This window comes from Carassius carassius, chromosome 33 (assembly GCF_963082965.1).
Source record: "Carassius carassius chromosome 33, fCarCar2.1, whole genome shotgun sequence".
In the NCBI taxonomy this organism is placed as follows: Eukaryota; Metazoa; Chordata; class Actinopteri; order Cypriniformes; family Cyprinidae; genus Carassius; species Carassius carassius.
In genome coordinates this window covers 18,477,225-18,549,313 of record NC_081787.1, presented here as the reverse complement: position 1 = coordinate 18,549,313, position 72,089 = coordinate 18,477,225, and the positions used below count along the sequence as shown (strand labels likewise).

General features: G+C 38.1%; 1 protein-coding gene and 1 pseudogene across 2 annotated transcripts; one reads left to right on the top strand and one right to left on the bottom strand.

Moving 5' to 3' along the window:
- Positions 1-25,417: 25,417 nt before the first annotated feature.
- LOC132114140 (kazal-type serine protease inhibitor domain-containing protein 1-like) lies at positions 25,418-30,033 on the bottom strand (annotated as a pseudogene).
- A 17,338-nt stretch (positions 30,034-47,371) lies between these two features.
- On the top strand, positions 47,372-65,028 carry LOC132113911 (tubulin beta-4B chain-like). 2 transcript variants are annotated; one of them, XM_059521967.1, is made up of 14 exons: positions 47,384-47,551; positions 48,195-48,332; positions 48,913-49,063; positions 50,497-50,687; positions 51,139-51,211; positions 57,592-57,665; positions 58,097-58,163; positions 59,686-59,809; positions 59,920-60,063; positions 60,248-60,374; positions 62,227-62,284; positions 63,288-63,396; positions 63,499-63,609; positions 63,815-65,028. In XM_059521967.1, exons 1-14 carry the CDS (start codon positions 47,511-47,513, stop codon positions 64,873-64,875), a joined length of 2,469 nt encoding a protein of 822 aa, XP_059377950.1. In that variant the 5' UTR covers positions 47,384-47,510; the 3' UTR covers positions 64,876-65,028. The 2 variants fall into 2 exon arrangements, with proteins under 2 accessions (XP_059377949.1, XP_059377950.1); XM_059521966.1 differs by lacking the exons at positions 62,227-62,284; positions 63,288-63,396; positions 63,499-63,609; positions 63,815-65,028 and adding exons at positions 60,673-60,761; positions 60,975-61,461 and having other exon boundaries at positions 47,372-47,551; positions 59,686-59,791; positions 60,248-60,393.
- Positions 65,029-72,089: the final 7,061 nt, after the last annotated feature.

Below are 72,089 nucleotides of genomic sequence, written 5' to 3'. Positions count from 1 at the left end.
GTATAAATTCACCCAGTGGTGGAGGTGCAAGTCCATGTAAAATTTTAAAAATAAGGCAGGCATCTAGATAATGTAAAAAACTATCAAAATTAAATAAATTATATTTAGTAATAATATTGCAGTGGTGATAGCTAATAGGTTTTTGATCTAATATTTTTAAGGTTTGCTTATAAAGGGTTTCTAATGGTTTAAGAGTTGTCACATTTGCTTGGGACCAGCTTGTAAAACAATATGAGATGTGAGAAAAAATCATGGCATACATAAAAAGTTTGGCTGCCTCTGTTGTTAAATAAGGCCTTATGTGTCTGAAGTTAGCCAGATTATATCTAATGGTATTAGCCACCTTTTTAACATGCTTTTTAAAAGTTAAATTAGAATCTAAAATAATACCAAGGTATTTAAACTCAGACACAACCATGAGTTTTTCTCCCTCAATAAAAACATCAGCATGCTGTGCACTTGTGGACACTTGCACTTGTGGAAAAGAACATACAGACTGTTTTGTTAATGTTAAGATCCAGATCTGACATTTCTAGCCATTCGGAAACATGCACTAGTGCTTCGGTTAATTTAGTTGCAGCCTGTTGTTTGTTTTTGGCATGCAAATAAAGAACTGTTCTGCTACCCATTTTTCGGTCACCTTGGATATCACTGATAAAATACTAATGGGTCTATAATTTGATACCATTGTTTTATCACCAGACTTATAGATCGGGGATACTACTGCTTTTTTCCAGGAGCTTGGAAAAGTACTTTGCCTAACTGACAGGTTGATCAGATGTGCAATAGGGCGAGCAAGTGCATCCCTGTGTAATTTTAAAAATGAGGTATCCAAACCATGTGAATCCCTTGCTTTTGAATTTTTTAGCGAGGTTATGATTTTTATAACTTCTGATTCTGATATTTCCTTTATTTTAAAAATAGGTTTAGCTTTATCAATAGGAATAGATGTTATAGTTTCAGTTGGGATACCTCGAGCCAGCTCCCTGACTGAATTTATAAAGAAATCATTAAATATTCTTGCTATCATATCATTATCTTGGGTCAGGATTCCATTCACTTTGAGTTCAGGTAAAGTTATCCTTTGTTCTTTATTCCGACCAGTTAATTTATTAAGATTTCTCCAAATAAGTTTCCCATTTCCTTGAGCTTCATTAATAATTCTAATAAAAAACTCTGCCTTAGACTTTCTTAAATTCCTTAAAACCTTATTTCGGAGAGTTGTGAAGGTGAGCCGGTCGCTACTATGCCCTGATTTTAGAGCCCTCTTTAAAGCAAAATCTCTTTCTTTCATTTGTTGCCAAAGAATGTCATTTAGCCATGGTAAGGTGGTCTTTTGTCCATGTTTACATTTCCCCTTTCTTGTGAAAGCTGCTCTTATCTCAGTAATAGTAGAAATAAAAGTACTGCAGCTAATCTCAGTGTCTCTGCTTGTTAGGAGGTCAGACCAGTCAATTTGGTTTATAGCTTTTTCTAAATTACTTGTTTCATTTTTAGGAATTTTCTCATAGAATCGATTTCTTGAGGTCGAATTTACAAATTTTTTTCTAGTTAGTTTCCTTACCAGCAGTGTGATAATATGATCGGACAGACCAGTCAGCAGATTATGTGATGTAGTTACTCTCTCAGGTCTATTCGTAAATATCAGATCAATTAGAGTCTGAGAGGAGTTGGTTATTCTTGTTGGACCTTGTATCAGTTGGGAAAGATTGAATTTATTTGTTATCTCTTTAAGTTTTTTTCTCTCCGTTTTTTTCTCCCAATTTATATTAAAGTCACCCATTAGTATTAACTCCTTTTTACCATCACATTGCTTAAGAATATTATGGAGATGCTCATAAAATATGTTATTGGTTGATGGTGGTCGATAATAGGCAAATGACAATGAAAGACATTTGAGGAGATAGTGACATATTCAACCCAATATACTTCCTGTCTATTTCCTGTGACCATTCAATGAGGTAACATGTTATTGTGTTTTTAACATATACTAGCAACCCGCGCCCCCTGCCCTTATTTCTTTCCCTCCTTAACACATTATACCCAGAAATGTCAAAGGCAGCCTCAGGTGAGTGCTTGTTAAGCCATGTTTCGGAGAGACCAAGAAAGTCCAAGTTAGAGTGAGACAGTAAGTGTTCTAGCTGAATGCTTTTAGAGACAATGCTACGTATATTTAAATGTCCGCCGAGTAATCCCTTGGGTTTGGATTGCGGATCCCAGATCAGTTTCGCATGATTAAGAGTTTATTCTTCGATTTTTCCGAATCGCCGGGTTTAGTCCCCAGTGTTGCTGATTATAAGTGGGCTTTTTAACTGGATTTGCGGTTTGGTTGGCCCCATTTTCTTGTGAGGGCGGAGCAGTCAAAGTTTGAAACTCACCGCCACCCGGCGCTCGCGGACAGAAGCGCTCTCCACACAACATCCGAGGCAAGTCCCCAACAACCGCGGCCACAACATCCAAAGCAGGGACAGCACACCGTGCATCGGCACCAGAAAAAAGCGCCATGTCAAAAGCAGCCAGGCCACTCCACTCGCCGCCGCTATCTCCCCGCTGCAACAGGTCCCCCCCGCGCACACCTCCACTCGCTGACGGAGACATCGCCAAAGCAGGGGGAAAATCCAAAACATCAATAGAGGGCAGCAGATCGCCAGCGGAGGCCAGGCGAGGCCCTGGGTTCAGTTGAATATCACCAGCTAGCAGGAGTATTGCCATCAGGTAGATGATTTTTCGGTGCGTATTTGTCCAGGTTGGTGGTTGGGTAGCACGGCCATTGTTTAGAATTTTGGCATAAACTACATATTGTCTCCATGGATTGAGATTGAAGCCACGACGATCGTCGCGTTCACAGCCAGATTGTTGTTGTTGTTGTTGGCCTGAATGGCAACTTCGCATGGATAGTAGCAGTAGTGCAACCACATAGTTTAAAACAAATCTATGATATATATATATATATATGTATACACTTCAGACCAAAAGTTTGGACACGCCTTCTCAAAGAGTTTTCTTTATTTTCATGACTATGAAAACTGTAGATTCACACTGAAGGCATCAAAACTATTAATTAACACATGTGGAATTATATATGGAATTATATACATATCAAAAAAGTGTGAAACAACTGAAAATATGTCATATTCTAGGTTCTTCAAAGTAGCCACCTTTTGCTTTGATTACTGCTTTGCACACTATATATATACTATACTATATATATATATACACAGTGGCGGACTGGGACAGTAAATCAGGCCGGGAATTTGACTCCACCCCATGCCACCTTTGTTGCTGCAGTCACCACCACCCAATTCATGTATCCACCAGACTGATAAACTCTTTGGCTCTTTCAGTTGTTTGAATTGGGTTTGAAGGAGTGGATGCCGAGTTGCCATATCCTTCATACTGATATTAATTATATTATTACATGATTTCTTGTTTGACTATTAATCAAGTTATCAAGGGAAGTCGTGGCCTAATGGTTAGAGAGTCGGACTCCCAATCGAAAGGTTGTGAGTTCGAGTCCCGGGCCGGCAGGAATTGTGGGTGGGGGGAGTGCATGTACAGTTCTCTCTCCACCTTCAATACCACGACTTAGGTGCCCTTGAGCAAGGCACTGAACCCCCAACTGCTCCCCGGGCGCCGCAGCATAAATGGCTGCCCACTGCTCCGGGTGTGTGCTCACAGTGTGTGTGTGTGTTCACTGCTCTGTGTGTGTGCATTTCGGATGGGTTAAATGCAGAGCACAAATTCTGAGTATGGGTCACCGTACTTGGCTGAATGTCACTTCACTTATGGCAAGAGTGAAATGTGTAACCTTATGTGCGCTTATGAGATATTAAAGAATCCTGTTTTACCCTGTTTTTCTTTTCCTCAAGATTAATGTCCACATATTATGTGTGTGTATCCAACCATAATGATAAGACACTCGCCAGTGCTAGAAAGCCTTGAATTTTAGATAAGTTCTCTGTGTATGTGTGTTAGTATCTGTCTGTACAGGGAGAAGCTCAGACAGTCCCAGGACAAACGATCAACTGCCAGTGTCCAGCGTATCAGATATACGTCTTTGGAGAGTTTATCTAGGTTTTGGAACCAACCAGAATTTTGTTGACTTATTGCAATGAGTATTCTCTGTCAGGGTATAACTGTGGTTGATTTTGAGTTGTACGGAGGCGGCCTACGAACTCCGTCGAGAGTACTGAAGCTGACTTCTGCTGATGAAATTGCAAACTATTTTCTTCAAGTAAAATTATTATTATTAATTGAACTCATCTCTGACTCCTGGGGCCCGTTCTTCGTACGTCGCTTATTACATCCGAGATCAAATGACACATCCAAGACGATATCATCGTGCTAATCATGATCTGGCTAATTGGGTTCTTCGAACACACCTGTTGTGTATGATTAGTATCGCTGGATTGAGTTATCTGAGATAATTGCGCGTTCATGTGTTGGCTTAAAAGGGGATATGTATCGATACTCGAAACCATGATCAGCACTGCAGCGATTGGCTGGTGGCAAGACGGCAATGTAATGACGTCATATAATTTAAAACGACACCTGACGAAAAACTTGACAAATTTCTGGACTTTTATAAGGAAACAGCCAAGCAAACAAAACTACATAAATGTTATAATAGATACATGAATATAGATAATAGATAATAGGTCCTTCTCAAAAAATTTGCATATTGTGATAAAGTTCATTATTTTCCATAATGTAATGATAAAAATTAAACTTTCATATATTTTAGATTCATTGCACACCAACTGAAATATTTCAGGTCTTTTATTGTTTTAATACTGATGATTTTGGCATACAGCTCATGAAAACCCAAAATTCCTACCTCAAAAAATTAGCATATCATGAAAAGGTTCTCTAAACGAGCTATTAACCACTTCAGCTGTTATTTTGATTTTTTGAGAATTAGGCATATGCAATATTGGACCCACCGGTGGGTCCCCAGAGTTGATGTGGTTAACCTAATCATCTGAATCAACTAATTAACTCTAAACACCTGCAAAAGATTCCTGAGGCTTTTAAAAACTCCCAGCCTGGTTCATTACTCAAAACCGCAACCATGGGTAAGACTGCCGACCTGACTGCTGTCCAGAAGGCCATCATTGACACCCTCAAGCGAGAGGGTAAGACACAGAAAGAAATGTCTGAACGAATAGGCTGTTCCCAGAGTGCTGTATCAAGGCACCTCAGTGGGAAGGAAAAAGTGTGGCAAAAAAACGCTGCACGACGAGAAGAGGTGACTGGACCCTGAGGAAGATTGTGGAGAAGGACCGATTCCAGACCTTGGGGGACCTGCGGAAGCAGTGGACTGAGTCTGGAGTAGAAACATACAGAGCCACCGTGCACAGGCGTGTGCAGGAAATGGGCTACAGAGAAGCAGCACTGGACTGTTGCTCAGTGGTCCAAAGTACTTTTTTCGGATGAAAGCAAATTTTGCATGTCATTCGGAAATCAAGGTGCCAGAGTTTGGAGGAAGACTGGGGAGAAGGAAATGCCAAAATGCCTGAAGTCCAGTGTCAAGTACCCACAGTCAGTGATGGTCTGGGGTGCCATGTCAGCTGCTGGTGTTGGTCTACTGTGTTTTATCAAGGGCAGGGTCAATGCAACTAGTTATCAGGAGATTTTGGAGCACTTCATGCTTCCATCTGCTGAAAAGCTTTATGGAGATGAAGATTTCGTTTTTCAGCACGACCTGGCACCTGCTCACAGTGCCAAAACCACTGGTAAATGGTTTACTGACCATGGTATTACTGTGCTCAATTGGCCTGCCAACTCTCCTGACCTGAACCCCATAAAGAATCTGTGGAATATTGTGAAGAGAAAGTTGAGAGACGCAAGACCCAACACTCTGGATGAGCTTAAGGCCGCTATCGAAGTATCCTGGGCCTCCATAACACCTCAGCAGTGCCACAGGCTGATTGCCTCCATGCCACGCCCCATTGAAGCAGTCATTTCTGCAAAAGGATTCCCGACCAAGTATTGAGTGCATAACTGAACATAATTATTTGAAGGTTGACTTTCTTTGTATTAAAAACACTTTTCTTTTATTGGTCGGATGAAATATGCTTTGAGATAGGAATTTTGGGTTTTCATGAGCTGTATGCCAAAATCATCAGTATTAAAACAATAAAAGACCTGAAATATTTCAGTTGGTGTGCAATGAATCTAAAATATATGAAAGTTTAATTTTTATCATTACATTATGGAAAGTAATGAACTTCATCACAATATGCTAATTTTTTAGAAGGACCTGTACATGTTTTTATTTTTTTAGAAATTTTTTCATGATTCCCAATTATTTAGATTCGCAATTTATAATAGTTGTGCAGTCTTTACATTTTTATTTCAGTGTAGAAATTATTTATTCATTTCATTTTATATTTGGACATATTTGTTACGTGACAGCATTAATGAAAGTTTCTTAAGGGTCAATATCATGTTATCTGCATCTCCTGCACTCCATCAAGCCACTCTTATAATAGCAGTCATCACTCAAAATAATGCACGACTCTATTATCTGTATAGCATGTGTGTAAGACTCTAATACAATTATGAAGTAATACTTTTATGACAAATAAATATTTCAGTGAGTAAAACTGGCTGTCTATAGTAGGCTGTTATGGACTACACAGCATTTTTATAATATTTTTAAATAATTTTTTTAATGATTATTATTTTAAATTATTGTCCCTGGATCAGTACGATACTCTTGTAATAAAGTAGCGGTGGAAGCAGACATATTTTGATTATCAGTTCTGGTTTAAAAGAAGCGATCTAATCCTGTTTACATGAAATAAGCCTGCTCCCAAGCAGGTTTAAGCTTACGGACCTGTTGCTATGACAGCAGCTCCGGGATGAGCTTAGAAGAACCAAACGATCCAAGATCACGCCAAATCGTCAACAATCAAATCCAGCTAACTGAGTTAGCGACGTACGAAGAACGGGCCCCTGGTCTTCATTGCGACATATCTGGTCCTTGGGTTTTAACTGTAAATTCCCCTACAGGTTATACTTGAAAAATAAATCTAAATCCTTAGACTGTGGACGGACAAAATAATCAAATGAAGTGTCAAGAAGTATCAAGTCTCTATCATCTTTCCCTTAATCTCCCTCTCTTTCACTCTGCACATTGAGTTTCTCTGCAATATGAAATAAGCACTTTCAATAATCTATATTAATTATGCAGCCATCAATTGTATGTCCCAATGATCACAGTCCTACTACTGATGACCTTATAAATCAAAAGAGTATAGCCAGCATGTTTAGTTTTGCTTATAGCTTAAACTTTACCTGAAGGTTCCTGCTCTGACTCAAAAGCTGAACTGTCCACCCCTCTTGTTCAACAGCAGGATCACTAGCAGCACTAGTGCTACTGTTGCTTCCTTCGACACAGTCAAAATAAATAAATAAACATTGTAGCCTAGGCTACATATTGTAGGCTAGAAATAGAAAATCAATTTCTGGTCAATTTTGGCACTAAAAAAATACTGTATCCCCATATGTAAAACAGTGTGCTAGTTTGTCATTAAGATGCTCTTTTAAAACATCTATCATTATATACATTTGTAATATATATATATATATATATATATATATATATATAATTTTATATATATATATATTTTTTTATAGATTTTATCTATTGTAAGTCGCTTTGAATGAAAGCGTCCGTCGGCCAAATGATTATGTAAATATTAGGGTGGAACAGTTTAACTTTTTCACAGTTCTGTTTGTTTCATGGTTTTAGATTCATGGTTTCGGTACCGTTGTATGTGCTATGTTTATGGAAAAACTATAATTTCAATATATATATATATATATATATATATATATATATATATATATATATATTATCATATTATTAAGAGTATTCTAACTACAAGCAACAGCACAAATAAATACAATAGAGTAAAGATACAAATAAAATAAACTGACTTTCAGGGTTTTTTTAGGTAGGTCTTGCATTAGTTTTTAGGTACAGAAATTAAAGTAATCAAATGTAAAACAGCATTACATTTTGGACTATAAATTAAAGATTATTATTTATTAAAGTAAAAAAAGCTTTTTAATCAAGAGCAGTGAGTGATTTCTTGGTTTTTGCTGTTCGATTAATATAAAGACTGTCACTTTAAGAGAAGGCACTGATACAGTGTTTGTATTAGTACAGTCGTGGCCAAAAGTTTTGAGAATTACATAAATATTGGAAATTGGAAAAGTTGCTGCTTAAGTTTTTATAATAGCAATTTGCATATACTCCAGAATGTTATGAAGAGTGATTAGATGAATTGCATAGTCATTCTTTGCCATGAAAATTAACTTAATTGCAAAAAAACCTTTCCACTGCATTTCATTACTGTCATTTAAGGACCTGCTGAGATCATTTCAGTAATCGTCTTGTTAACTCAGGTGAGAATGTTGATGAGCACAAGGCTGGAGTTCATTATGTCAGGCTGATTGGGTTAGAATGGCAGACTTGACATGTTAAAAGGAGGGTGATGCTTGAAATCATTGTTCTTGCATTGTTAACCATGGTGACCTGCAAAGAAACGCGTGCAGCCATCATTGCGTTGCATAAAAATGGCTTCACAGGCAAGGATATTGTGGCTACGAAGATTGCACCTAATTCAACAATTTATAGGATCATCAAGAACTTCAAGGAAAGAGGTTCAATTCTTGTAAAGAAGGCTTCAGGGCGTCCAAGAAAGTCCAGCAAGTGCCAGGATCGTCTCCTAAAGAGGATTCAGCTTCGGGATGCCGGGATCAGAGTGCCACCAGTGCAGAGCTTGCTCAGGAATGGCAGCAGGCAGGTGTGAACGCATCTGCACGCACAGTAAGGCCAAGACTTTTGGAAGATGGCCTGGTGTCAAGAAGGGCAGCAAAGAAGCCACTTCTCTCCAAAAAAAACATCAGGGACAGATTGATCTTCTGCAGAAAGTATAGTGAATGGACTGCTGAGGACTGGGGCAAAGTCATATTCTCCGATGAAGCCCCTTTCCGATTGTTTGGGGCATCTGGAAAAAGGCTTGTCCGGAGAAGAAAAGGTGAGCGCTACCATCAGTCCTGTGTCATGCCAACAGGAAAGCATCCTGACACCATTCATGTGTGGGGTTGCTTCTCATCCAAGGGAGTGGGCTCAATCACAATTCTGCCCAAAAACACAGCCATGATTAAAGAATGGTACCAAAACACCCTCCAACAGCAACTTCTTCCAACAATCCAACAACAGTTTGGTGGAGAACAATGCATTTTCCAGCACGATGGAGCACCGTGTCATAAGGCAAAAGTGATAACTAAAAATTTTGGGTCCATGGCCTGGAAACTCCCCAGATCTTAATCCCATTGAGAACTTGTGGTCAATCCTCAAGAGGCGGGTGGACAAACAAAAACCCACTAATTCTGACAAACTCCAAGAAGTGATTATGAAAGAATGGGTTGCTATCAGTCAGGATTTGGTCCAGAAGTTGATTGAGAGGATGCCCAGTCGAATTGCAGAGGTCCTGAAAAAGAAGGGCCAACACTGCAAATACTGACTCTTTGCATAAATGTCATGTAATTGTCGATAAAAGCCTTTGAAACGTATGAAGTGCTTGTAATTATATTTCAGTACCTCACAGAAACAACTGAAACAAAGATCTAAAAGCAGTTTAGCAGCAAACTTTTTGAAAACTAATATTTATGTAATTCTCAAAACTTTTGGCCACGACTGTATTGAACAAAACTGAATGATTTGTAGAGTTTTTTTTCATTGCTGTTGTTGTAATGTCTGGGAATCCAGAATGCTCATCCATCAACAGAAACATATATTATTTGAACCCTGTTTGTTCTACGTGTTATTTATAGTAAACCATATTACAGTTGAACAGTGGTCCCAGCGCGTGCCGAACCGTGTGTGGTGAACTGAATGGTTCGGTTTTTTCAGTGAACCGTCCCATCCCTAGTAAATATAAATGTAATTCTGACCGACCTGCTCCCTTACTGCTGTAGCTTGCTGCGTCTGTGGCCAGGGCTTTACTCCTTTTTATACGTTCCGTCTCTGATCCTCCTTTGCCTTTACGCTCCTTTTTTTGCGCGATTTACTAAGATAAAGCCTGCCTCTGGATATAGTCAATTAGGCAGTGCTTCGCTGATGTTTGGTCATGTGGTGGTGTCATTTTCACTCCACGATCGCCTGATTCGTGAATTCATAAATCCGTCAATTAATTCGCAGTTGCACACCAGCCTATTGCACGTCAGCCTGATCGACTGCACAGCGGCAGGCCAGAATGACCGTCAGGCCACCGGGAAATGTCCCGATGGCCAGTCCGCCCCTGTATGTATGTGTATATATATATATATATATTATATATATATATATATATATATATATATATATATATATATAATTTGTATTTTAACTTCTTGCCCTTTTTTTTCTTTTGATTATTTAATCAAATATTACCTGTATACATGTTCTTCAGCGCTGCTTTCATGATAGCACTAAACTCGACACAAAGAGTTATATTATGTCCAGAAATGTCATTTTCTGTCAACGTATGTCTGTCTGATGTAACGGGATGCGAGTATTGTAGCAGTCTGGGCAGAGACTGTTAACTGTCCTCATTTAAGAGCCAGAAGAGTCTGAGGTGACGCTGGACAGCACTTACCGCTGGATTGTCTTTATTAGCTATACTGTAACAGCGGTTTGGTAACCTAGTGAGGTTATTCAGATTAGTGATGGATTGCTTTGTGTTGTCTGTTGACTTTAGTGCTCAGTTTTGTTTTGTTTTTTTTCCTGAGCTTTTGAGTTGTCACAAATGATGTTAAGCAACTGTAAGATGATTGTTTTGCATGGATTATTCAAGTAAACAGAACTAATTCACAGCCAAATACACTGAGGATCACAATTCAAGACCATGCTTGAGAATGACTTAAAAGATCAAGTAAACTAAATAATGCTCAAATATGTTAATTTTGTTAGTTTATGAAGTTTTGTTACAACTTTCAGAAACACGTTTCACATGATTTAATCTTGTAACAGCCAAAAACCAAAAACCTCAGTTTTTCTTCTAAGATTTCGTTTTGAGTTTAAGTGTTACCCTTGTCGTGAATCATGTGTTAATATCGAGGTCTGTATGGCATTTCAGATTTTGTTTTTTATTTAGTGTGATATTACTAGTACTAGTAAACATGAAATCTGAAATTTTCTAAAGATTCATCCAAAAATAGTTATTTCAGTTTAAGTTCATTCAAATAATTGCTTTGTATTTTATTTAGTGCAAACCTTTTTCAGTCAGGTAATTCGGAGATTTGGGCCTCTATGCCTTCAGGGGCATCGTTTTGGCCCAACTTCTACACATTACAATTCGATTAATATGTCCATTCACACTTCAAATTTGTTTCCTAAAGCATACCGCAGTAAATAGTATTAGAAAGTATCTCACAAAAAGTTTTCATTCAGTTGCCATAAATTTAATTGGGTTTTTCTTTTCTAATTGAAGTATAAAGTTTAAATCGAATTACAATGCAAACATAAAAATGGAAATACACTGTAAAAATATTTTTTTGTAAATTAAACAGATTATTGGAAATCGCTTTCTACTTCAAAAATTCACATATGCACATACAATATACACGCATATGTGAGTGTGCATATAGAAATAATTTACAAACTTATTTAATATTTAATATAGTATAAAACAGATTTGTTCATAAGTGTGAACTATGACAGGCTCTGGTGTTCTCAATTGAGTATGTGTTTAGAAGCATAAAGCAACAACACCAGCAGCAATATCTGATAACAAAACTAATGAGAGGTGAATGTCACAGTGGAGACGTCTAAACCGAAAGAACAAGAGAGAGAGATTCAGTGAGAGAGAGAGAGGGTGAGACAGACACGCAGAGAGAGCAGCTTTTAAAAGGATTTTGTCGGTTATTGACTGGTTGCTCTCCACTGCTAATAGCCATTTAAAGATTATAGGCCTGCTGGTGGAAATCAAGGCCTTCATTGTTCTCCTTATTGCATTCTGGCAGATGGGGGCTGACACAACAACACGCTCTCTCCCCGCGGGCAGCCTCACTCCGCACTGCTTTCCATCAGCAGCCATTCTATTGAACCAGCCCTAATAACTAGCCATGAATTATTTATCTCCATACTATATTGAAGGCCAAAAGGAGGAAGAGGACGGCGTGAGGAACGAAGCGGGGTGGGGGTCTGCACGAGATTAGCGTGCAGGTGCCAGGTCGGAAGATCTTGCGGTCCGCCCCAAACACTCCCAGGGTGGCTCTTTCCCGGAACGCAGCGAGCATTTCGATCACGGGAGAGGAGGAGATAAAATATATATTCATTAAATGTCAGTCGACTGATGAAATGAGAGCGATCCATTAGAGGCTGGACGGGGGACGGGGGACGGGGCGGCGGTGCGGAGGGCTAATGTTTTCCGGTTGTTCGGAGGGCCGGACGGCTTTTAGTGGGCACGCCGGTGCCGCAGGGAGCAAAGCTCTTCATCTAGAAAGTTTGGCTCTTCTGCTTTTATAGAGGAAGGGTACAGGACATCTACAGAAACAGAGGATCATAATCTTTATTATTTGGGAATTGTGGTCTCGGCGCCTTAGGGGGGCCAAGGTTGGTCCAACTTTTACACATTACAACTTTGGTAATGAATGTGTTCTTCTTCAAGAAGTCTCACAGCCTTCTAATGAAAAAAAAAGTGCTGTTTAAAAAATAAAAATAATTAACATTTCACCTCAAAGTCGAAAAGAAAAATGTATTTAATACATTGCATTTTACATACTTATTTATATATATATATAATTTAAATTCTCATTACTCTAAAATTGATCATTTTTTGTTATTTAACTCAATCTGAATTAACGGCTATACAAAAAAATACTAACATATAAAACTATATTTAATAATTTATAGTTATATTGTCACGGCTTACGCTGCTCGAAGGAACACGGAGCCGAAGGATAAACGAAACAAGGCTTTATTAAATCAAACATAGGCAAGGTAAGTAACAAGTGACAAGTGACAAGTAACAAATGGACAAGTGGACAAGTAACTAGTAACGAGTAGACCCGACAAAACAGAACTGAAAGGACAAGGCTTTTATACAATGGATAATAGGGAAAACACAGGTGGATGGAATGACTAAATTAACAGGGACATGGAACACATGCGGAAATGACTAGACACACCTGGGAACTAATCAAACCACACACGGAAGACAGAAACTGGGTCACAGGGGCAAAAACACACAAAATGAGTCCAGGTGTGTGACAGTACTCCCCCCTCCCGGTAGGTGCGTCCTCGCACCGTAGAAACAACAAAGGGAGGCCAGCAGACAGGGACCACAGAGGAAGGAGCCAGGGAGGAGATGACGGAGGGAGGAGCCAGGGAGGAGACAGGAAGGATCTGAAGCAGGAGGTACCCAGCAGGACCAGGGCCACAGCCATAACGGCCCAAGGTGGGGCCGACGGTGGAAGGAGCCATGGAGGAGGAATGGTCACCGACTCCAGGGACTCGACCCACGGCAACGGAGCAAGTGGAGGAGGAGCCCGAGGCGGAGACGGAGAGCCGAAGAGCCAGGGTGACGGGGAGGAGCCGGAGGTCCTAGGCGGAACTGATGGCTCTGGTGACTGACGCGGCGATGTGGATCTGGAAGGCCGCGGTGAGGCCAGAGTGACCGAGGACTGAGGTGTAGCCGAGGGGATGAAGGAGCCTGACGGAGCCGGAGGGATGAGGCGAAGCCGGAGGAGTGGAGTCCCGAGGCATAGGATGGACGACGCCAGACCAAGGCGGAGCCGGAGGGACGAGGAGCCAGGCAGAGCCTGCGGACTGCCGGGCCACGGCGGAGAGGAAGGAGCTAGGAGCCATGGTGGAGCCGATGGGTCAACGGGCCGAGGCGGAGTCCAGGCCTCAGAGGCTGGAGGCGGAGGTGAGGGAGACGTCGACCAAGGCGTCGCTGGAGGATGGCGGTACCGCTGAGCTCGCACCACAATGATGGTAGGCTGAGGGCGAGCAGAGGGGCAGCCAGACGACAGCGGAGGAGGAGGCAGGAGTGGGTGGGAGGGTGGGAATTTTGGAGGAGCAGGCATTGGAGTAAGCTCTGGGGCTGGAGCCCTTCCTGGGCTTAACGGAAGATCAGGAGCCCGTTCTGGGCTTAACGGAAGATCAGGAGCCCGTCCTGGGCTTAACAGAGGATCAGGAGCCCGTCCTGGGCTTAACGGGGGAACAGGAGCCCGTCCTGGGCTTAACAGAGGATCAGGAGCCCGTCCTGGGCTTAACGGGGGAACAGGAGCCCGTCCTGGGCTTAACGGGGGAACAGGAGCCCGTCCTGGGCTTAACGGGGAATCAGGAGCCCTTCCTGGGCTTACAGGAGGATCAGGAGCCCGTCCTGGGCTTAACGGGGAATCAGGAGCCCGTCCTGGGCTTAATGGAGGATCAGGAGCCCGTCCTGGGCTTAACGGGGAATCAGGAGCCCGTCCTGGGCTTACAGGAGGATCAGGAGCCCGTCCTGGGCTTAACGGGGAATCAGGAGCCCGTCCTGGGCTTAACGGAGGATCAGGAGCCCGTCCTGGGCTTAACGGAGGATCAGGAGCCCGTCCTGGGCTTAACGGAAGATCAGGAGCCCGTCCTGGGCTTAACGGAGGATCAGGAGCCCGTCCTGGGCTTAACGGAGGATCCGGCATAGGTGAATTGGAAACCCCCTCATTTTGACCCATTTGGCGCTCCACATTTTGCTCCCTCGTGGTGGGCAGTGTCGCCGGCTCTCGCACCTGGTCTGACGGGTTGCTCTCTGGCTCTCCGTCATCGGTGGGCTCGGGCTTATGCCTCGTACCGTGGGGAGATTGTAGGCTGGGCTCTGGGTCCAGAGTGGACCTGGCGAGATCCTCCATTGGGCCGACCGTGAGAGGTTACCCATTTCTCACCAGATTCCACTCTATGAATGCGGCGAAATCCTCCCGAGGACCATCTTCGGGCGACAACGCTCTGCACCTGGAGTTCAGGCTGGCGTGATAAAAGGTGCAGAGCGCGTGGTCCGGGTAGCTGGTGGCATTAGCTATCAAGAGAAACCGTCTGGTATGGTCCTCGAGAGACAGTCCCTCCTGCTCCAGCAGGAGGAGGAGGTATTCAGGGTGATAGAGGGGATCCATGACACACTACGGAAAGAAAAGACTGTGAAAAAACGGAAAACAAAACGGAGGGAAAACACGCAGTTTTTTTTACTTTTTAGGTCGGGTCTTCTGTCACGGCTTACGCTGCTCGAAGGAACACGGAGCCGAAGGATAAACGAAACAAGGCTTTATTAAATCAAACATAGGCAAGGTAAGTAACAAATAACTGGTGGCAAGTGGCAAGTGGCAAGGTTGCAAGTAACAAGTAACAAGTGACAAGTGACAAGTAACAAATGGACAAGTGGACAAGTGGACAAGTGGACAAGTAACTAGTAACGAGTAGACCCGACAAAACAGAACTGAAAGGACAAGGCTTTTATACAATGGATAATAGGGAAAACACAGGTGGATGGACTGACTAAATTAACAGGGACATGGAACACATGCGGAAATGACTAGACACACCTGGGAACTAATCAAACCACACACGGAAGACAGAAACTGGGTCACAGGGGCAAAAACACACAAAATGAGTCCAGGTGTGTGACATATATATTTATTAGTTACATAGTTACATTTTATTATACTTTTATACTTATTTTTATACTTATTCATACTTACATTTTGTATTTATACCTTATTTATTCTGATTTACTGGTGTTACACCCCCCCCCCCCCCCCCCAAAAAAAAAAAAAACACACACAAAAAAATCAGTTACTGTATTTAGTTTTTTCATTTGATTTAAATATATGAATTAAAGGCAATACAACAAACACTGATAGATGGATGGATGGATGGATGGATGGATAGATAGATAGATAGTTTCATTTTCTTCATGCAAAACATAATTTCTTATTATGTGATGCATGATACGTTGAAAGTTTTCCTGACAGATTTATCTGCAAATGCCTAACATCTTTATGCCCCTAAATCTAAGCTGTAATGGCTTTTCTAGTCATAGATTGGTTCACCATCACATTTGTTGTTGAGTGTTTCTCAGAGGATTCTTGTTCTTTTCTTGCAATTTTACAAAGTGTCTAGAGATGGCTTACTGGAATTGCATGGCCAGTGGCAAAGCTGTTTTCATAATTCCAAATTATCCCAAATTAAATATGTAGAGTGTTAGATCGATACAATTTCCTTGATCCAAATATAGAGAAATAATGAGAAGCGGCTGAAGAATCCAGCTCAAAAGCTCATTATGGACAATAATGGTTTAATTGCCAAGAAATGCTGTTAAGAACACTGTCATTTTAGTTTGCAGGGGATCATTTGCAGCCTTTAATTATAACTCCAACACAGATGCCTCAATCACCTGGTTTACATAAATACGTATCAGATACATATTTTAAAGTGTATTGCTTAAATGTTATGCTCCAGTTATGTGAATTAATAGTCTCATTGTGTCAGTAACACAGTCTTGATTTTTCTAGAATGATCTGTGATTTAGTGACTCACATAACCTAACCATAGGAAGCCTGTTTTATCATATTCCTTTTGATTTAACATGGCAGCATATGCATCAAAATGTCTTGTGTGTGTGCTCTTGTTTTTGTGACAAATCAGGACACAACTCTGTATAATGACATGGCTATGACACAGGTATTACAAGGAGAGGGTGACTTATAAGGACATAACCCATGTCCCCATTTTTCAAAACGCTTATAAAACAAACAGAATGAGTTTTTTTGAGAAAGTAAAAATGCACAAAGTTTCTTGTGAGGGTTAGGGTTAGGTGTAGGGCCATAGAATATACAGTTTGTACAGTATAAAAACCATTACGCCTATGGGATGTCCCCACTTTTCACAAAAACAAACATGGGTGTGTGTGTGTGTCTGTGTGTGTCTGTGTGTGTGTGTGTGTGTGTGTTTGGGTCAATGCCACATTTCAGTCTTATGGCAGGGAAAGAAAAGAAACTTTAATAACAGTTTGGAGTCCAGCCAGAGTCAAGACAAATAGCTTTGGATCACTTCCAATGAAAACATGCCAATTGTCCACAACTGGCATCATTATTGGCTTCTTCACACCCAAAGGAAATGCCCCCAAATGACACAATTTACATGCCAGTAAAGAAACGGAGACAATTAACCTGGAACTCTGCAGAGCTTTAAGACCCACAGACCAAATAAACGCCTTCTCAAACATATTTGAAAAATGAGAGAGAGAGAGGATGCAGGTGTCACTGAACTCAAATATAGTTCTGCTATAATGAACTCCAGTGAAACAGAAAGAAACTTTACATCTAATGCTACATGACTGGTGCCACATCTGCTCTCCTGTCCATCAGAATAGCAAACAGACAGTGACGCAAAATCCAAGACAGTTCTGGGATGATCCATGTTATATAATATGCAGTAAAGATGCTGAAATATTCCAGTAGATATAAAGCAGAATGGATGGGCAGATGAATAGATAGATAGACAAGATATATGGATGGATAGATAGATAGATAGATAGATAGATAGATAGATAGATAGATAGATAGATAGATAGATAGATAGATAGATAGATAGATAGATAGATAGATAGATAGATAGATAGATAGATAGAGACAACTGGACAAATGGATGGATGGATAGATGAAAAGACACATAGATAAATGACCGGACGGATGGATGGACGAATAGATAGACAAAACAGACAGATATAGAGATGGATGGATGAGCTAACAAACGAACACACTGTTTGCCACACTGAAGAACATTTCATGCAATTTCAGCCAAGTTTACACAAAACCTGACAAGCCAGAGCATTTTGTTTCTGAAAGGGAAGAGTTGAGATGGTGTAGGATGACTTGAGAAGTCACTCAGTGCTGTGTAGGAGAGCTAGAGAGAGGTGGAAACAGAAAGAAGGCAAAGAACGAGTGAAGGATGCCTGCAGGGTAGAATGAAAAAAAACAAATAAGCATGTAGGGGAGGAACCTTCCACCAGCTTCTGCAAAATGAACCATCTGGGTACATGAGAAAGAGGGTGAAAGACAACAAACAAAAGAAGCAGGGGTGCCAGAGAGCGTCTGACCCTCCTCCAGGCAGGCGCTTGGTGCATCTCCGTAAAAGGCCATCTCTCCCCGGGGGCTGCTGTGAGAAGCAGAGGAGCCGCAGGCCCCTGCAGGCTGACAGTGATCCAGGCTAATGGGCCGGTCTGTGTACTCTGTAGGGTGAGGAGTGGATTCTAGAGGTAATTAAGGTTAATGATCCACCCGCTTCACCACCTCAGGCTACATGCTAGCGCTAGAGCAGATGCTAACTCCCGCCACACACAGGTGGATTCAACACTAGCATGTTTAGAAAACTCTGGTGAATTACGGGATGTGTTCACATGGTACGCTAGCAGGGCTTTAGGGTTGTGCAAAATTATGAATTGAAGAATTGGCAATTCATGAGTTTTATTTTAAAAGTGAACTGGCCGATTCTAATTTGATTCTAATTTGTGCAGCCATCCAATTTTTCCAAGATGCACACGTATGACAACATGGCAGCACATGTTTGGCAAATGCTTAAAATGTGTAAAACATTGTATTATCGGTTTTATTTCAGCTCCAGGAGATTTCTTTGTGGACAATGAAATGCCAACAAAGCTAGCGATGACATTGCTATTTTGTTTCTATGCAATGCATGAATTGCATACCCCATATTTTGCATCTGGGATCGACATTGGTTGGAACGCAGTTAGCTGACAGCTAGTTGACCAATGTAAACTGACTTTTGTCACACTAGAACTTTAAGCAGTTTAATTTTATTAAACTTTGAGTTTTGATGAAAACCTCCCAAGTTTGGTCTAATGAGCCTTAAGCTGTCTTTGAAAACATATCTGCTTTTCATATACATTGTCAAAAGAACTGATATAAATAGATGCCATCACAATAATTAATGTTCTCCTCATATAATTATTTTATCACAGTCGGAATGTCTGACATCTCCTTTTCTCTAAAGCAAATATGAGTGTAAAGTGAGAATGGGGATTTCCACGAACATAATGCGTGGCATAAATCATCTTAAATGTAGCGCCTTTCATCTAATTGCTCTGCTTTGTGTAGCGAATGCAACAGAAGGCCATCCCCTTTGGAAGGAAACATGGTCGTTTTTCACAGTATAAACTGATCAATTGAATGGGACATCAAAAAATGAAATTTGAAGAAGCAATTTTTTTGCTCTTATCCGTCTTTGAAATACCACAGTAATAGCAACAAAGTGGTTTTTCCTCAAAAATGCAGTTTCTGCTGATCAAATCAGGATTTCAGGGCAGCACATTTGAGAGTTTGAACGACAGGACCCATCAGACTTAAGTGAATTATGACCCTGTTAAACCAGGTTTTAGTGCCATCCAAAGCAGACACATTTTCCAGCCTTTTCCTGTAATTTTTGAAAGCCTTTTTGTTGTAATAAAATATCACTTTTTCCAGCATTTATGCATTAAACGCCCATCATTCTCGTGTCTGTGCTCCGATTATAATCAGATTGCATCTCGCTTCCTTTTCTACGCCTCTCTCGGTTCACTCATGATAAAGACGAAGCAAGGGCCTGAAAACTGACCTCTGTGTCATTCTGTCACTTCAGCATTCGTGTTATGATTACATCATCTAGGAAAGCACTGAGGTGCTTGTGTGACTCTCACAAAGGGCTCTAATGTCCCATCATGCAGCTCTTTACCCATAATGCCCTGGGACCAATTCCTCTATATATACACTGCTCTCAAACTTGATACACATCCTCAAACCAGCTCTTGCAGCACGTCGGATCATCACCAACGACCATGTTTACAAAATCCTGATGTCCCCAACAGATCCTTTCACTAAGAGAGTGAGAAACTCTCAGTTTTATTTCTCATAAAGCAATCCTTATTTCACTGTAGAAATATTAATATGATGTGGTAACTCGCTGAAAACCATTGAAACCCAGCTGTGGATATTGGCAATTAAGTCAGGCATAATTGTTTGGAAATGAGAATAGGAGGCGATAAAACAGGATGGAGGTATTGATGATAACTCTCTGAATGATCCTGCACACTTCTGACTGTGATGAGATGGCTCACAACAGGTTTGATTCTGCATTACTGATTTGAGTTGTTCAGTTCACATTAACAATAGTGCGCCCCTCGCCTCAGGTAAGCCTTCTGCAATTCTGAGTGCTCAGGACCAGAGGCAATGATAGGTACCCATCCATAACCAACAAACCTCAGCACCTGCTGTAGCTTCCGGCAGCCATTTATTCTCACAGCATGATGTCACTGCAGACTGTCCTGAAATGCATTAGAGTTAGGATTTAATTCGTCTCAGCCTCTGATGGCACACTCACTGTCAATTTGTTGACCGTTTGATGAATATAGCACACAAAAAAGTTAGCAAATTTGTCAAGTCTGCCTAGTAACAGGCATCTGCAAGATGCAGTGAGCACATTTAAGGAGGAACTACACTGACTACACTTCTTTTGAGTTTGAATGTAAGGAAGCAGAATTAAAGTGAATTGCAAATAAAATAACTGTCATGACTCACAATGATAGATAGATAATAGATTTATTATGTGTCTGTTTTAAGTATAATTATTTTTTGCAGAAAACAAGACGTTAAGTCATTTTGCAATGTGCATCCACAAATATACATCCAAACATCGACAAATATACCTTATACTATTTTTGTTGTTGTTGTTTGTTTGTTTTGTACGTGAAAATTTTATTTCTTCTCATTATTATTTGTATTATTATTACTATTTCTGGCCGATCAACACACTTCCACTAAATTAACAGATTATTGTAGTATAAACTTTTTTAGATAAACTCCACACACAAACAAAGCCGAATTGACTGTGTGGGCTATTGAATAAAGTTAATGAAGAGACGCATCTTGTTATTTAGGGTAGCTATAATCATTTTAGACTGAATCAAAATAAACAAAAATATATATAAAAAAAGAAAGAATCAAAATGATAGAAATGCAGGGTTTAATGTACGATAATAAAAGTGAACAGATGTTTGGAGAGAGTTGACAAAAGGATGAATGAACAACTAGACAGTTGATTTATTATGTTAGTGACAGTATCTGCTGGTGAACCCATGACAGCCTCCCCTGATGGCATCCTCAACACTGCAAACACTGCACTCTTCCATTTCCTCACAATAGGCACTGTGTCAGTCTTAAAGGACAGGCGGTACTGTCAGCAGCGTGTGGTTGGATTAAAGACAGGCAATAAATAAAAATATGCCACATCACCATCACAAAGCTTCTCTGGGGATCAATACATCTGTCAATCACTGACTGCTGTCTGACCGGGCCAAATGAAAATGCATGCATAAGAAAACTTGTGATTTTAATAAGTCAAAGGCAAATGTACGTTTACTTGAAACTGTCACTTTAAAAAGAAATATTAAAAAGATAATTAGTACAGCTACAGAATGCATTTTGTTCTTCCATGCATTGCTGAAAGATTAAAGCAGCAAGAACCATGAGTGACAAGCTTGCATCTTTACTCAAGTCAGTATGCATGTTTATTCTGAACACACCATTACATTTGTAACTAGCTGTAATGTGAATATTTATTTTTCCATGCTATTCATTTGACTATATAAATTATTAAACAGCAAACAATTCCTCTGAAAAAAAAAAACCTGAAGGACATCAAAATGGGCAGATCTGATGTGTTTGCAAAAACAAATGTGTGTATCCATAAGTTGATTTGCTGCACTCTCAGGTACCAAAGCTGTCACCGGAGTGGTAACTTTTCAAAAGGTACACGTTTGTTCAGGTTCTAATATGTACAATTTAAGTACTAATATACTAATATGTTTAAGGTACTAAAATGGAACTTCTATGTACAAACATGTACCTTTTGAAAAGGTACTGCCCAGTGACAGCTTGTCACCTTTAGAGTCTGTGTATGGCTGGCTTTGCAGCTACATTTACCTATATGTAGTCTCCTCTGTGAGGGTTTGTTTGTGTGAAAGCTGATCTGTGAAAGTGCCATAGACGAGCTGCATCCACAGACTCCGACGCCCTGAACTCATAATGAGCTGAGATTGAAAAATACCTGAATGTTTACTACTTACTGTAGTAGCCTAATCAAATCCTGCTTTCACAGGAAAAAGCTAAGTGAAAGAGTAGCTCTCCGGAGAGCAAAAGAGAAGGGTTAAATGATACATTCCTGCAAATGAAAGTCCATTTCTATGGCACTGTATTCCATAAAATAAGGTTGAAACCACTAACTCTGTTAGGGCTCTGTTTGCTCATGCATTTGGATAAAGTAATGTTTTTAAAGACAATAAGACTGTACCAGCTACTTACTAATAGGGTAGCCGAACCCGGGGCTAGTTGTCACCATGGTCAGAAGTCAAAATGAATGTTTTCTCTGTGGTTTTCTGAGTTGGTTTTAAACCCTTTCTGCTAGCCATTTTTGCTGTTTAGTTAATTATTTTAAAACTTTTGCTGAAAAACAATTAAATATCTCATAGAATGACTGTACTAGTATACTGTATAATGTTTTGATTTTGCTGAAATGCAGTTAAATACCCTAAAACATACATACATGTGTTTAATCTTTTGCATACAATAAATAAGCCTATGTTTATTTCCTTTATATATATATATATATATATATATATATATACACACACACACACACACATTTTTAGACGTATTTCGTTAAGTAAAAAGTGTGCCAACTAGCCCCAATCAATCCTAAAAGTAATTTTACTATTTGCATTAATAGCCTATTGTTGTTCTTGTATTTTGTAATAGTGGCATGAAATCAAAATGATTTATCTTACCGCCAGATCACTGTTCTAAATATTATGTTTTATCCCCAAGTGTTGCTTAATCACAGGAATTAATATTCCCTCTATGCCCATGTGGATTTTTCATATGGGCCAGTCTATGAGCAGCTGGTTGTGAAAAAACCAGTCAGACGGTGCCACTCAATGCTACTGCACGCACGAGCCCCGTTCCTAATTCACAGCCATTTCCAGTAAGTGTCACAACAATAACCTTTCACCCTGTCATTTATCAATTAGAGGCGAGAAACCGTCCAGCTGAGAGCTGTGCAATAATGTGCAACTGTGCTGAAGAATTCGGCGTCTCTTTATTACTTTGCGACAAAGGGGAGACGAAAATATTTCACTCATTGCGTATCTTAATGAAGACTCACAATCCATCATCTAAATGCCGCCCAACAAGAGGACGGAATTCTCGCGGAAGTTCCGTTGGCAGGCAACATGGTTCTCGCGAGAGTTCCAGCGGAGAGCGAAAGAGACAGTAGCACGCGCCACCTGATGGTGTTAATGAGGTATTTCCTTTGACTTTTTCCAACTTTATCTCGATTCTGAGCTCTTTGATATTGTTAAAGCCTGGGATATTAGTTATAAACTAATAATTACTGCATTATACATATATATATATATATATATATATATGTTTTTCTTTTTCTTTTTTTCTTTTTTGTGAACGTCGTTCTCCAAACATGAGGAGAAGATCAAGTTAACGCAATTTAGGTATTCTTTGCTCATTTATTTGCAGTCAATATGGTCTCTATTCATCTCTCCTGTGGATATGCATGTTTTATTTTCATTAACCAGTGCTATACTAAAATGCTTCATTCACTGTCATGACTGCTTCATGAAGTTTAACGTCTTTAATGCATTTCTTTTCCTTTTATTACAATGCACTATATTTTTCAGTTTATGTAATTATATTAAATAAATTCAGATTGTTTTCTTTTAAAAATGATAATACAAAATGGCCAAATAATACCATTTTAAGAATTAATATATGCTTATTTCATAGTATTTTAGTGCAGGCTAATGAAGATTGTGACCACATCCTCTTGCACTCAGTTGAGGTGAGCCTTGTGTTTACACTCTAATGAAATAATGAGAGATGGAGTGTATGTGTGTGTGTGTCAGGTCAGGCTGGGCAGCTAGTAACCCAACCCTGCGTTTTATTGAGATGTCCATTAATCCTAGCTCTCTGCCCATGACCTCTGACCTCGGGTGACCCCTGCACATGGTGTAGCTGGCCAGAGGGACTCGGGCACTGCTGCGTCCCGATTGTGTCTCCCATCCTGACAGCAGCCCACTCTCTCCCATCGGAGAGGGAATCATTAAGCTCAAATCTAAAACGAGGGCCAGGGGAGAGCTTTATCCACACAAATACAGTCATGAGAAAGAAGCTCGGCTCTCATCTCAACGGATAGAGTTACACTGGACTGAGAATGATTCAGCTTTTAATTGCATTCTTCTAACTCCATATCACATCTTCATCCATCTCTCCCTCACTCTCTCCTGGTCTGTCTCTCCGATTCTCACTCACCCAATCACGTTGCGTGCCCCCCAACAAATGCCTTTTGGAGACAAATCATTCCAAATTGGAATTCATTTTCAAAGAGCTTTTAAGAAGATAAATATGAGAGCCACTTACTTTAAATGATCCATTTATTTTAAATCTCAAAGTCGTATAATTTACCTGCTGCCTATAAAAGAAAATCCTAACCTGCCACCAAGAGGCTAAAAATAAAAGCCATCCTGAATGTGTACATGTAAGCTTTCGTGAGGTATCACTGCTTTCTCACCGACGGTCTGAAAGAGAACACCTGATTGGCTGGCTGTCTCTCCTCGAAGCTGTTGTCACCTATCCGAGCTCTGGTGAGCAATTACCTGGCCTGTCGGAATCCAAGCCGAACAGATTGAATTCTGATTGATTTCTGCCCAGGAAAGAAGAGAGAATTTAAAGGTCTTCTTTTTTAATTGGGTATTTGGTGTGTGCTGATGTGAGGAACTTGTCCCTCCCCAGGGATCCTTTAAGGGGCAATAATGGCGCTGAGAAACAGCCTGGTCTGCTCTCTCCCTGGAAGGCCATAACCCCACATTTGTCCTGAGTGCTTTTCTATTATGCATTGATAGCTAAGCATCAATCAATACTGGAGGGAAGAGAAAACCCAGCGAAACCAACTTCTTAAGTGTAAAACGCCTCTTAATACCAGAGCTTTCAAACAACTTAACCTGGGTGCTTTTTTTCTGCTCAGCGTCTTTGAGAATGCAGAAGTGAGGAGAGACACAGCTGATGTTTTATTCAACAGCAGGGAGTGGGTTTAACGTAAATGCGTGCCACAGCAGCATCAATGGCTTTTTTATTTTAATTTCTCCTTTTTTATGGGCTTTTAGAAAATTCTGGCATGTGCACTTTTGCATAACAACTTTTGGAAATAACGATTAACCCTAAATGGACTCTTAGCAAATATTTGAGATTTTCCCGCTTGGATCATGCACAATAAATGCATAAATCAACTATTTAATTAAGTTCTATGTTTAAGTACAATTCTCAAGAGTGGATAAAAATTATCTGGATTTATATACAACACATAAACATAAACCCTTAAAAAGGGCAAAAAAAATATTAAAGAGTACACATTTAATGCTAAGCTTGCAATTCAAACATAATAATAATAATAATAATAAAATTATCTGTGTTTAAATGCTATGATTTTAAAATTTCTGTGTGTTACAAATGCATGTATCCACTTGGCTAGCCTTCGTAATCTTCATCATCGACATTCCCTTTTTCGCCTGATATTCTGTAAGCTCCATTTTCTTTTTTGCTCAGCTGAGAACCTGAAAAATATAAAGAGAAAAATTCTGATAAATTGTATCATTTATGATGCAACATAAATTTGTTATGCTTTTAAGATGATTTTTATTTCGTTTAATACACTCTTAAAAATAATTGTTTCAAAAGGAGGTTTTGCAACAATGCAAGCATTTTTTGTTCCATAGAGAACCTTTCGGTGAAGAGTTCTTAAAGGAACCACCTTTTCTTAGTGTGAGGAGCATTTTAAAAATCAAAAGATTTTTAAAGAAACTTTTGTGGTTTCATGGATGTTTAAGGTTCATCATGGAACCACAGATGCCAATAAAGAACCTTTATTTTTTATTAGAGTGTTCTATAATTTATATACTATATTAATACATTTTAGTAGATGCTTTTTTTAATTAACAGAATTAAAATGTAGTGGACAGCTACCTGCATGCAAATAGGATCTATTATTTAATGCACTAAATAAAGAGCAGCATGTTACTTTTGATCATATTAAGAAAGCTCAGCATTTTATCAATATGTAAAAACGTCCTGTAAAACATGCATGCTTGATGTATTTAAATATTCTCTTTCTATTTTTCTCTATAGCCTGTAAAACCTATAGGGAAGGGTCTGTCCTGTGTCTAGAGTCACCTTTCACTTCCACCTATCCCAGAGTTCATAGCAGTGGGGACATTCCGGGAAGCGAGGGATGGGGCAGGCACTGGTGGTGCAGATAAGGGGCAGTCTAACAGATCAGACCCCCAGAGAAAGAGATAACAGCCAGACAGTCACAGCAACGACCTGCCACATAATACACAAGCCCTTCCACCCCTTCTCCCTTTCCCTTTCAAATCTGCCCCCCCATCTATGGCCCTCCCGACCTCCTGTCATCACCAGCCTTTACGTTCCTGCTGGAGAAAGCCCTCGACTGGTGTACAGTTATCAACAGCTCTGTCAGATTCTCGGAAGGCCAAGTTCACCTTTAGCGATGCGGAGATGATAAGCTTTGATAGTGGCATATGTGAATCGATCAGCTCCCACTGTTAGTGCATTCGCTTGTCTTTTCTGACCGCCACAGACCGCAGAGAGAACATGAATAACCAAACAGACCTCTCTCTGCAGTGTGGACGATATTTTTCAATGTTAAAAGAAGGGAAATATTCAAATTTAATTGATGTCGTTTGCATTAATCTGTTAAAAATACTTTGGATTGTAACTAGATGAGGAAATCAGCTTGGAAGACCACAGGAGATAAATACTAGTCAATTAACGTTACACTGAAAACTCACAAAGTAGATCTGTTTGATATAATAATCTAGTAATTTGTATTTATCAGGTTATGTAGTTTCAATCATTGAAGAGTACCAATCAAATTTATTATTAACATGTATTATTCATTTAAAATAATTATATATATATATATATTTACAGAATATATAGGGAATATTTGGTAATATTAATTTTATGTTCATTTAATAATTATTTATTTATATAATATATTAATAAACCAATTAAATGCTAATAATTTTAAAAGAACCATATGAAAATAGTTAATAATTAAAATAATAAGTATTTTTTTACAATTGAGGGCAAATGGAAATCTGATATGTATATATTCTGATGTTTCTGAAACATAATGCTTATATTTTATTTTGGTCTTATATGTATTGGTTTTGTGTATCTGTCATTTTGGCTGCATCTTGGTGGCCTGTTAAGGAGAGGATTTTTTTTTTTTACATTAGATTTCAGCATGGTCTCAGACTGTGCTCAGATTTGCTAAAACAGTCAGAGATCTCAATGTGAACTATAATTCTCATCATATTGTTTTCATCTGAGCTATTCTGCATCAACAATGAACTATTTGTTTAAATTTTCCCAAGTAATTTTAGGAGAAACACTTGAGACAAAGTTCACAATTAAAAGTAAGTCTCCTGAGCTATGAACAAGTAATTTCAGAACAATACTATTCCTCTTGGATTATGTGTGCGTAAAACATGGAAATGGTGTTATCTGTGTGTGTCAGTGTGAGTGTGAATGTGTGGAAGTAGCCCCAACAATCATGTTTTTTCAGCTTGTTCACCTCTGAATGGCCATGTCTGTGTCTATGAGTGAGTGTGTTCTCAGACATACCTCCATATGTAACCTGTAATCTGGCAGAGGCAGACCCCTCTCCGAAGGCGTCCCTGGCGGTGCATGTGTACACACTTGCATCATTCGTCCCGACTCCTTGAATCTGGAGCCAGCCAGTCAATTCAAACCGCTGCAGACCTCCGTCGCACATTTATCAAAACCAGAACTGTTTGAGAGAATGTGACTAGAATGTAAACCTGATGTTTGGGAGGTCATTTATCTGTTTACATTAAAAAAATAAAGGTTATTTATTGGCTTCTGTGGTTCCATGAAGGTCGAGGTCAAGGTCAAGTTTATTTATATATCCCTTTAAAACAACATAAATGCTGACCAAAGTGCTACACAACATGCAAGACAAAAACATTCTCATACAATACAATTGGAACTGAGCTTGATGAAAATTCTCCAATTACACTGAATGGATACATGGAACATTTTCATTCCAAGTTTCTTCAGATTATTATAATGCTCTTTACTAAGACAAATTGTGTTTCTATTCCATTTTTTTTTCATTTATATGGACAATGCAATGAATAATTCTACAGATTAAGTAACTATCAGTCTGTGCACACTGATACCAATTTGAATGGTGCTTGCCTGTGTATTTGTTACTATGTTGAAGTGTTGGTAACTGCATGTTTTTCCAATTTTATTGTCCACCAGGTACAGATTATTGAATGTGTACATACCTGTACAGTCATGCTTGTAAAATGACTGACTGACTTATAAAATAAATAACGTCCTCTTCTTTACTCCACTGGATGGAGGCCATTAGATACGATGACACCTCACAGGAAAACATGACATCACTTCCTTTGGTTGTGACGATGTCTTGGGGAGCATAAGTGATAACTGGTTCTGGAAAGTTCGCAGAAGATGGGACACTTTGAGATTTAACTTCAGAGTTACTAATTATAAATCTCTAAAAAAATAAACATCCTAAAGCTAATTTCTGCTACTCTATGTCTCTTTCGCACTAGCTTCTGTATTTACTGTAGCCATTTGTGCTGTATTTTGGTTAGCTTGGGTAATTATTTTAACGTGTGCGATTGAACACTTATGAACCACTGATCTTAAACATGATGGTAAGGTAGATACAAACGTAACGGCTGACTTCATATTCCCACAGCTGAACAAATGGGTTTTCATTTGGCATTTTCCATGACCAAACTTGTGGTTGTTTATACTGGCACTCAGACTCTATCCATGACAATGGTTTCTCTTGAGAGGACATTTACATCTACATTTACATTACATAAGCAGATGCATTCTCTCCAAACTGATGAAGCCGTTACTTTAGCTGCAGTAGCTGAGCAAACAAGTACTAGTACTATACTGTCAATATACAAAAAGAAAAACTATTATATTTTTAATGATGATAGAAATAATACTATTTTCTTGAAAGAAAGTTAAGCATATTTTAGGATGATTGCAATGGTGACTTTTAAGCCCCCCACCCCAATTTTCATTATCCTAATGCAAAAACATAATATACTCATTATTGTAAAGTCAATATAAAATTGTTATCAATGTAATATTTAAAAACATTTAAAATACACATTACTGCAATTTTAATATATATAAAAATTATATGAATTTTGTCATTTTTGATTGTTCATACGATCATTATAGTATTTGCAGGGTCCATGGCGCATCATTGTCAACATCTGCCCTCTGCAAGGTGTGTTGGCCCACCCGAAACTGACATATATTTTTATACGTCTTTCCATCAGAACCACAGAGTCCTTCTTGCTTGCTGCACACGCAGATGGCTCTGGATTCACCTGTGGGGTTTCTGCATGGAGCTCTGCAGCGCAAACCTTCTGCACAGCACCCGTAGAAAGTAGACCCATATCAGGGCTCCGGGTCACACAGCTGCCCATCATCGTTTCCACATTCCCAACAACACCCGCAGTGGTCATGAACCAGTCAGGCTGGACAATCCTGCAGCTGCCTAACATTTGGGCACTGCTCAGGATGGCACTTTTTTAGGGCATCCCTCACCTGGTTGAATGCTCTTCTGCCAGTCAAAACGGCCGAGGTACTCCAGATGGAAGGACTCATCAGCACTAGTAGAACTAGTATATAAGCCATTGCATGGCAGGTTAAACTGTTTGAAGTCTACAAAAACAGCAAATAGATGGGAAAATGTCCTTGTCTATGATAGCAGAAGTAACTTTTATGTCGTGCAGAAAAAAAGAAAGAATCGCACCGTTTTGTGTTTTTAATCAAGCACATGACGTTTCAAGCAGAACTGTAAGTTATTGTAGAGACGTGCATGTGATAAACTGAATGTGATTCACATGACCGCCACTCAGCTGTTAAAATCAGACATGCTAAAGAAGTTAAATCTTGTGCGTTTAGGTAGATGTGCTTGTCTAGTCATTTAGACTTCGGTATTAAGTTATTTATTATATAAATATAGGGCCTATGTATTTTAATGGCTATTTTTGTCAACGTTCAGCACCGCACTTCATAAATGACCTCAACGCTAACCAGTGGCGGCTCCAGACAATTTTGATTGGGGGGGCAATGGGGGGTCCTGGTCATTTCAAGAGGGGTCTCATGAAAACCAACAAAAAATACAGTGGACACGGCTAATAACTGCATATTACTGCTACTAAACAACAAAAACAACACAGCATATCAACTACTTTGTTTTTAATTAATTAATCAATTGCAGTTTGCAAACAATATGCTCAAACTTGAAAGGGTTGGTTCACCCAAAAATCAAAATTATGTAATTAATAACTCACCCTCATGTCGTTCCAAACCTGTGACACCTCCGTTTATCTTCAGAACACAGTTTAAGATATTTTAGATTTAGTCCGAGAGCTCTCAGTCCCTCCATTGAAGCTGTGTGCACGGTATACTGTCCATGTCCAGAAAGGTAAGAAAAACATCTTCAAAGTAGTCCATGTGACATCAGAGGGTCAGTTAGAATTTTTTGAAGCATCGAAAATACATTTTGGTCCAAAAATAGCAAAAACTACGACTTTATTCAGCATTGTCTTCTCTTCCGTGTCTGTTGTGAGTGCGTTCACAGCTTTTTTTTTTAATGATATCCGGTTCACTAATGAATCACTCGATGTAACCGGATCTTCTTGAACCAGTTCACCAAATCTAACTGAAACTGAAATGTCTTAAATTGTCCCAACCTGATGGCTTTTTCTTCTCTGTTCTACAGAATAATTAAGAACAGCTGTTATAGTAAAAACTATAAAAAACACTCGTGCCTCTACATTTCCCTCTTTCTCACCAGCCTCTGTCTCCTGGCTTGCTGTTCCCTGCTCTCTTTCTGTCACTTGTGCCTCTATATTTCCCTCTTTTTCTCTCTCTCCATCTCCATCTCCTCATTTGACCTATTACTTTCCACTCTCTGTCCATCTAGGAACAAGGCTCAATTTACTATTTCAGCATTAATCTATTATTTTAACCATCACTACTACTCTTGGACTTAATAAGACCACCTTAAATATTGATACAAAACATTTTTAAAAAATGATACACTGGAATATAGTGATTAATATTATTATTACTGTTGTAGTTGTTGTTTTCTTAAATTTAACAACTTTGCAATGTAAACAAATGACAGGCTACATTTGTTATTCATATCCTTCACACTGCACTTTGATGTCAGGTATATTATGCATTTTTTATTGACATTGATATTTTTACATTTATTTCCAGAGAGATATTATTGAGTTTACAGGCTAAAGTGGTCGTGCTGTTGTAAACACTGTTGCTATTGTAGAAAAAAAATATTTGCGTCACATTTAAAATATAATTATATTTTAATTCATTTCCGTATTGTTTTTATTTTTATAATGATAATTCAGAGAATGAGAAAATCTGAATAAGCCTTACCAGTGTTGTGATAATTATTTTTAAGGCACTCTACGTGTTAAAAAATAAATAAGTACTGTAATACAATAAAAGTTTAGTCAAATAACATAAAAAAGACCAGACCCTTCGATGCCTGTGAAACTTGTCTCCCTCAAACAGCACGCTTGTGTTACTTGTACACTACAGGCTACACACAGCAATATAAACAACATATCTGCATGTTCTCACATCACATCGTTCTTGTAAAATAATCATAAGTAAATAAACATCAAAATCACTTCGATGAGAATGGAACACCACTTACCAGCTGCCACGGTGTTGAAAATATCCTCTAGCAATTAAAAAATGTGCGTGCGACGTGAGGAATCGTCCCGGTCGGATGAGGTCGTCGTCGTCAGGTGAAAGGTCATCATGTTGGTCATTTTATTTACGGCTAAATTATTATTAATAAATTGTATTAGTATTATGATTGCGCGTGGGCAGGCATTCACAAAAGGGAATGTTATTACAAAAAGAATTTGAGGAAATTTTGCTTTTACAAAAGGGCACTTAAGGGGCAAAGGAGCAGGTGCTCAAGTGAACTGGTTCTTTCGGACAGCTCGATCAAATAAACCAGTTGGGAAAAAAAGGGTTCACCGGTTCCTTTGCGCTCGATTTAATGTCATTGGCGATGACTGCCCTTCATTCAAGCCTTCGGTTTACCCGCGCTTATAACATTAGCACAGAATCAGTTCAGAGTCAATCATCAAAAGAATCAGTTCGGTTCAGACGTGCTGTGTGTCAGTTTGCTTCACGCTGACTCACGCATGCTCAGTATCATCAGCTCCTCGGTTCTCGAAGCGGACGCGTCCGACAGAAACGGTTCTCAGTTCAGTGTACGAATAAATGTCAAAATAAATATTATTTATTATTGTTCTGCGTAGTTTGAAGAGAAACATTTTTTAATCTTTATCCCGGATATATATATTTTATAATCTGGAAGAGGTTGGGGGGGTCAAATGGGGGGTTAAGGCGTTTTTTGGCAGAGTCTTGAGACCCCCCAAGACCCCCCCAGGCGCCGCCGGTGACGATAACTGACATAAATTAGAATGTATTTATTTAGCTTGCACATTTATCCAAAGTGATTTACAAATCATAAATACATACAGAAGCAATAAACCAATACGGTGACATAGTATCAGAGAAGTAGCTACATCACAGTGCAGAAGTGTAAGTACGAAGGCAAATTAAAAGCCACTGAACTCTCATTTTGATTAAGAGGGGACTTAAAAAAAAAAAAAACACCCTTGAGCAGATTTGTTGTTGCAGGCCTAAATGCAAAACAAAACAGAATTTAGCTCCTCTCTCTCACTAATGTCTTTAGTTTATCTGCTGCTCTCGACACGTTAAGCCAAAACAAACAATTAGGCGGCCATTAAAGGCACATTGTTAATTGTAAATAATCCATCGTTAATATTGATTAGCTGTGGTGAGCAGATCTCATTCACTTCTTACCTCCTAATGAGTGGGTCTTAGTAGGCTAATTGCTTCAGGCTATTTCCATTCAACACCGGAGAGGCTGCAGCGAGCTCTGGAGTGTGCCTTGAGTTTTGCTATTAACTAACACAGATTGAACATCCATGATAATATCAGACCCCACTCCAATTACCTTTCTCTGAGAATCTTTCCCAAGGTTAAAATGTACTTTTCCTGTTCGAAAAGCACCATAAAAGCAGGTGTTATGACTCACACAACTCAAGTCTTCTGAATCTATGTAAAGCACAGGACATTGAGACCCTTTTTATGGTGCTTTCTTAGTTGTTGTTGTGTTTTTTGTTTTTTTGTTGTTGTTTTTTTGGACCTCGACAGCCCCTGGTCATAGTGTGATGATATTTTCATTTTTTGATTATGCTTTACAGTTTTTACCAACTGCTTACACACAAAATCTTTACAAGTCACACGATTTTTGAAACCTCTTACTCAAAGTGCAAAACTACATGCCAAATCTTCTGAGCTATTTCTCATCCTTTGAATCAGTTTTCAATTGCATAAAACGCTTTTTTCAGAACACTACACACAATTCTCTACCTAAAACACAAAGATCTATCAGGAAGTGACTTGCTTTCCTTTTTCAAACACAACCAATCAAAATGCTACACTTATTCACCAGGTCACACAGACACACTCCTCACATGTGCAAACACTAATTGCTTAACTGATCACTAACCAATCACTGCTTTAGTTTACAGTAGTATAGATAGGCCTATAAATAGGTCAAAGGTCAGATTACCTGCTTTGAACAATGGATTAGTTGTGGAGCAAAGGTGTTGCACAATGTATTATATATATATATATATATATATATATATATATATATATATATATATATATTAGGGGTGTAACGGTATGCAAAAATCACTTTTTTGCGGTACGTACCTCGGTTTTAAAGCCACGGTTCGGTTCATTTTCGGTACAGTAAGGGAAAGAAATGGAAACATTAAATTGCAGGTTGTTCATTGCTATAAACTTTTTTTAACAATTTGTTAACATTTTTTTAAAATACTTTTTAATAAAATATATATAAATTAAAAAAAGAATAAGAAATAAAATACTGCTGCAAAGTTCTCCACTAAATAAAATACTCTCAGTCTCAAACCAATATCATATAATAAAATATAATGAAAAATATAAATAAATAACTATGATTACAGTGCAGCATTACCAATCCCAGCTTGTAGGCCTGCTCATATTTAAAAAAAATATATATAACTTTTCCAAAGTGTAAAGCATCAACAGTTTCAGTTTTTAGACCTGCTCAGGTTTCGTGATTGCGTTGGACCGATCTGAATTAAGAGCAAAGGTCTGTTTAAATGCCGTCGAGAGCTGCGTTTGAATTACAATCGTTTTTTTTCTAGTTGTAGTGATGTTCACACTGTCGTGATGCCTTTTGAAAACCTTAGGCCGGTGACACACTGGCATATTGCACCTGTCAAACATAGTCTATTTTGCCGTCAATACTGTTGACGGTGTCCTTTATCAGTAGGCTTTATATTTATGCTCAACATGAAGTATAGATATTGTTGTCGTGAAGACAAGATCCTGGTCTGTCGGCGGTCTCCCTCTATGTCACCTACAGTAGCAGCAGCGCGCCAGCGCTACGTCAGGCATGATTCTGGTGTGTAAAGACACAGAAAACGCAAAGCAGCCGTCACGCAACTGACACGCAGCAGAAACGCCACGCTCACGCCACGCAGCAAGTGTGTCACCGGCCTTAGAATCAGCTGCAGGGCGGGATTTGCGCCGAACGTGGAGACTTCCGGCACTAAATATGTTCGTTTGGAAACACGAAAATGTATATGTTCCGCGCACAAAATATTGCATCCGGTCATTCGGTACACACGTGCACCATACCGAAAGCCCTGTACCGAAACGGTCCGGTATGAATACACATACCGTTACACCCCTAATATATATATATGTATATGTATATATATATATATATATATATATTAGGGGTGTAACGGTATGTGTATTATATATATACACATAGAGGGGACATAGAGGATGCCTCTGTCCAAGGTTGGATACGCCATGCTAGGAGATAGTTCCCTCGATGTTTGGCAAGAGAAAACATATCTTGTGATGTGGACGAAGTATTGTGGCCAGACCCAGCTTGGAGAAGAGATGAAACTTAGCACTGGGGACTGCACCCCCCCCCCCCTCCATCTCCCCACTGCCAATTCCTGGACCGGGACCCCCCTCATAATTTACTGTATTCTACTGTAAGGAATATACTTTTGGTTTACATGTTTATAGTTTTGTTTTGTGCTAATGTATACAACAGTAATGTTTGGTCTAATAAATATTTTCTGTTTCTACATTGCATTGGCATTTCCAGTGTACTTGTTACCCCTCTCAGCAGATTACTTTCACTGTAAAACATTGTATTGAAATGTAGATCTAAGCCTATGAAAAACCAAAGAGCTTTAGATTTAGAACAGCAGTGTTTACATGGTATATCCAAAAATGTATTATTATGAAAGAAGTGTTTGCCATTTGACGCAAATGCTTCATTCTGACATGTGTTTATGGCATTTTGAATGCAGTGTTGCATTTTGAAGATGTAAGGCATTTTGCATTTTGTGTGTGCAGTGTGTTGAGAGTGTGTGTAGAGTTTTGAAAAAAGGAGACTTTGTTTTGAAAACGTGTGTAAGCAATTGGTAAAAACTGTAAGAGCTTTGACTGGAAAATGAATGCTGTCACTTTAATTAAACATAGACTTAGTATAGTATCTACTGTATGTCTGTAAATGCATTGTTATAGAAAGTGATACTCAACCTCAGACGGTAAAATGCTAAATGTTTTGCTTGAAGCCAAACCAGCTGTCTGTAATCATGTTAACTCTTGTTAAGATGAACGCAACAAAAGATGTCACATTTTCTCCCCATATGGGAGTCAGATGTCTGTTGGAGTTTTAAACATGTTGTCAATGTCAAATTTAAGCAAAAAATAAAAACATTTACTTAATTTATATTTCATAGAGAGAGAGAGAGAGAGAGCGGTTTCCTAAAATTAGCTTAATTTCTTTAAAGAATTATTCTTTATGTAGTAATTAACATTGAGAATAATGAGAAAATCTTAATATCCCTACATTTTTTTTTTTTGAAAATGCCATTATGTGTAATAATTTAATAATTAAATAATTAAAAAAACTTTTTTTTTTTGTATTATTGTATTTTTTTGTATTATTTAAAAATCCTCTGATTAAAGCTAGAACAAATGTATATTTTACCTCAGAATTTATTGTGCTTTTATGGAAATATTATAGTGGATAAAATATAAAAATATAATGCAGAATATAGTTTCTTATTGCTGTGTTCTGTATTTTGGACGGAAATATGACCCTTTTTGGCACATGTTAGTGACTGAAGAAACTTTTGGAGGATACCAGCAGTGTAAATGTAGCTTATCATAACACAATAGATTAAAATTAACACAATTAAAACAGGATTTATCAGTTTAGCACACCCAAAGAAATCTAATATTCTTTAGAAAACCTTTCATTGTCATTAGAGACCCATGAAAAGAAAGAAAAACTTGATGTGTCAATCATTCTTATTCATGTCAGTTTTCTGTTTTGCAGTGTAATGCTCCTGTGATTTATTTTCAAGTGGACAGGCATGTCAGATTCATGAAGATCAATTGCCTTATCCTGTCTGTCTGTCTCCATCATGTGTCTCACATCACACACACACAAAGTCTCACAGGCTTCATGGAGCCTCCGCAATTCAGTCCCTTTATAACAATGATGTCACCAAGCGGAGGTCACATATGGAGTAAATGCTTGTAAATCCAAATGGCTGTATAGTGTATTAAACAGGGCCAGCAATGGAACTACAGGAGGTGAAGCATGGGGAGAGATTCAGCTCACCTCGGGGATTAGATCTATTGGTTTGTGATATCACTGAAGCCATGAATCAGCGCAGCGTGAGCCCTTATCATGGGCCTTAAATGATGAACAATAGGACCTTCATGAATTTCGGCATGAATTTCACTAATTTACAATTTGACATGCTGTAGTTTGATAAGCTCCTCTACAAAACTTTGAAATCACCTCATACCTGAAGCAGTCAGGCATTATTTGATATTTCTAATTAAATAAATGTGCATTACTTATTGTTTCTTGAGAAAATATGTACTGTATGAAAACAGATAGGCAGATAGATAGATAGATAGATAGATAGATAGATAGATAGATAGATAGATAGATAGATAGATAGATAGATAGATAGATAGATAGATAGATAGATAGATAGATAGATAGATAGATAGACTTATTGAAGAATCAGGGTTGTGAGCATCAACTTTGAATTCAGAATGCCTTTTAAAACATATTCAATCAATCCAATTCGATATATATATGTGTGTGTGTGTGTGTGTGTGTGTGTGTGTGTGTGTGTGTGTGTGTGTGTTTGTAATCTCAGAAGAAGAAAAAAACTGAAAGCTTGCTTGTAAACAGAAACAGCAACACATTGACTTAAACATGACATTTTGAACTAGAAACACTTAAATAGTATTTTGTTGTAAAACATGTTCCAATAATAATTAGTTTTATGTATCTTTTAGAGCTGCTTTAAAGTAGAATCTCAGTTGAGTTTCCATCGCTGATTCAGCTATTTTAAAAAAAAATTCAAAATGATACAATATAAAATGCTATAGAAATAAAGGAGACACTACTTCATTTAATACACTGTATAGTACAGTGTATAGTCATATACCATGTATACTTAAAGTATATTGTTACGGTGGCCGAGACAGCTCAACACGCTGCAACTTAAGAAAAGTGAAAGTGAAGTGACATTCAGCCAAGTATGGTGACCCATACTCAGAATTTGTGCTCTGCATTTAACCCATCCGAAATGCACACACACAGAGCAGTGAACACACACACACACTGTGAGCACACACCCGGAGCAGTGGGCAGCCATTTATACTGCAGCGCCCGGGGAGCAGTTGGGGGTTCGATGCCTTGCTCAAGGGCACCTAAGTCGTGGTATTGAAGGTGGAGAGAGAACTGTACATGCACTCCCCCCACCCACAATTCCTGCCGGCCCGGGACTCGAACTCACAACCTTTCGATTGGGAGTCCGACTTTCTAACCATTAGGCCATGACTTCCCCACATGCAAATTGAAAAAACATCAGCAAGTGAAGAAAACATCTTCATCAGTTTGACAACACAAGTGTTGCAAATCCTTAACAACACATGCATATAACAAAACGCGCTGCAAATCATCACAACACATGCACAAAACGCGCTGCAAATCATCACAACACATGCATATAACAAAACGCGCTGCAAATCATCACAACACATGCACAAAACGCGCTGCAAATCATCACAACACATGCATATAACAAAACGCGCTGCAAATCATCACAACACATGCACAAAACGCGCTGCAAATCATCACAACACATGCATATAACAAAACGCGCTGCAAATCATCACAACACATGCACAAAACGCGCTGCAAATCATCACAACACATGCACAAAACGCGCTGCAAATCATCACAACACATGCATATAACAAAACGCGCTGCAAATCATCACAACACATGCACAAAACGCGCTGCAAATCATCACAACACATGCATATAACAAAACGCGCTGCAAATCATCACAACACATGCATATAACAAAACGCGCTGCAAATCATCACAACACATATAAATTAAGAAACGCTGCAAATCCTCACAGCACATACACATTAAGAAACAATTAATGAAGCATTGCAAGTTTATTTTCATTAACCTTGAAATTATATTTAGTTGAGAAAATTAAAGTTAGCCATCTTAAGTAACGCTTTACATTTAATCATGTAATTATTCAGCTTATTTAGGCTAATAATATCCAAAGGATAAAGGATTCATGGTGTTTATAAAACACCATGAACAAAAAAACTCACCTTTCAGTTTACCAACAACTCCACTGACCAGTAGCCACTGCACGGTAAACAAATCCAAGTCGGGTCCGACACTTTTTGAGGTCTCCTTGAAACATTTCCATTGTGGTCAGTGCTATTTGCAGGGCGTTTGTTACAGTTTTTTTTTTTTGATTGCTAAATGACAATGAGCACAACTGGAGCTACATGTGCAAGACTCTTACTACAGTCTGCACTACCAACAGTCACCTGAGCTAAACAGTTCACATCACCTGCAAAACTCATTCCAAGCAACACAATTTTTAACACATGGCTCAAAACAGGCTCAGTGCAGCCAAACACTACACACAACCCTCACTGAGATAACACACACTGTCACTCAGAACACACTGAGAGGAAAAACACTAGCATCAAACACCAATACAGAAAATACTCACTTTTCATCTTTACAGTTTGAACAATTTCAGTGACTTCATACAAAGTCATATTTTCTTCAAAGAAAAGAGTGACATTCTTTCACATGATTTATTTACATTTTTAGAACATAAAAATTCTTTAAGGTAAATGAAAATCAATAGTCTGTAGTAATTTACGGAATTACAGTAATGAGAAAAAAAAGGTAGAAACTAAAAGTACATACTGTAATTCGAACAAATAATTTTCAGGGCTAATCCTTAAATTGCAGTCAGCAGTGTTTGAAATCTATTCTGTTTTGAATGTGTGGTTCACAGTTTTGACAGCAGTGTGTTAGCATTTGAACAAAGTTCTGTAAATCCACAGTGTTGTGCAGGTTGTGGTTAAAGTCGTAGGATAATTGTGTAGAGTTTTGAAAACTATGTTCAAGCAATGAAAAACGTACTAGAGTTTGGTCCTGATGAACTGCTGCTGTGCAGACTGCAGTTAGAGTTTTGCACATGTGACTCCAGTTGTGCCCACTGTCGTTTAGCACTCGAAAAAATCTGTAATTGCATGTGTTGTGAGGATTTTCAGTGCATTTCGTTAATGCGTGTATTGTGAGGATTTGCATCGTTTCTTTATATGCATGTGTTGTGATGATTTGCAGCGCGTTTCGTTTATGCATGTGTTGTGATGATTTGCAGCGCGCTTTGTTATATGCATGTGTTGGGAAGGTTACTTTGGAAATGTAATAGGTTACAGATTACAAGTTACCCTGTTTAAAATGTAATAGTAGTGTAACTTTTTCAATTACTTTATTAAAGTAATGTAACTAATTACTTTTGAGTACTTTTTGATTACTTTTCTAAATTTGTGAAAATTAAAGAATAATAAATAAAAGCATATACATCAACTTAAATACAGTTATCTAATAAGCATGTGACGTATTCTGTGTAATAAACTCCTGAAACATTGGTGTTTTTTTTAAACTGCTGTCTCTTTGTATATGATGATAGTTTTCTCAAAATAAGTAAAAAGCACATTAAGTGACACAAAGCAGTTCTAGAAATTATGTGCTCGTGTACTCCTATATTGAAATGGCAGAGGTTGAAAACACTGCAAGCTTCAGTCCCATGTGTAGTAAATGAAACCATGTCTTTGCCATTAATTTACAGGAGGGGCGGACTGGGGAAAAAATTCAGACTGGAAAATTCAAACTCATACAAACAAATTCATGGACAAAAATTTTTTTTTGTATGGACCTGACATAAAAAAGGTTTAAATCTTTAATTTGGGGACATGCTAAATAATTAAAAGTTCTCTCCTGAACTGCACCTTCACTTCCATTTTTCTCTTCAGTCTCTTTATTTTGCCCTGTTATCCATCTCTCTCATGACTTTAATACTCAAGATTGAACAAAACTATTCTTTACAATACAATACTCTACAAAACTACAATATCTTTATAGAAAAATCCTAATACTGTACATGAGTCATGTTTTTCCCTTACAAGAATTAACCTTGCTTTTATTAGCCTATATAAAAGTAAAATAACCTTGTTTTGTTTTTGTTTTTTTGCAAATGGATCTGTATTTATTTTTAAATAAATACATTTGTAAAATAATTTTACATTTCTGGTTACCACATTTAAACAATAGTAACCATTTTCTCTGGATTTATAGTTAAATATTAAAATGTAAATTTTCGTAAGGGTTGTGTTGTTGTCTGTCGTAGCTCCCCCTAAACCCTTAAAAAAAAATTGGAATTTTTTTCAGATAAATTCCTACTGTAAAATTATAACTGATAACAATGATGTCCTTTATATAGTATTTTGAGTGATGACTGATGAGCAACGTGCTGCTGCTTGATTAATTAAATAAAAAAACTAAGACAAAAAAGCATCTTTACAGATGAAACTGACCTGAAACCCTGAACAGTAGTTCTGCTTCTCTGCTCCAGCAATTCACTCTATTCTCTCTCTCTCTCTCTCTCTCTCTCTCTCTCGCATTGATTACTCTGAGTCTGATCCAAACCGTTTGGCGGAGGCGCGGAGAGTGCGCGGAGAGCGCGCGAGTCATGACTAACACTTAATGACTTATTAGATATTTAATTATCAAATGGCGGATTCGCAAATGATCGCTTTAGTACATTCGGCAGGCAATTATAAAATAATGATATTAAATAGTGGGGCAAAATCGGCTGCCACGCCACCGGGAATTGTCCCGGTTCTCCCGGTGTCCAGTCCGCGCCTGATTTCCACAGACACGCAGAATGTGCAAGTCCTATAGGCTATTGCATTTTGGGGGCTTAATATTCACAGACACTAGTCCATGTCATGTTTTGATTCAAGTGTACTGACCTACTTTTGATTTAGTCATCCAAAATGTGGGATATTCCGTCCGCGTTAGGCATTTATGACTGGATTCTACGAACCAGATTGTATTTCCGCATCCCGGAAATTATTAGGGCGGTATGTCTCAGAATAGTCAGCGCAATTTGGGAAAGAAATCAGTTAAATCTGTATGTGGATGTGTGTAAATATTCAAATGTAATCCCCTTTGTAATCGTTAAAAATTTCATAAGTAACTGTAATTTAATTACTCATTTTTTCGTAGTAACTAACTAATTACAGTTACAATAATTTTGTAATTAAATTACGTAACGGCGTTACATGTAACTAGTTACTCCCCAACACTAGTTATATGCATGTGTTGTGAAGGATTTGCAACGCGTTTCTTTATATGCATGTGTTGTGATGATTTGCAGCGCGTTTTGTTATATGCATGTGTTGTGATGATTTGCAGCGCGTTTTGTTATATGCATGTGTTGTGATGATTTGCAGCGCGTTTTGTTATATGCATGTGTTGTGATGATTTGCAGCGCGTTTTGTTATATGCATGTGTTGTGAAGGATTTGCAGCGCGTTTCGCTATATGCATGTGTTGTGATGATTTACAGCGCATTTCGTTATATGGATGTGTTGTGATTATTTGCAACACTTGTGTTGTCAAACTGATGAAGAACTTCACTTGCTGATGTTTTTTTCAATTTGCATGTGTTTTCTTAAGTTGCAGCGTGTTGAGCTGTCTCGGCCACCGTAAATATTGTAGTGTAATGTAGTTGTTTTCATTAGGTGCTCTTGCTAAAGCAAATTCGTATCACTCTTTTGTTTTGTTCTCGCATATAAAGATGCATTTCCTTGAAAAAAGCAATATAAATCTCATCCACATCACCTGCTGTGAAATCACAGTACGATGTTTTGTCGGGCTGTGTATACGCATGCTGTGTTGAAGGTATTAAGTTTAGCATAATGGATTTTGAAAAACGTTTCTGCTGACATTTTTGAATTCTATCTTAATTTACTTGCATTGTGTAGCCTGTTAGAGGAGGAAACAAAAATATTAAACAAAACAAGTCCAATACATCAGTGCAATCATTTTCTCCAGCCCAACTTAGCAAAATACCCCAACCCACATTTATGGCACTTTCATTATCCATTATTTCCCTTATTATGAAACACCTTATAACCTGTCAAGTCTTTTATCTCACCAGGCAGGTACTTAACTTCAGTGTTATTAACACAATCCAACTGCCATAGACTCACCACAGGATGCTTTTCCTGCAAAGTGCACCCCTTGATTTCTTTTTCAATTGTTTTAAAGTGCCTTTATTTTCCTTCGACAACCATTAACCGTGTTAGCTACGACTTGAGGACTTGGCACGCAGGACATCGAAATGGTCAATCAGAGCAGGTAATATTGGTCAGAGTGGTTGATCTGGTCTCTTTGCAATCTTCCAGTCGGCATGAATTGCTGAGACGGACCATTTAAGCAGCATAATTCCATCATTTTAATCGTTTTAATGCTCAACAGGTATGCAGATCTTGGCAGCGTATGCTGTGTTTCCCAAAAGTCACACCCTGTGCCAAGCTGGACTTGAATAATCGAAGTAGTTTTGTGTGCACTCATTCATCTGAAGTGCTCTCTCATAAGTCTTTCTCCAGAGACGGATTTGAGCGGGAAAAGGCGGCACTGCTCCTACATTAAAGAGAAGCTCTTTGCTGCATCCCAACGGAACTCTGTAAAGAATTCAGACCCCAACAAGAACCCAACATTACACATTACAGTTTTTACAGCCATTTATCACATCAACCACATGTGTGTGTAAACATTTTGATCATGAATAAATCGCTCATAAATGCACTCATAAACGAAAATGAAGAGGATGTCTAATGAAAGCCTTAAAGTTGGTTGAAAAATCACAGTTTGTAAAGATTGTTTCTTTTTTTTCTTTTTACATACAAAATTAGGTCTATTGAAGGTTTGTTTTTTGTTTTGTTTTTTTACAAGGTTTGCCTGTTTCAGTTAATATTTTAAAATTAAAGTGAATATGATGTGTGGAGAAAAGAATAGTTTTATTGTGAAAAGTTAACAGAATAAGTAAAATAATGGTAAGCTTAGGCCAGACAAGTGAGTCTGTAATTTTGTTCAACCACATAATGCCATTAAACACAATATCTTAAAACATAATTTGAGATTGTAGTGGAAATTACATCATGGTGAACTGTTAGAAAAGTACACACACATATATATTTATATATATATATTTATTTATTCCTGAAATGGACACAAGCCACTGAAGGCAAAACAGACACCCGGCGAACACAGATGCAGCACAGAACCAGAACTTCTACGGTTACACAAACTTTGCTTTCGCCCCCTCTAAATCAAACCCCTTTACCAGCATCTGCCATCTGTTCCAGGAGAATCTGTTTCACTCCCCGAGCCAAGCAAGGCCGTTATTGGTCCTAATGGCGCTATCAGCTAAGCCGCTAAACCCAATTACAGCTTAAAAAGGGAGGCCACCCCAGCTAATCATGGCCGCCTAACCTGATTTGGCTGTGATGAAGAGATGGGATAAAGATCAGTTAATGCAGGGAGAATGATCTCACAAATACAAAAAACTCAATTCATTTCTCTGGGAGGCCAATCTGTCCAAGTCAACGTTAATGGAGTGGAGTTTCATTAGACTCGAGGCGTGCTGCTCGCTCTTATCAGCCTGATGGCAAATAATATCAAATAATATCAAATAAGGGAGATCTTCATTAGGGACATGTGTCTCAAAAAGCTTCAATTAGTGAGGGGTTTGAGCAAAATGTGTTAATATACTGATTGGAACATCATGGTGATAGGACATAACTAACATGGAAGTTTCTAAATTGTACTAAAGGGGATGTAAATGTTAGCACACTAAATAACTCAAGATTATTCATACTTAGGGATTTGAACAAAGCCTGTGTTTGATGTTTTAGCATTTGTGTATCATTTGTACAGACATGAATAATACTTTGAAATCACGAAGCTTGTTCAAAAGAGTGAAGTTTTTGAAGTGACTTTTCTCATCTTAAAAAATGAAGGATGGATGTGAAAACAGAGATTTGGGTCAGGAAGTAACCACCTGCTTTAGCAATAGCAGCGCACTCAGAACAACAACAAAATAGCAACATCTGCTCACATGTATTTACTATACTTTTAATAATAATTAATTTGCATTTAGTTGCTACAACAAAATCTGTATGCACACTTAACATGATTTGCTTTTTATTCTGTTAATTTAAGCAAGGGGTTTTCAATATTTTATATTGCATGAACCAAAAGATATGGTCCATATATGAAATTATGATGTAAAAAATAATTATATTATAAATGTGTTAAATTTTGAAAATATTTAGGTTACAATATTATTGAAAGAAAGCTACACAATATAGTACTCTACTGTTAGATGTATTTTATAAATGATTGATTGACTGATTGATTGATTGATTGATTGATTTTCCCTTTTCTCTTTTCACTAGAGATAGGCTTTGAGCTTATAGCTTATCAATTTTTATTGTTTATTTATAGAATTTAACATTTTATATATCTAATTTAATATTTTAGCAGTTTTACAGTTTTTTTTATTCATTGTTTTAAAATATATAGAAATAAATATATAGATATATACATGTTCCTGTAAACTTTTCCACAGACCTCAGTTGGAAAACCTCTGAATGAAACCTTCTTCAAACCTCAGCTTTTTTTCCTGTGCGGTTTTAGGCCTTAAAGTCATGTCCTCTGAACACACTGTTGACCACACCATCTGTTAATAGGTCTGGTCCGACAGCGCATGTGCATGCATGTTCACCTGAGGCTACAAATTCATTTATGGGTCCGTTCTCATCTGCAGCCCTGCAGTAAGCGTGAGTTGTGCATGAGGCCGCGGGGCTGAAGGGCAGGTCTGGCCTAACAGAGCTGGGCCAGGCCTTACAGACGGACATTAGGCCAAACCGGAGTTAAAATCCTATTAGTTTCAACTGGGAATCAGATTATCGTCATCGAGAATCACTCGTCTGGCAACTAGGGTCTAATTTACGCCAATCAACAGCAATTATTGAGAGGAAGGGGAGCATCTATTAGGGAAGCTCATCCACTTAGGCTAATGAATGGGGCAGATTCAATCTCTTACTGAAGAGATGTATTTGGGAACTGCAACTGGGGGCGAATGCACTGCATTCAACGGGCACCACTGTTATCAGACCTTGTGTGTGTGTTTGTGAGAGAGAGAGGAGAAAATGGACTACATTCATTCATATAGTGAGTTTTATTATAAATGGCAGCCGTATGGATCAGACGTTTCAGATTTTTGGATTGCGTAGTATATTACTTTTGCAGTATACTTGGATCAATATATGACAAACTGCGTTATTTGCTTTGTCAATATACTGTCAAACTGTTCATGAGAGAGATGAGGTTCGCTAAAGGTAATGTAGCCTACCCTGCTAGACTCTGACTTATTACCTAGAAGGAGAAAAATTTAGAGAAAATAAAGCATTTTATTAATTCATTTTATGGTTTTAATTTGTAAAATGATATGGAGGGCTAACAAAAGGTAATTGAGTTATTGACAGAACATGACAACCGAAGTTCTGTTTTCAGAGTTTGAGAGTTGGAAAGATGGCTGTGGGAAATAAGAAGGATTATGGTTCCCTCTCGTGTTTGACAACCGCAAGTGTTCCCTGCACATAAGGAATTTCTTACAAAAATAGTAGTATTTTGCACACAATGCAAAGGCGTTTTCCCCTTACAGGAAGAAATTAAAAAATAAAAAAGTCAAAACTGTGACATTAACCCATAATTGTGAATTAGTAAGTCGCACCTATTTATTTATTTATTTATTATTTTATCCCGTGAAGGAAACAAACTTCCATACTAGAGACCTAATACTAATATAAATAAATGCATGCTAAAAAAACGGAAATGAGTTCTAAGTTCAAAATTATTTTTATTTTATTTAGTTATTTATTTCGTGTGTGTGTGTGTGTGTGTGTGTGTGTGTGTGTGTGTGTTCGTTTAATGAATGCTATTTTTGCCAGACTGTATCGTAGTTCATATTCCATAACGCAAGATGTCAGCCTTTGACTAAAAAATGCGCCTGGAAAAGCAAGTGAATAAGATGAATATGAAAGATGAGTTGTCCTTTGAAAACACAAGAGGAACATAGATGCTTTACTCAGCAGCTCGTCCACTCTACACTATTTAACAAATGCGGAACATGAGGAAGCTGGACTTTTACTTAATGGTAAATGCATAGCAGTAATCGATTAAGTAATTGTTGTCTGTGTCTAATAATAAATAGTTTTTTAAAACTGCATTTGTGGATAATTGCACTTCTCCACAATTTATTATGTGTTGTAATTGTTGCGTAAAAAACTGTTTCTATACAGTCAATAGTAAAAGCCAGAAGAAAAAAAAAGATATTTATTTATGGACCAATCAGATGCGTTACAGCGAAGCACGTGACCTAACACGGCAAGAGCTCTGGAGTGTCTGATCTCTTTTTTTCTCGAGAAGTTCTTTGTTCTAGAAACATCAGCAGCGTTTCCAGCGTTTCATGGCGAATAACAGCACAGGCTAATGGCGAGCTAGCGTCTCTCCCCCTCTCACCTGCCGTTAAAGTCTGAAGAATATAGTATGCAGCAGCCTTTGAAAAAGTCCCAGAAAGAGTTTACATAATGGAAACGCGGGGGATTGATCAGATGTTCGACTTCCAGCGGTAACTTAACGTACTCATATTTCAAGCTTGAAATGATAGCAGTTGCGGAGCTAATGTAATTAGCCGTAGCATGTTTAACATCAAACTCACAAAAACACAACCGTATAAAAACTATTAGAGACTCTGAATGATCTTTAGATACATGCATATGAGAATGGATAGTAAACATGAATGCTTTCTGATTCCTTTTGCACTGATGTAATTTATTACACCATTTGCCAGAAAGGCTAATCGGACCGTGTAGAGTAGTAATAACGTTATATGGTTTAAGAGAATGTTGCAGTATATAAAAAGTCTGGATTTATTGATAGTTCATTTATATATGTTACATAATTACACAGAATCTTAATGTTCGCTGTTATATATGTCAACAGTAATGCCTGTTGCATTACAAAAACTGATTTAAGAAATCGGAAAGCATTAACGTATATTAACTGATTTTCCCAGTTTCCCTGGTTTCCCATAACTCATGTTTCTTAGGTTTGTCTTTAGGTCTCTTTGAGTGACGGCAGAAATAAAGCACTAATTAGTAAACATTAGTTGAAATGTGTGCACTCTCAGGTCTCAGGACAGATAACGTTAGATGTTGGAAATAGTTTCTTGTCAGAAAGCTGGTTGCTATTCCTGTCTTCTCATTCCACAGGTTACCAAATGATCGCTTCATCCTGCTGCTGTTGCTGCTGTACTCCCCTGTTGGCGTGTGTTTGATGCTACTGCGAATATTTATTGGTGTCCATGTGTTTCTAGTGAGTTGTGCACTACCTGACAGTATTGTCAGAAGGTAAGAATGCCACACTGGAGCATTAAGAGATACAGCTATAACAGTAAAAGAATTGGATTTTTATTGTACTTTTTTATTATTAGTTTTGAGTGTTTTTTAATATCTATGTTTAGCTTTTAGTATTTCGTTTTTTCAGTTTTGGTCATTTTAGTATTTTATTTTGATTTTTTTTTTCAAATATTTCAAATTTTCATTTGGTTTTTTTCATCTACTGTTTATTTTTTATTTCATCTTTTTTATGTCTAAAATTATTTTTAATCATTTTAGTTAACAACATTGCTGCAGTGACCTCTTAAAAGTCATTCATATGTAGTTATTTCACATACAGGTTTATAAAGAACATGAGATTTTTGTACTTAATTTGTCACAGGCAGGATATTTAATTGAACTTCAAAGAAGCTAAAAGGAGTTTACAATTTTTGAATAACTTGGCACCTAAAATACAAGCTTTCACTAATACATGTGTATAATTTTAATGTCATATTTTGAAAATGATATATTGCTGTTATTTGTCACTTTTGGTTTGGCTGATTTTGATCTGTGTTTGGATGTGTTTTCAGTATTGTCTTTGTTGTTTTAGGTTCATAGTGAGGATCATGTGTTCAGTGCTGGGTCTGCATGTCCGGCAGAATAGCCCACACTTGCGGGACAAAACCTCCCAACTTTACATCTGCAATCACGTTACACATTTCGACCACAATATTATCAACCTTCTGACCTCCTGCAACACGGTGAGTGTTTATGTTAGTGTTTTCCCCGCCTGATGTAATCCCAGTCCCCTTTCCTCTGCTCTGCCCTTGATCTCTGTGGCTTTCAGTTTTTTTATTGGTTTACTCACACAATGAGGTCTTTTTCTCCTTAATGTTGTGTAGATTCAGTGAACGAGGTTCAGTTCTCGCTGTTTGCTTACTTCTAATGATTCGCTTTGTTTGGTTGCACCAAACAAGAGTAACTTGAATTCATTTTTAAACATTAGGTCATGCTGCACGGATTGAATTCATGTCTGCTGGAGTTGACCGAGGTTTTAGTTAAAAAGTAAATGTATTTATTAAACATTTTAAATGTATATTTTATTTAGATTATAAATAATTTATTGTATATGCAAATAAAAATAAGCATAAAATTGAAGATTCACAGTGTAATAAGTAATTAAATTATACATTTAAATTTATTATACATTTAATAAAATGTATATAATAATTTATAATAAATTATTATACATTTATATAATATGATATATATTATGTCATTATATGTTTGATGTAAATAATATACATTTAGTTTATTGCAAGTGTTCAAGATTTTTAAATTGGCACATATTAAATTGACAAAAAATGACAAAACGTATAGTTATACAAAAGATTTCTGTTTTAACTTTCTATTTAACAATGATTCCAGATAGATAGATAGATATTTTGTTTTTATGTGTCACAGATTTTGCAAGAAAATATAACTATAACGGTTTTCATCACTGATAATAATAAGAAATGTTTCTCGAGCAGCAAAGCAGCATATACAAAAGATTTCTGGAGGATCACATGTCTCTGTAGACTAAAGTAATAATGCTGAAAATTCAGCTTTGCATCACAGGATTACATTAAAATTACATTTTAAAACATATTAAAAATAGAACAGTTACTTTAAATTGTACTAATATTTCTTAGTTCAGATTTTACTGTATTTTTAATCAAATAAATGCAGCCTTAGTGAGCAAAAGAGACTTTAAAACACATCAGCATCCTAAAATATTCTTCCCAGCCACTAACTTTATATATGGTAGTGTATGCATAGCTCAGATGTATTTTAAAATGTGCTTTTACCTTCAAACAATGCTCCCTACTTGATTCTGGTTCAGTAATAAATAAATAAGATACTTTAATTGCTATATAACCTGGTCAGGGTGGTGTTGGCGCAGTGGATAAGACACATGCCTTTGGTGTGAGAGACCTGGGTTTGAATCCACTGTGTTACACCAATGTGTCCCTGAGCAAGACACTTAACCCTTAGTTGCTCCAGAGGCGTGTGACCTCTGACATATATAGCAATTGTAAGTCGCTTTGGATAAAAGCGTCAGCTAAATGAATAAATGTAAATGTAAATGTCTTTATTTTACACAGTTAATTTGTGTGGAATTAGTGATTTGTGTCCGTCTCTGTGTGTTTAGCCACTGCTGGAGGGCCCTGTGGGGTTCTTGTGCTGGGCGAGGGGTTTTATGGAGCTGGGTCAGGGTGTACAGAGCAGGACGGAGCTGATGGAGACCCTCCGCAGGTATTGTTCATCTCCTGCCACTTTGCCCCTACTGCTCTTTCCAGAGGAGGACACCACCAATGGCCGAACCGGTCTCCTCAAGTTCAGGTACTTCAGCATCACGCATCTGCCGTTCTCTCTTTACTTTTAACTGTAGTCAAGTCAAATATATTTAAGTGATTTTTTTTTCAGCTTTTAATTAAAGTAGCTTTAAAGAAAAACATAAAGTTAATGCTTACGTCTAAATATCTTCATGCTTTATTGGCACATTTAGCAAATTACAAGCAATTACACAGACAGTCAGGTGCTGATAAAAATAATTTTTGGTAAGTCTCCAGTCTTTAAATGTGGATCTGTTCTGGGAGGGTTGGCAGGTCCTTTCTAAGCTTCCTTGAAGGGTCTAAGATGTGATCAGGCTGTACTGATCCTCAGGTTAAGCCTTTACTGCCTGTAAATCAGCTGACACCCACTTTGCCATTAACTTTTAGATGACAATATTTCCTTTTTTCGTTAAGAAAGACGCCATTTTTAAAAGACCCAACTTCTATTCTTTCCTCAGCTCTTGGCCTTTCTCTGTGTCTGACGCCATCCAGCCTGTGGCATTACTGGTGAAGAGGCCTTTCATAGCTTTGGTAATTACATTCAAACCTTTTTTGTAAAACACTAATGGTCATTATGGTTGTGACCCTTGCGGTTGCCAGGTATATATCTCTTTTAATCTGGTTACATTTTTAAACATTACAACAACAACAAAAAAACAGCTTATTCTGGATGTGAATTTAATCCTACTTGTAGTTTTTATGTCAGTGCTGTACTTGTCTAGGGATGCATCGATCCGATACTCAGGATCGGTATCGGCTCCGATACTGGCATTTTCTGTGGATCGGGTATAGGGATGGGACGGTATGAAAATTTAATATCACGATTATAGTGACTAAAATTATCACGATTATCAATATTATCACGGTTTTGTTGAAACGAGATGAAAGTGTTCAAAAATAGTTGATGCTCACACTGAAAACATTTCAGCAAGTTTTATATTTAATAATCAACAAACAACTAATAAAACAAGCAACTCTATGCACTTAATTTAAAGAAAGATTAAATTCTGTGGCATTTCCTTCCTTACAATGAAAAGTGTAGAAGCATAGAAAAGCATAGAAAAGTCACTGACTTTCGCCATTCCTTCTCGAAAAAAAACAAAAAAAACATTGTGCGCTGCGCTTGCGTCAGACTGTTGCTGGCTGGACATGATTTAATAGTGAGTTATTAAAACCGCGATAATCAAACACGGTTTTAATGATAATTCATTTTTAAACGATATTACTAACCTTCAGCACATTTTATCACGGTTATCGATAAAACCGGTTATCGTCCCATCCCTAATCGGGTATTGGTCAGAGGAAACCGATCCAAATCCGATATTGTGCGTATACTATTTTGTGTTAATGCTGAGCTCCACTAAAGGCACAAAAACATTATAAAGCACCAAAATGTTTTTGTGCACTATATATTTTAAATGTTTTGAAGCGGGTCATAGTTCAATGTGAGGTACAGATTAATATTGAAGTCATTCAATTTAAGTTCACCTAAACTCTTTATTTTCCATTCAGCAATTAAACTGCGTGTTGCGTTTGGTTACAGTAAAAATGATGAAACACTCTTCAAGAGCGCACAGTAACTGAGGTTTAAAACTGTTCAAAGAAAATGCTCAAAAAACTAACGCACACATTTAATACACTATGTATCAATATCTCTTCCCTTTGTACTAGTGTTGTCTGGTTCGCGAACGAATTGTTCGATTTAACCAGTTCTTCTTCGTAAACCGGTTGAACTAGTTCACCAAATCAGACTGAATCATTTGAAATGTTTTGCATCTCCAGTAAGCATTAATCCACAAATGACTTAAGTTATTCACTTTTTTTAATGTGGCTGACACTCCCTCTGAGTCAAAAAAACAAAGACAACAACACACAGACAAAAAAATAAAAATAAGGCTAATAAATAAGTGTATAAACAAGTGTGCTGTAAATGTTAATGGAATAGGATTGAGTAAGATGCAGGGATGTACTAGGATGGAGGGGTAACAAATAAATATAAGGATATTGCACATTTTTATTGCATAAGCATAAGTAGGGAACATTTAACTGTTCATGGGGTAGATTGCCTTGGGGAAGAAACCGTTCTTGTGCCTGACTGTTCTGGTATTTGCGGCTGACCTTTATTACTGACTGAACTGCTGTGAAGACAGTTCGTCTTTCTATATAAATGTATATAATTGTTTTTCATTCATGTATTTAACAACAATACAAAGAGCAATGTGTAGCATTTTACATTTTAGACACATTCACTTTTATTTGTAAATATTTCACTAGATTTTATAAAATTACTGTGATTAATTTACTTGATTTTTCTAGAGAATCATTTGATGCTGAACTATCCACTTACCCAGTTTATAATAGTAATTTTGTCATAGATTGTGATTATATTTTTTCACTTGTTATTTTTCATTCAAATGAATTTGTCTGTATGTAGTAGATTGTGTTTAACACACAAAAGTGACAATCAGGTCAACAGAGAAGTATAGAAATTCTACTTCTGCGCTGGTATCGGATCAGTTCTTTAAAAAAAAATGGTATCGTTGCATCCCTACACTTGTAATTTCTTGCTTCGCTATGAAACCAACCACCCGGGCATTTAAATGTGACTGAATAATCGTGTCTAGAGTTTCCATATCTTTTTTTCATTTTCAAGTTCCCGTTGACACGCACAGGAGGGTCTTTGTGAGAGTGTGGCTCATCAGGAAGATGTTTATAGCAGCACTGATAATAAGCGATTCACAGTGCAATAGAAAGACGAACTGTCAAAGGTCAACAGATTGGCTCATAGTGACCTCGTGCTCCCATTACAGCATTGGAAAAACTGGTTTATTACATTTTTTTGGTGAACATTAGAGTTATGTATATTATCCATTACCTCGGCTGCTGTATTACATCAGGGTTTTCAATATTTAGATACCACGTACCCGCAGTTATCATCATCAGTCATGATCTAAGGGTGGTTTCTCTACAGTGGTGAGGCAAGGCGAAATTAAAATTTTATAGGTGACCCAATTTATACAGTGAAAAGATAATATTATACATATGTGTAAAATACTATTTAGGAGATATTTAGTTTCTCTTATGTTACATGACTACACTTTTTCCTAAATTTTTATTATTTATATGCATTAGATTTTAAGTTTATTTTTTAAATATATATTTTATTAATTTGGTTTTTTACATTTCTTACACTGCGTTTTCTCTAAGCTTTTCACCCCCTTGAATACGTTGAACACCGTTTGAAAACCCTTGTATTAGGGATGTCCCGATCAGGTTTTTTTGTCCTCGAGTCCGAGTCATTTGATTTTGAGAATCTGCCGATACCGAGTCCCGATCCGATACTTCTATAATACATAAAAAAAGAATAAAGAAGAGCGAAAAAACAGATCCAGGATGTTCAATAAATTACATTTTGAAATGTATTCAAATATAAAACAGCTATTTTAAATAGGCTAGTAAAAATATTTCAAAATCTTACTGTTTTGCTGTACTTTGGATCAAATAAATGCAGGCTTGGTGAGTAGAAGGGACTTCTTAAAAAAAAAAAAAAAAAAAAAACACCTTAAGCTTACTGTTCAAAAACTTCTGACTAGTAGTATAGGCAACTTTATTTTTTTTCTAATTTCTAGCTTTTAATTGGCTTAGAAATCTATAAATGCTGGACAATAACAAATAATAATGATTTGTTTATATACTACAAACACTGTTTATCACATAATAATGCAGAATTGTTTCTATACTGTAATAAATACTATGTCAATCAGCACTGCATTGTTCATACTTTATTTATCACCTGCTGGAGATGACTTGAAGAACAATTTATTGTCGTGATCGTATATTAATGTCTTCATGTTTGCATAAGTTTCTGTTTTCCTGTGAGCACCACAGCATAGCTGGACGCTTTTGTCCATGTTAGGAATTTCCTGATATCAGCGCGAGAGCGCTGCCCTTTCTCAACAAAATTTTAGAGCTTATTGCTGCTGCTCAATTGCATTCCCATCTTACCAAAACAATCTTTTTGAGCTCCTTCATTCCGGATTTCGTAAACTCCACGGTGCTGAAACAGCATTAGATAAGGCCACTAATTACTTGTCTTAGTCTTTCTATTTTGATTCTTCTTGATCACAGTGCTGCTTTCAAAACTGTTGATCACTCAGTTTTCACTTAGTGTCTGTCTTTGGTGTCTTTGATACTGAACTAAGCTGGTTTAAAAAAAAGCAGTGTGTTGCTATGAGAGGTTGCAGGTCTGATATTGGCGTTCCTCAATTATCTAATTTGGGCCCTTTACTTTTTAGTATCTACATTTATCCTCTTGGTAAATTAAGATTACTCAACTTTCCCTTTTACCCAGGTGAAACCCAGGTTTATATTCATGTAAATGTGGCTGTGTCCTTTCTTTCTCAATGTATTTCTGAGATGGAAAAAAAATTATTTGTCAGTGACATGAATGCAGTCATGCTTATTGGTTCATCCCACCAGTTTCTTAATGCTGGGTCTTTAACTCTAAGTGTTAGATGGTTCTACCCTTGAATTTCAAAAATTGGGGGTTATATTAGATGCTCATTTAACATTTGTTTGTCATGTTCAGAATAAGTCAAGATAATTATTTCATCTTATAAATATTGCTAGATTACATCCCATGTTATCATTCCCAGTGGCTGAAAAGTTCATTAACATCTTTGTATTTTCTTGCATTGATTACTGCAATGCTTTGCTGGCCGGGGTTACAAAAGCTACCCTAAATAAGTTACAGCTGGTTCAAGATTCAGCTGCTCGAATCCTGTCTGGAAACAGGACAAAGGATCACATCATTCCTGTCTTGGAGTCTTTCCACTTTTTTTGAACCCTTTGGTCTTTAACCCCTTTGCTTTCAAGCATCGCCGACGGCCCCAGTTTATTATTGTTACACTTTCACAGCACGTTAAACATCACTTACTTGATCTGGACAAACTGTGCATCAATTGAAAGTTTAAAGACTTTAGCTTTGATATTTGACCAATGTTTTGATAAAACATTCAGTGACAGTTATTTATTAATTTATGTCAGGAGTGCAAAATATTAAATCCGTATTATGCCACATTTTGAATAGAAATTCACCACTCATTCATATTCAGTCACGTCTGCAGCGGTTTATTTTTGTTCACATAAACTCACTGAACAGCGTCAATAAGGATTTATAGACCAAAGATGCATATCATATATGGATATATTTACTGATGTTTACTTCATATTTCTTCAGACAGAATCGTCATTTCTATTCATTTTCCACTGATTTACGCGATCTGATGATAAAAAGTCTCTCCCAGCGCTGTCTCTGTCTGTTTGCTTCCATGTACTCGAGCTGTGACACAGACAGTCTCTGATTGGTCCTTCGGCTTGTCAATTTAACGGTCCCAAAACCAGACAGTGTCAGATCGTGTCACATGGTTCGAGAACACTTCCTGGTTCATATCTGCTCACAACAACACTGAAATACCTCTGTACACACGAAATATCTGAATAATAAACCCGTGATTACGATAGAAAAGCTTGGTATGAGATTTTCTTGAGATCTGGGGCATTTAAAAAAAAAAAAATACAAAAAATGTACATCGGAAATGCTACCTTGTGCAGCGATGAAAAAGGCTACAAATAGCATATTTTTACAACAGTAAACGACCAAATTCCACCCGTGATCGCAAAAGGATGTTATTACAAACACTCGATCGGGGTTCAAAGTGAGTTTTGAGTAAAAGTGTACTAATGATTTAATAAATTGTCTGATGTAGCTTTATGCTAACGTTAGCTCTAATGCTACTAATAGCAGGTGCATTTCTTCTTCATAATGCATTTCTCACAATAATTCATGTAAGGTCGTAAGAAAATGTTGTATTTTTATAGCAAGACTTTTGATAAATAAGGGGTAAATGCATACTGAGACTGTAGTGAGATTGCTGCTTTGTAAAGCTTAAAAATACCAAAACAAAGTCTGATAAAGGTGTAATAAAAGCTTAGAATCATGTAAAAGAATAATGCGAATAATGTAAAGGAATAATGCGGATAATGTGTCATACCTGGCGGAGGTGTGAAAGACTCGTTCCGTGAGAACAATAGAACCATCAATGGGGAGTTTTAAGAGACAAAAACACAGAAAAAGCACACAGGAGTGTTAACGTGAGATCTTACAGAATGACAAATGCCATAAATCAATCTGATTAGCCTTCTCTAAAAACACACATGACAGGTTTGAAAGACTTGTGGCTCTAGCTACACTGTATTTCTAAACTCATATCTTCAACAATTTTTTTAATACATTTAAAAAATGTTTTTAATATTTTTATTTTAGTTTTTATGTTTGAGCTTCTATACCTCTATTATCATAACAGTCTGAGTAATTCTGATTCCTGACCAGTAAACTTTGAAGTGTCAGCTTTGTGAAAAAAATGTTGATTATGTATCTAGTCAGAAAGAATCATGAGCAGAAACCTTTTTATTTTGGGTATAACATTTCTGTGTCCATACCAAAAAATGGGGGGTGACTGGTAAGGGGTTGAAGGTTAAACACACTACTGTAGCTTTAAGTCTTATATATGTAAATTACCTGTTAAAATTTGCTTACCTGTTTGCATGTGAAAACAGCTGGTGCAACTCACACTGACATTCAGGGCGGGGTGTTTTATGTAAATTATAGCTTTCGTATGTTAATGTGCTTATGGTTGTGATGGTAATACCTGGACAATTTCTGAATGACCTGCTTTTGCAGCTCTGTAAATGATCTTCGTCATCTTAAGAGGGTCAGTTGCATTGTGAATGTGAAAGTATGTGTATATAATAAGCATCAAGTGATCTACATGCACAACTGCTCTGCTAAACACTAGCATGGGGATGATATATAAAAGGTCTTTCTTGGTTTTTCTCCTTTTTTTTCCCAGAACACACCAGAATCCTCATGGCTGACAGAGCTGCTATGGACCTTTTTTGTACCATTCACCGAGTACCATGTAAGGTACTAAATATTACAGTCTCTCCTTTGTCCAGTGGCTTTATTTTAAATGTACAATCCTCTATTGCTGCTCTTGCCAGTCCAGCACTGGTAATACGACAATAATTAAGCTTTTTAGAATTTAATAGGCTTCTGTATGCAGCTTATAAGAGCAGTTTCAGTTTTAATCTTGAATTTTTGTGTATACCTTCCTAACCTACTTTTATCAGTCACTTTTGAATATTTGCTTAGTAAATGCTTTCACACCATTGCAAATATTTTGTCTTATTTGATGTTGACATTTAGAAATAGAAACTAGTGTTTAATGATAATGATTTGTTGTAAATGTTTAGGGAATAAAGGAAGTATCCGAAGCATTTTGTGTTCCTGAATAGGTAACATGTTCTTCACCTTATCAAAAATGTAAGGTGTTGTTTTAAAATGCTCTCAACCAGATGGCTTCCACCATTGTCTAAAGAAGATGGTGAATCCCATCAAGAATTTGCCAGCAAAGTACAAGAGGTAAAAATTGTTCAGTGGTGATTTATTTTATCTATCAGATGTTGTACAGTTGCATTTTAAATTGATGTTAAGCATAAGAGACTTTCAGAAATCTAACTGACCTTAATATTTTTTGAATGGTAGTGTACAGTTATGGCCAAAAGTTTTGGCAATGGCACATTTTGTGTTTTGCAAAGTTGCTGCTTCAGTATTTGTAATTATTTTTCCACGTGTATGTTATACTGAAAAACAATGATAAGCATATCATACGGTTTAAAGGCTTTTATTGGGAAAAAAAAAATACAATGAGTCAATATTCCCAGTGTTGACCCTTGTTCTTCATAACCTCTGCAATATACGCTGGCATGCTCGATATTAGCTTCTGGGCCAAATCCTGACTGATAGCGATCCATTCTTGCCGCCTTAGTTCTCAGAGTTGATCAAAATTGGTGGGCTTCTGCTTGTCCACTCGCCTTTTAAGGACTGACCACAGGCTCTCTATGGGATTGAGATCCAGGGAGATTTCAATGTAATGTAATGTTTGTGACATGATGCTCCAATAATGCTGGAAAATGCATGAATCATCACCAAAATTTCTCATGGGTTGTGAAGAAGTCACTCTTGCAGGACGTTTTGACACCATTCTTTATTCATGGCAGTGTTTTTGGGCGGAATTATGAGAGAGCACACTCCCTTGGTTGAAAAGCAACCCCACACATGGACAACCCCAATCCATGTACTTACTGCAGAATTTCAGTCTGTCCTTGAAGTTTTTCTTGGAGAGAAGTGGCTTCTTTGCTGTCCTTCTTGACATCAGGCCGTTGTCCAAACATCTTGGCCTCACTGTGTGTGCAGATGCTCTCACACCAACCTGCTGGTTTTTTTATGTAAGGGTGCATTTTATTTCATGTCTTTTGGACTGAAGGGATACAACACCAACTGACGTCAATGATGGAGCTTGAAAGATCAAATAAAATTTTTAATATAACTCTGACTGGATTCGTCTGAAAGAAGAAAGTCATATACACCTAGTATGCCTCGGGGGTGAGTAACATGCAGTCTAATTTTCATTTTTGGGTGAACTAGCCCTTTAAGCAGCAAACTTTGCAAAATGCATTTATGTCACAGCCAAAACTTTTGAATGTGACTGAAGGTCTATCAATTCTATTTCGCAAAAATCTGACTGGCGCGATTTCAGTCAGACTAAAGCATTCTTAGAAGAGTTATTGCATTAGTTCTAGTGAAACAAACAAATTTTGAAGTGCATGTAAACGCATTTACCAATCCACAAGCTGTATCCTGTTGAAAGTATGCGGGTCGTGCTTCTGTAGTAATAAATGCTTTCTGAAATGCCTTGAAATTAAATGGATTTGAAACCATTTTCAAATGTCATACTTGGTTGAACTACTATTAAAAACATGTTCAAACACACCATTACTGCTTTTCATCGGCCTAACCTTCAGATCTATTTCTTTTCCAGTTCAAAGCTTTGACTTGTTTTGGTCTGTCTTTTGATGTAATGTCCATTGTGTCCCTCTGTCAGCTGCTGGCCACGGAGCTGGGTGTGATCTCCACACAGATAACTAAAGCAGACAAAGCCGAGCATATCAAAAGGAAAAGACACACTGCAGCTCAGAATGCACATTCAAGTAAGAACGGATTCAATGGTGAGAAATGGAATTATGATGTATAACATCCATAAATTTAAATCACTGGTTCTATATAGAAGATGCATTTAGTATTGTAATGTAACACAAAACTAAATTTTTGTCTTCAGATTTGGGTGCCAGACCTCGCACAATGGCACAGGGTTTCCTGGCCACAAATGCAGGAGCTGAAGACTCACGAGTAGCATGTATGGCACAGCAGGTGAAAGAGGTGCTGCCTGACATCCCGTTACCGGTCATCACAAGAGATCTGTGTATGTCATCCTCCCATAATGCTTTGCATTAACAGACTAGCTTTGCTTCAAAAAGCATATGTGCCAGTATACACTTCTGTGGCTCCTGCATATGCGTACTAAAGCAAAACTGATTCTTTAGGTTTAAGCAATGCAGTTTCAGCCAGAATTGATTTTAGCTAAGTTTTCTTTTGGCTTTGTACAGTGCTGACCAACTGTGTGGACACAACCATAACCAACCTCCTGGAGCATACTGAACAGTTCAGCTCGGAGGCGGCTGCGGGCACACCTACAGCCAAACAAACATCTTCCTCCACCCCATCTGTAACAGCATCCACATCTAATTTAAAGGTACAACACACATCCTCACCCATTGAGAAAAATGGAGCAAATTAATCCGTTCTTTAGTCGAAATCTGTTAATTACAAAGTGAATAAAATCTGCAATATTCTTCATTGCACCACAGAAAAACAGGGTCTGTGTTTTGAGTTTGATCTTATCTTGTACAAATGGCACAATAGACTCCTCCTCGCATGGCCTATATTAGTGAATTTACCAATAAATAGTAACATCTTAGACTTTTGTCTGACAGGATATTTATGTAGATATGTCTGTGTATTTATTCTATAGCCAGCTGCCAAATCTTTTGGGAGAGCACCCGTAGACAGACACATGTCTCTACAGGAGAGAAAAGAAGCCTTATACGAATATGCAAGAAGGTAATTGTTTTTAAAAACCTTAAAATGATATTTAAAATGTTGCATTTTAGATTAAATTCTTGGCACACAATGGCATTGTGCTTGAAAATCTTTGTGCCTGAAATCCATTGTATGCCAGTATCCACAAGGTTTGTTGTAAAATAAAGGTATGTTGCACTTTATTTGTTGAGTGGAGTAATCTGATTCTTTATTTTATATTCACTCCAACCGCAGACGATACATTGAAAAACATGGACTGAACAAAGTGGACAATCTTTGACTGTGGACAAAGACTCACCTGAGGAATTGTTTAGGAAAGACAGCTGCTTAAAATAAAATCCACGTAGACAAAGAAGAAATTCTAGAGTTGACCCAGAATAAAGCAACATTTGTGTTCACCAAACATGCCGAGAGAAGGATGGATTTTTCCTTTCTTGTTTTTGTTTCTTTGTAAATCTTCTTGCATGGCAATCATGCATGTCTTTTTATTATTTCTCTCTGCAACAGAAAGCAATTATTTTGGTAAACAATTTGTATTAAGACCCAGTGACCTTGGCACACTTAATATTATTTTTATAAGGTCCTTGGGTAGAGAATATGGGATCAGAAACATATGAAGGTGAGCCGAAACACAATTTAAGGTACAATGTTGTTGTCAAGGATACGTGTTGATGCAATATCAGCTTTTAAAGACATTAAAAATCCTATAGAAATGCAAAAACTGCTCTCATTGTGTCTCTTAATTTATCATCTGCCTTTTATTTATCCTATTGATGCGATATTTATTTTATTTTTTTCTGTGAAAATGTGGTTGTGAGAGAAGTATGTTCAATTCTTTGAATAGGCATATAGTATTTAGCTTTTTGGAAAGATTTATTTTCAGATGAATGATGGGCACCTAGATACACAACACGAAATAGCTTTGACAGTACTATCTGGTCAGCTTTGTTAACACGTATACAAAATTAGCTTCATAGATAAGCTTTAAACCTATCAGATTTTTATTTCATTGTTGGTGCTATATAAATGAATTATCACCTTGTAATGGTCATGAGAGAGACTAATTGTAAGGTTAAACTGTCAAAATGGCTTCAGTAGTGATTTTATTGTTCTTTACAAGCAAGCGCGTTTGGGTAAACAACCTGCAGCCCCTCCCATAATTTCACAAAAACGTTTGATTTTTTTATTAGACAAGCGCGTGAATGTCGAGAGCCGTTATAAGCGCCCTCCCAGCCAATGGCCATAACTATTCTAGTGACGTCAGTGCCTGTACGAACTAATCATAACAACGAGCATACAAAACAGCCAATGGAAATGCTGGAGAGGGCGTACGGCAACCAATGAGAATGATGGAAATGTAGGCTACTTCCCCAGACTGAATAAGTAGGAGCACTTCTCATACTGCGATCTCATTGTCGAGGATTTTGAGTTACAAGCGGTTGTTTCAGTTATATTTTGTGTTGTTACACAAACAAAAAAAATCAAGGATGAGGGAGATTGTGCACTTACAGGCTGGACAGTGCGGCAACCAGATTGGTGCTAAGGTAGGAACGGAACATATATTTATTTTTAACCGTAGTCTGTTAAATAACAATGTGGCTTTTGGTGGTTAAAAAGGTTTATCCGTAATTTCGCGTAAAGAACAGCAATTTGCTCTGGTCTAAGCGATTTGTAATGCAATGCGTTCTATTCTGGTTATGGCGTTTTTAATTTCCTCTAAGGGCTATTCTTGTCTAAATATGGTCCTGAATTAATCTCGCACTCAACAAGTTTTTTTCATAAGATCTTATTTTTTGCGTGTCCTCAACAATGAAGTGGACAAAACTGACATGATTTTCTTTTAAGGAACAGTTTTTATTTCTATATATATATTTTTTTTTTTAATGAAAAATCAGAATGATTTGAATGGAGTAATGGTGAAACAATGCGTTAGTTTTAGGGTGTTGGCCGCGCCGGACCGGCGTAATATCCGATTCACAAGCGAATCGGTTTCTTTTTGATGATTTGGATGAGCCGAGTCGCTGAAGTTCTCGTTGCTCTTTTATCACCCGACTGTACATGAGAGTTGACGCAAGTGAATCGCGAGCTGATTAAACGAGTCGATTCGCTTGAAAGAATCATGTCGTATTGTGGCCGGCTGCATCTGGTTCAGCTCATGGAAAAGTGCGGGAACGTTAATATCTTGACGCAAATATCATTCAGGCCCCGTGCAGAAGTGAGATTCAAATAGTTTTGACCCAATATAATATATTTGAGCGACATTCGTTAACATTGGCGACATTAGTGGTACAATGACTCGCACTGTTTCTTTAAGCTCCCGGTTGGTGTAAAATGGCTCCTGTGACTTGGCAAACTCCATTTTACAATCATGGAGCGCGTGTAACGGGATGCGATGGCCATTCAATGTTGGATTAGCCTGCTTTTTAATCCCTTCTGTTCACCTTTTTATGAATTAAATCAATTTTAATACTTGAGTTCAATGTCCAAGAAAATTAAATGTCGTTTAGTTAAATTATTGTTTTTACATTTAAATCCATTCTGTTTTAGTTCTGGGAAGTCATTAGTGACGAGCATGGAATTGACCCGACTGGCAGTTACCATGGCGACAGTGACCTTCAGCTGGACCGAATTAATGTTTATTATAACGAAGCCTCAGGTGAGCAGAAATCTTATGCATTCTGTAATGTTCATTCACTTGACAACTTTCACGTGCACATAACCGCATATTATTTGTCCTAAAATTGTTCTTTGTCTTAAGGTGGAAAGTATGTTCCACGTGCTGTGCTGGTGGATTTGGAGCCTGGTACGATGGACTCTGTGAGGTCTGGTCCATTTGGTCAGATCTTCAGACCAGATAACTTTGTTTTTGGTAAGTTTTAATATGCACCCAAATGCAAAGCTTAGCTGCCAACTGTTTAGTTGGGGCATTTTGGGACATCTGATTTAGAAAAAAATTGCCCCCACACTGGCTCTGAACAAAATTTGAATGCCAGATTGGTGACCTGATCTGGATCTAGTTACCTTTTTGCATAGAAGCAACTAAACTCCGAACATTTTTTGTTGTCTTCTGATAGGCCAGAGCGGTGCTGGAAACAACTGGGCTAAGGGCCACTATACTGAAGGAGCTGAGCTGGTTGACTCCGTTTTAGATGTGGTTCGGAAAGAGGCAGAGAGCTGTGACTGTCTGCAGGGCTTCCAGCTCACTCACTCCTTGGGTGGAGGCACAGGGTCCGGTATGGGCACCCTCCTCATTAGCAAAATCCGTGAGGAGTATCCTGACCGTATCATGAACACCTTCAGCGTGGTGCCCTCACCTAAAGTCTCAGACACTGTGGTCGAGCCCTACAACGCCACACTGTCTGTCCATCAGCTGGTGGAAAACACAGACGAAACCTACTGCATCGATAATGAAGCCCTTTACGACATCTGCTTCCGCACTCTCAAACTCACAACGCCCACATATGGTGACCTCAACCATCTCGTCTCCGCCACCATGAGTGGTGTCACTACCTGCTTGAGGTTCCCCGGCCAGTTGAACGCAGATCTTCGTAAACTGGCGGTGAACATGGTGCCCTTCCCTCGCCTTCACTTCTTCATGCCCGGTTTCGCTCCTCTGACCAGCAGGGGCAGCCAACAGTACCGTGCCCTGACTGTTCCTGAACTCACCCAGCAGATGTTTGATGCCAAGAACATGATGGCTGCTTGCGACCCCCGTCACGGCCGCTACCTGACCGTCGCCGCCGTCTTCCGTGGCCGCATGTCCATGAAGGAGGTGGACGAGCAGATGCTCAACGTTCAGAACAAGAACAGCAGCTACTTTGTCGAATGGATCCCCAACAACGTCAAGACCGCCGTCTGCGACATTCCACCCCGTGGGCTCAAAATGGCCGCCACCTTCATTGGCAACAGCACTGCTATCCAGGAGCTGTTCAAGAGAATCTCAGAGCAGTTCACAGCCATGTTCAGGCGCAAGGCTTTCCTGCATTGGTACACAGGAGAAGGTATGGACGAGATGGAGTTCACCGAGGCGGAGAGCAACATGAACGACCTGGTGTCTGAGTACCAGCAGTACCAGGACGCCACCGCCGAGGAGGAAGGCGAGTTTGAGGAGGAGGGTGAAGAAGAGCTTGCTTAAGTCAACCAGTCGGTTTTGTTTAATGTCCTCTCTTCCTTTTTTCTAATCTTGTCACTTCATTTTGTGTTTCTTGCTGTATTTCCTGTCACTTAATACCTTTTTAGTTGTACCTTTTTCATGTTAATGTTAATAAAAACTAATATTAGAATGTGACCGGTTTACTAGTGTTTCTCTATTCTTAAATCCCAAATTAAAAATTATTAGACTTTGGAAGGCTGAAGGGGTTGGTTAATTGAGTATGAATTGGTCAGGTTTAAACCATTTTTGCATTATTGTAACTTGTATTTAGGATTATGCAGCGGTTTCAAAATATGTGTCTTGAAAGTGCAGATTTGTATAATCCAACATTATTACAGGACATTCCAGTCATGTACAACTACACCTACATGGTACACACAAATCCTGCCTAGGTGTACACTGAAATGAACATACTGTGAAGTACAAGATTCTTTCTATCAGCAATCACAGTTTGTACACTTTTACAAAGCATCTCTTGTCATTCCCTGATGCAGGTTTAAAAATTAAATGGAACTGGTGTTTCACGTGAACATCTGTTCGGAGATGTTCAGCATCACTATGAGAGGAAGTGTATAGCCACTGCCTTCCTCTAACCCAACTGCTCAGTTAAAGATGTAAAGGGAACCGAACTACTATAGTATTAATTGAAAATAAACTCATTATGAATCAATCTCTTGCACTCCTTATGTTTCTATATCGGTGTTAACACTATTCAGCAGCAAATGAAGACTGATGCCAGGATGTGGTTTTTCAAAAATTTTTACTTCGATTTCAGTTTAATAAGAAATAATTGAAGTCACATGAATCACTGTTTACACAACTCCCTTATAATATACTGCTCATTTATATCACATTCTTCACTTACATTACACTGCTTACTTAAATTACTCACTTATATTATACTGCTCCCTACTATCCATATGCATCTTTGCTCTTTCGTGTTTTTTCACCTCCCCCGAGAGATGATGCATTTCGGTGACACCTGTAGTCCATGTCCATGCGATGTCCGTCACGCTCTCTCGATGGAACAAAATGCAGCTGTAAATGAGCAGAATAAAGCGTCGGCTACTTAACAGCCTATTAGCCCTTTCCGCCACTCATACCACGTCCTCGAAAATCCTCGTTTACACGACTTCCCGCCCTTTGTAGATACTTGTGTGATGTTTAAATTTCATCTTGGTTGTCCTAATTCTTTAATTGCCAATTTATCCTTATTGCTACGACGAATTAATGGTAATTCTTTCAATGACATGATAGAATTAATCTGCGTTGAGGTAACGTTCGCCGTGATGTCAGTCAAGTTCAGCTGACAAAGGCATAGCTGTCCCCGTCTCCGTTTTTTTTACATTTGATAAAGATATTAAAGTAGTTTTTAATTTTTTATTTTTTTGTTAAAATTCTAAATAGTTTTTTAAATATTATTGGATGTCACTGTTCCCACCAGTCGTTACGCACGATGACGAAAGCACGTTAGGGCTAGCCCTCCCGGAACTCATTGAGATTGCATTGCAGTGCCTGGCCTGCCTGCCTGCAGTTCGAAAAAAATGATCTTCGAATGGAAGTCATGAGAGCACTCGGGGCAATTCTCAGTCTGACAGAAATCGCCCACAAAGAGGCAGTACTACACAAAACGCGAGTCGACGCTGATAGGACTATTTAGAGGCAACACAAACAGTCTAGAATAGTGAAAGCTAGCGTAACACTGGTTGAATGTAAAAGTTTGGTGGTGCGTTGCCCAATTGCCCTAATGAATCACCTGGAAGCACAAATAATACAAAATTAAGATGAAATATGCAACCAACAAGGAGTACATGTGGAAATATTGTACAACAGCCCATCTCACCAAGATGACATTTATGCAACCAGACACGGTTGCCATCGTATGGCATGCATCGTATTTGCAGTTGCACCGCATAGCATTGTTGGTGGAGTCACTCTCCGCTACCTCAAAGTTGGGGTTTATTATGACCTGCGAAAGAGAAAAAGATGAAACTGATACTGGAAAACCTGGTTGCATAACTGTAATCAAACTTGATCTAGCAGAGCATGATCAGCAAAGTGTGTGGACTTCTTATTAGTAAATACTAATCTGGGAGGTTCTTTCCCAGAAAACCTCCACCCTCCCTCTGTGTACTTAAGGTTTATTACATCATTAATCAAACCAAATCCTATTACTCTTCTAACCCTTGCATTCCTGGACATGATGCTGAGTGCTGTGTCACAGCTCCACCACTAGAGAGCAGAACTGCGACAGCTCTTAGACAACCATTTGACTTGCTGAAAAGGCCAGACAATAGGCCCTTTCGCTCCGCTGGAACCTTTTCATAGTACCAGAACTAATTGTGGAGCTAGCCACTTTTTGCCGATTTTAGTAGCAGACTGCCTTTAGCTCTTACTCTGGCACAACTGGTACTACCCATGTCTTAACTAAGGATGGGTACCGAAACCCGGTATTAAAATGGCCCCGGGGCTAAATTATGAAAGACCGTAGTATCAGTAAGATCTGACGGTATCGGTTCTGCTTTCGGTACTGGAGGGGAAAAAATTAATGTACTATGTATTTTTGCTTAATAATGTTATCGTGCACATTTTATCTCACCAAACATTTCTAATGTGCGATCATATTAAGACGTTTGTCTGTGAGATCTGCGAGATCTCTCATGCGCGCCGCGGAGGCTGTCTGTCAGTCACACACAACAAGAACGAGCGCGGCGCACACACACGCATAAGAGGCCGGTCACATATCGCGTCTTTTGCACGCTCAAGTTCGTTATTCCAAATGTATGCGCGCTCATAATGGAAGCGACACGAGCTCGTTTTTTCAGGCGCATCCACAACACATCGAGTTAAAAACATCTCAACTTTTCAGAATGCCGCAAGCGCACCACAGGTCATGTAACTTCCTCACCTTTTCCGTAACAACGTTGAAAGCTCAGCCAAGATGAAGGAACAGCTGATAGCTGTATGTGGATTTTTAAATTAATTTAGTAGCAGTGCTACTGCAAGCAGTTTTTAGTGCTGCAAATCCATTTATCCATTGCTGAAATTTCCGCGTCTTCATGGAGAGAGCAGGTCATGGTTGCTTAGCAACGGCAGACTCCTCAGGAGCACAGGTGCCTGAAGGCTTTGGGGAAAAAAATCAAAAAGCGGCGTGCCTAGCGTTTTCCACGTGTTTTTAAACGGCCCCTTACAGTACGAAAACTGTAAAAGTTTTGAAACTGAAAAAGAGTGACGATGGCGGAGACAGTAAAATGTTCCAAAGTGTGGTTATACTTCACCAGAGTTGATGCAGACAACGCTGGTTGTCATAAGTGCAACACAATTTTTGCATGTAAGGGCGGAAACACAAGCAATCTGTCAAAGCATCTTTCAAAAGTGCATTATGTGCAGACAGAGAAATGCAAAGTTTTCGAATGCCTAACACAACACAAAGTAACACAACGCAAAGTACCGATAAGAATACGTTAAAGTACCAGACCGTTAAGCAGTATCGGTAAGAGTAGTAATACCATTAAAACCTTAACGATACATTCCTTCTTTACTGGACAGTTTCAAATCTCAGCACTGGAATGAACTACAAATGTCTGAGGCATTAAATTGGAAGTTTACAGTTGAACAAAGTTTAATTAACTTGCTTATCTTAAATTGTTTGCCATGACATTGGTGGACCTGATAGACATACTGACCTCAAACTTTTGAATGGTAGTGTACACTTTACACATTCATAATTCACATTCTAGGCTAACATGGGATTTCACAACCAATCAATCTGCAATGCTTGATTAGCCAGTCCCATAGTGCCTCTCTTACTCAGAGTGATAGCATGCAGGCAGTATCTGAGGCCTAACTGTCTGCACGCCACCATGGCTTCTCTTCTGGTCCAGTTGTCACTGCATACAGTTCCACACCTGGACTTGACCTGAACCTCCACACGACCCTTGTGATCCATCGTGCCCCCCACTATACGGTTCTGCAGACAAACACCCACTGCAAGGGCTTAGCATGCAAAGTAGGCTAAATACAGTGCTTACCAGGTGTGAGTCAACTATGCTAATGCTTGAAGCACAAAGTTCTTTACTATCACATACTATCTAGTAGAGGTTTAAGTGGATTATTGTGATCAGTCGCAGAGGATAGAGTATTTTATTTAAGTTAATGTATTGCAGGGCTAAGAGGTGTTAGCATTATGCCCTGTTCACACTGTTTTGGAAATGTATTATGGTAATCAGTTTGATAAAAGACTGTTTAGATATTTGTCCACAGAAAGTTCAGCAGAAACACCAATCAATCGTACATTTTTTTTTTTCAGATTTTCCCACATAATCAACACAGAAAATGTGGAAAGCGTACAGATGGGCTCTACTTATTATTAATGCACTGCAGGTTAAAAACTGCCAAAACATGCTGTCACCAGATTAGTTTAAACTGCTTAAAACATAATTTGGATCTGTGATGGGTTACAGAGCAAGCATGTGAAAGAATTAAAAGACTTAAGGACTTGACTTTGATCATTTAACCTGATAAGCAGTGCAGATTTAGGGCTGTGAGAACTTGATTTTACCTTGCATTGCATCACCTATTTGAATGAAAGCATGCTCGTTTTAAGCGACAGATTTACAGATTTGTTGGTGCAATACTTTAGTTTGGATCATGCTTGAAAAGCAATGTTAGTTTTCATAACTGAGCTAGGACAAACATTTACACAATGCACAAAAATGCTCATACGTTATTTGCAAATGATGGCACTTTGATGAGAGCTGATACATCAGAGACAATTCTGGTTAAGTATATTAATTATCAAGTAAAAGATTTTAACTAGTTTCTACTCCAAACACATTACTTTAACTGTAGAGTCATGATTTATGTGTCTGACCGATTTCTCAAAGCCCATGTAAAGGATGTTGCAAATGACGGAGGTGTCCTCCATGTGTTTGCAGTCTTTGGCAGTGGTGCTCTTATGAGGACAGTCCCACAGGCTCTTCTCATCACCAGAACTTCATTCATGTAGATGGGAATCATACCTATGGAGACGGGATCATAAAAGGCTTTGAATGGGGACCATATCTGTCTATCAGTCTGTCTGTCTAGCGATCATTATCTGTCTGTCTAGCTAGCTGTTTTGGTGGTTGAACTTATGATATTTATAGTCAACTGCCACTTTAAGACAGAATGCACAGCTCCAGTATAATGATACACTTCTGATTTCTTTCTGTTTACGTTCACATCACTTTGACTGTGTTTACGAGAATGGATTAAAAAGGTTTTTCGAGAATGGAGTATGGATCACGATCAGTTGAACCCCTACTATCTATCTATCTTTATATCTATTTATCTGTCTGTCTATCTGTCTGTTGGTTACATAGAAGCCCACCTTGGCCCATTCGTGCCCCGGTCAGAGCCTATTTAGTAGTGCCGAAACCCACACCTCTCTTCACACCACACTGGCGGACTGCAGGTTCCAGCAATCATCACACACCGTACCCCACTCACCTGTCTGGAGAATGAGAAGGAGCATGGTCACTGGAAGTCATAATGCAGCTGTTTTTTGAATACTGTTGTTATTATCTTCATAAGTCCTCATTATTATAACTCAGTTATAAAAGTTAACTTTATCTGTTCACCATTGGATTCAGTTTGACTCTGCGAGCTCAGCCCTGTGTGAACAGCGGCCCGGGCACACAGCTGACTACAGCAGCTCCTCCATCAGGACAGGAGGCGCTAGAGTTTGCCTTTCTGAACTCCATAGCCTCATGGGCCTCATTTCAGGACTCATTCAGGCCACTCAATAGATCCAATTCAGTGGTATGTTTCTATGCAGTTGCTATGGCGGTGTTTGGTCTTTTGGATTTAAGCAAATAAATTAAACGATGAACAGTAAAAAAAAAAAGGATTGTTTGTAATTGATTTGAACTATTTGTAAATAATATTTTTATGTTAAAGCATATTCACTCATATAAGAGTGGATTTGTGAATATGTCAAAAACATTCGGCACAAAAACAAAACGGCAAAATGTCAACTATTTTATATTTTTCTATTTACATATTACCTAATTCTCTTTCATATTTAAGAATTATTTGACTTAAGAATCTGATCATGTGTGATCAGTGACATTTTGAGATGTTTTTTTTTTTCAAAATGGTGCTTATGCTATCTTTCTGTTTCTTAAATACCACTTGCTTGATATTTTGTTTTATAATGAAGTGGTCCAAGTAAATTTCAGGCAAAAGTTAAAGCCACTTTGTGATCAAAACAGCATGGTCTGTTTGAAAGCCCTAAAAAAATTATTTTAAAACTTTTTGGCATCCTACTAACAAACAGCAGCAAATTGGCCATTTATAATTATATATATGGTTGTTACAAATGGTGCAGCTCAGATCAAATTAACATAACATTTGATACATTTTACAGGTAAATTGGCTGTTGGGCATTTACAGGCTTTGAGATCAGTTTTAACACTTTATCATGTATGTGCATGTCTGTGGTCAAGAGGTCGTCCTATAAGTCTTTCTGATGGTTAGGCCTATATAAGACTTGGATATGTTTAACTAGTCAGATACAGTCTTCTAATAAAATTTAATGCAGTATTCCATGAGTTTCCAAGTCATCTCACATGAGGGTTTTGGATCTTTGTGGTAACAGCCAAACCACACCGCAAACTCTCTTACACAAGAACTTCCAAATGTCTGGCCAGAAAGGTCCACAAAGTTTGCTGAACACCATGAGATCATTACCTGAAATCTGATTTTGGAACCTGAATCGCAACTGAACTAAGGCTGAACTCCAAGCAAAGAAGTTATTATTCTTAGAGTTATTGATTTGAACAAACCCTAAAGATGATAAAATGAGTTATACTTATAAGACAAAAATATCAGTTAACAACCACCCAGAAAACCTTAGCAACCACATAGCAATATGCAAAATAAAAATAAAAAACAGAGGTAGTGAGTTTTGCATGCGAAAGCACCACTTTTTTCCAGAAAATTTATTCATTTTTGCGGCTTTAAATGTCAAACTAAAATGCAAAGTTAAAATACATTTTAGAAACTTCTGCAGCTGTGAATTATCATCATACATACATTCAGACAGTTGAGATGATGGCAAAGACTGAATGTCATATATAATGAGTCTGCTGCCCAGATTTTTCAGTTGTTTATTTGTTTATTCAAGTGTTTCTGGCTGTGTGTGTGTGTGTGTG

Coding starts and splice junctions, on each gene's coding strand:
- LOC132113911 (XM_059521967.1), top strand. CDS start 47,511: ATGGAAACGCGGGGGATTGATCAGATGTTCGACTTCCAGCG. Junction 50,688..51,138: donor ACCGGTCTCCTCAAGTTCAG/GTACTTCAGCAT, acceptor TTCTTTCCTCAG/CTCTTGGCCTTTCTCTGTGT. Junction 57,666..58,096: donor TTCACCGAGTACCATGTAAG/GTACTAAATATT, acceptor GCTCTCAACCAG/ATGGCTTCCACCATTGTCTA.